This window comes from Lepidochelys kempii, chromosome 27 (assembly GCF_965140285.1).
Source record: "Lepidochelys kempii isolate rLepKem1 chromosome 27, rLepKem1.hap1, whole genome shotgun sequence".
Lineage (NCBI taxonomy): Eukaryota > Metazoa > Chordata > Testudines > Cheloniidae > Lepidochelys > Lepidochelys kempii.
The window spans coordinates 2,647,190-2,717,418 of record NC_136406.1 but is presented as its reverse complement, the minus strand read 5'-3'; the positions used below and the strand labels follow the sequence as shown (position 1 = coordinate 2,717,418).

General features: G+C 49.2%; 3 protein-coding genes across 7 annotated transcripts in view; all 3 read right to left on the bottom strand.

The window, feature by feature from the left end:
- Positions 1-11,097: 11,097 nt before the first annotated feature.
- Positions 11,098-33,965, bottom strand: RDM1 (RAD52 motif containing 1). 5 transcript variants are annotated; one of them, XR_012156348.2, is made up of 8 exons: positions 33,833-33,965; positions 27,732-27,911; positions 26,647-26,769; positions 25,590-25,752; positions 23,627-23,725; positions 23,146-23,274; positions 21,378-21,600; positions 20,407-21,002 (listed from the first exon to the last, which is right to left on the bottom strand). XR_012156348.2 is itself a non-coding variant. In XM_073325728.2 (7 exons), the coding sequence occupies exons 1-7, from the start codon at positions 33,926-33,928 to the stop codon at positions 11,270-11,272; spliced, it is 861 nt and encodes a 286-aa protein (XP_073181829.2). In that variant the 5' UTR covers positions 33,929-33,965; the 3' UTR covers positions 11,098-11,269. The 5 variants fall into 5 exon arrangements, 4 of the variants coding, with proteins under 4 accessions (XP_073181829.2, XP_073181830.2, XP_073181833.2 ...); XM_073325728.2 differs by lacking the exons at positions 20,407-21,002; positions 21,378-21,600; positions 23,146-23,274 and adding exons at positions 11,098-11,380; positions 15,533-15,621; XM_073325729.2 differs by lacking the exons at positions 20,407-21,002; positions 21,378-21,600; positions 23,146-23,274; positions 33,833-33,965 and adding exons at positions 11,098-11,380; positions 15,533-15,621; positions 29,460-30,046.
- An 851-nt stretch (positions 33,966-34,816) lies between these two features.
- LOC140903846 (somatotropin) lies at positions 34,817-39,193 on the bottom strand. Its single transcript, XM_073325736.1, has 4 exons — positions 39,110-39,193; positions 38,172-38,288; positions 37,235-37,396; positions 34,817-35,225 (listed from the first exon to the last, which is right to left on the bottom strand). The coding sequence occupies exons 1-4, from the start codon at positions 39,191-39,193 to the stop codon at positions 35,025-35,027; spliced, it is 564 nt and encodes a 187-aa protein (XP_073181837.1). The 3' UTR covers positions 34,817-35,024.
- A 17,641-nt stretch (positions 39,194-56,834) lies between these two features.
- The window catches only part of CD79B (CD79b molecule), a 15,804-nt gene continuing 2,409 nt past the window's right edge, over positions 56,835-70,229 (bottom strand). The window contains exons 2-6 of the mRNA XM_073325680.1: positions 69,621-69,662; positions 65,497-65,808; positions 60,452-60,570; positions 58,868-58,909; positions 56,835-57,673 (exon numbers count right to left, since the gene is read on the bottom strand). Of these exons, the coding sequence (XP_073181781.1) occupies positions 57,575-57,673; positions 58,868-58,909; positions 60,452-60,570; positions 65,497-65,808; positions 69,621-69,662 (614 nt within the window). The 3' untranslated portion in view covers positions 56,835-57,574. The remainder of the gene's footprint in view (positions 57,674-58,867; positions 58,910-60,451; positions 60,571-65,496; positions 65,809-69,620; positions 69,663-70,229) is intronic.

The window sequence follows — 70,229 nt, the reverse complement described above, 5'->3', positions numbered from 1 at the left end:
GCAGCCCGACACCAGGGCGGTTAGAAGAGCACAGGAGGGCGCGGTACGCATCAGAGAAGCTTTGAAAACCAGTTTCATGACTGGCCAGGCTACGGTATGAAAGTTCTGTTTGTTTTTCCTTGATGAAACCCCCCGACCCTTGGTTCACTCTACTTCCCTGTAAGCTAACCACCCTCCCCTCCTCCCTCCCCGCTTGCAGAGGCAATAAAGTCATTGTTGCTTCACATTCATGCATTCTTTATTCATTCATCACACAAATAGGGGAACGACTACCAAGGTAGCCCAGGAGGGGTGGTGGAGGAGGGAAGGAAAATGCCACACAGCACTTTAAAAGTTTACAACTTTAAAATTTATTGAATGCCAGCCTTCTGTTTTTTGGGCAATCCTCTGTGGTGGAGTGGTTGGTTGGCCAGAAGCCCCCCCACCGCGTTCTTGGGTGTCTGGGTGAGGAGGCTATGGAACTTGAGGAGGAGGGTGGTTGGTTACACAGGGGCTGTAGTGGCAGTCTGTGCTCTAGCTGCCTTTGCTGCAGCTCAACCATACACTGGAGCATACTGGTTTGGTCCTCCAGCATCCTCAGCACTGAATCCTGCCTCCTCTCATCACGCTGCCGCCACATTTGAGCTTCAGCCCTGTCTTCAGCCCGCCACTTACTCTCTTCAGCCCACCACCTCTCCTCCCAGTCATTTTGTGCTTTCCTGCACTCTGACATTATTTGCCTCTACGCATTCGTCTGTGCTCTGTCAGTGTGGGAGGACAGCATGATCTCAGAGAACATTTCATCACGAGTGCATTTTTTTTTCTTTCTAATCTTCACTAGCCTCTGGGAAGGAGAAGATCCTGTGATCATTGAAACATGTGCAGCTGGTGGAGAAAAAAATGGGACAGCGGTATTTAAAAAGACACATTTTATAAAACAGTGGCTACACTCTTTCAGGGTAAACCTTGCTGTTAACATTACATACATAGCACATGTGCTTTCGTTACAAGGTTGCATTTTGCCTCCCCCCACCGTGTGGCTACCCCCTCAACTCTCCCCCCTCCCTGTGGCTAACAGCGGGGAACATTTCTGTTCAGCCACAGGCAAACAGCCCAGCAGGAACAGCCACCTCTGAGTGTCCCCTGAAGAAAAGCACCCTATTTCAACCAGGTGGCCATGAATGATATCTCACTCTCCTGAGGATAACTCAGAGAGGTAAAGAACGGATGTTGTTTGAACGTCAGCAAACATACACTGCAATGCTTTGTTGTACAATGATTCCCGAGTACATGTTACTGGCCTGGAGTGGTAAAGTGTCCTACCATGGAGGACGCAATAAGGCTGCCCTCCCCAGAAACCTTTTGCAAAGGCTTTAGGAGTACATCCAGGAGAGCCGCAAATTCCAGGGCAAATTAATCCTTTCACATGCTTACTTTTAAACCATGTATAGTATTTTAAAAGGTACACTCACCGGAGGTCCCTTCTCCGCCTGCCGGGTCCAGGAGGCAGCCTTGGGTGGGTTCGGGGGATACTGGCTCCAGGTCCAGGGTGAGAAACAGTTCCTGGCTGTTGGGAAAACCGGTTTCTCCGCTTGCTTGCTGTGAGCTATCTACAACCTCATCATCATCATCATCTTCTTTGTCCCCAAAACCTGCTTCCGTGTTGCCTCCATCTCCATTGAAGGAGTCAAACAACTGGGGTAGTGGTGGCTGAACCCCCTAAAATGGCATGCAGCTCATCATAGAAGCAGCATGTTTGGGGCTCTGACCCGGAGCGGCCCTTCGCCTCTCTGGTTTTCTGGTAGGCTTGCCTCAGCTCCTTAAGTTTCACGAGGCACTGCTTCGGGTCCCTGTTATGGCCTCTGTCCTTCATGCCCTGGGAGATTTTGACAAAGGTTTTGGCATTTCGAAAACTGGAACGGAGTTCTGATAGCACGGATTCCTGTTCCCATACAGCGATCAGATCCCGTACCTCCCGTTCGGTCCATGCTGGAGCTCTTTTGCGATTCTGGGACTCCATCATGGTCACCTCTGCCGATGAGCTCTGCATGGTCCCCTCTGCTGATGAGCTCTGCATGGTCACCTGCAGCTTGCCACGCTGGCCAAACAGGAAATGAGATTCTAAAGTTCGCGGTTCTTTTCCTGTCTACCTGGCCAGTGCCTCTGAGTTGAGAGTGCTGTCCAGAGTGGTCACAATGGAGCACTCTGGGATAGCTCCCGGAGGCCAATACCGTCGAATTGTGTCCACAGTACCCCAAATTCAACCTGGCAAGGCCGATTGAAGCGCTAATCCACTTGTCAGGGGTGGAGTAAGGAAATCAATTTTAAGAGCCCTTTAAGTCGAAATAAAGGACTTCATCGTGTGGACGGGTGCAGGTTTACATCGATTTAATGCTGCTAAATTCGACCTAAAGTCCTAGTGTAGACCAGGGCTAAGTTAATTAGTTTGAGGACCCATTGTCTCACACTCTTTAATGTTTTTCTTCCTGACAACTATATTTCAACAAACCCTTCAAGTAGCATTTCTTTAATGAGTTATAATTTCAGTATAATTCATTCTACTTTCACAGCTTCAAGCAAACATGTCCATAGCTCTGAAGCCACAGAGCCTTTATCTGTGTCCCATTCCCACCTCCTCTTTCTTAGCAGGCCCAAATATACTGCAGTGCACGCCCCTGCCCCCACCCCTTATAATTTATGGTCATGTTCTGTTCTGGGGGGTTGTGAGTCTGTGGGCTTGGTACCACCTCTTTTATATCCGATGGGAGGGGTGAGGAGTTAGGTTGTGCTTCGGTCAGGGATCGGCTTTTCTTTGGATTTTAGTTTTCCTTATGCCTCCCCCTCATCTCCTCTTACCCCTCCCAAATGGTTGCTTGACCTTGGCTTGAGAGAGGAGCGAGCCTGACCAATCAGCTCTGTGTTTTTAGGGAACCAGGGCGCAGTATCTAGCCTGTCTGACTCATGAAAGACACCCCAAACTGTACCAAACTGATCAGAGAAAAGGCTTGCAGAGAGCAGTGAAGGGCATTGGGAGACACACCTAGACCCCTCCTGACAAGGGTGACAAGATTAAGATATCTCTATTAGCATACAGAGACAACTCCCCTAGCCTCATCTGCATTAAAGATGGGACAGGGAGACATCTCCATTTGCATTCAGAATGGAGAACAGAGAACCGCACTGAACTCTGGGACGAGAAAAGCAGGGAAGCACTGCATCATGGGGGACCTCTGTTCCAGATGTTAATGAACCTACACCTGCACACACCCAGCTCAGCAGTTATCAGACCAATTCTAGTAATGAATCCTTGATTGATATCCAAAATACGGAAGCAGCCTCGTTGCCTTGTGAGCTTCCTGGAAGAAAACACCACCCATAGCCAGGAGTGATCAGCTCCTACTGTCTAGCCTAAAGAAAACCCTTGAGTAATCAGTTTACCTATAATCAAATCTAGTGTTCTCCCTTGAACCATTGTTGTTTCTCTACAAAAAGCCCTACCTATGTTCAAGTAAGGGTTCTGATGCATGGACCCAAACTCAGCATCAATTCTACTGGGACTCTGTTGGGATAGGTAAGGGTTAAAGCAGAAAACTGGGAAACTGCTGGTGAACAGAGATGGCACTGGGGAGTAAAAGGCACAGGCAAGCACCGCTTCTGTGCTTGATAAAGTGCAGCGTCTTTCTGTGTTTAATAGATTTAGGGCTACCTCTCTTCCCTCCCTTCTCCTGGTTAAGGGTTTGATAAGGTTACAGCTGCCTAAGGAAGGTGGGGATCAAAAGGAGGCCTTCTTGGGTAACGTAGTGTTATCTCCCGCTCCCTTTGTTTCTCAGCTGCACAGGTGAGTTTGGGGTCATGGCCCCTTTCCCCCTTCCCTGCAAACTGCTGATCCAAGGAATCCATGACTGCAAATATAGCAAAGAAGTGTCTCTTCAAAGTAAAACTTATGAGTAGAATATGCTAAGGAGGTAAATAGTAATTGGGGCGGGGATGATTATATTCAGTATACGGTTATCAATATTCATTGTATGGGCGTTCATATTACTCCATAAGGGTTTTGGGGGTTGTCAGGGTTTCCTCCCCACTCTGAACTCTGGGGTACAGATGTGGGGACCCGCATGAAAGACCCCCTAAGCTTATTTCTACCAGCTTAGGTTAAAAACTTCCCTAAGGCACAAATCCTTTCCTTGTCCTTGGACAGTATTGCTGCTATCACCAAGTGAGTTAGACAAAGATTCAGGAAAAGGACCACTTGGAGTTCCTATTTCCCCAAAATATCTCCCCCAAGCCCCTTCACCCCCTTTCCTGGGGAGGCTTGAGAATAATATACCAACCAATAGGTTAACCAAGTGAGCACAGACCAAACCCTTGGGTTTTTAGGACACTAAAAGCCAATCGGGTTCTTAAAGGAAGAATTTTATTATTAAAAAAAAAGTAAAAGAAGCACCTCTGTAAAATCAGGATGGAAGGTAATTTTACAGGATAATAAGATTTAAAACACACAGGATTCCCCTCTAGGCTCAACTTCAAAGTTACAGAAACAGGAAAAAACCTACCTCTTAGCATAGGGAAAATTCACAAGCTAAAACAAAAAATAATCTAACACATTTCCTTGCTTTCCTTACAATTTTTGTAATCTTACATGCTTATTTCAGGTAGGGTTTTAGGAGATGTTTTTTTCTGCCCTGGTCCCTCTCTGTCTGAGAGAGAACAACAAAGAGAAGCACAAACAAAACCTCCCACCACAGATTTGAAAGGATCTTCTTCCCTTATTGGTCCTTTTGGTCAGGTGCCAACCAGGTTATTTGAGCTTCTTAACCCCTTACAGGTAAAGGAGGGATTTTATGTTACCCTTAGCTGTATGTTTATGACAGGGGTGTTGTAATAAATGTAGGAATTTACATACTAATATAGATAAAAAGAGTATGATGCAACTAATCCAGGGCTTACTGGACAATTGGGTCCAGGGGAACAAGTATCGCAATAAAGAAGCCCATCTACTCAAATCTGCCTCTGAGTCAGCCTGTTCTTCTTCCAACAGACTCCATCTCCTGACTGATCGTGCTGGGGGCTCTGCCTGTCTCCTCCCCTCAGGACCCTGAGCTACCACCATCACCTGGGAACCCCGACCAGTTCAAGCTCCATGGAGTGGGTGAGATCCCTCTCTCTTCTCTCTCTCTGTTTTCTTTTCTACCTCGGGTATTAACCTTTAATAATGTAACTGTTATGTTGGTTTAGGCTCTCCTTGGGTAGTTATCACTATTATTCAATAAATAACTTTTATGGTTAAGCTGGTTGCTTCTCTCTCTGAACTTTACTCTTTTGTGTTTTTAGCTTCCCCCATTTACTCTGCAGCAACGCTTCTCTTACCTAAGCTAAAGATCCCTGCAGCGCCCAAAATACCGTGGGGTTTGCTCATCCAGTGGGTTACGACCCGTACAATTGTGATGTGAAAGTGGGGACAGGGACGTGTTAAACCTGTGGCATATAAGGGGGTCAGCTTCAGAGTGCTGATTGACCCGGTCCGCTCAGACTTGCTCTGTTAGTGTGTGTGTGTGTGTGCGTATTCATCTGGCTCTAGAGCTGGAGGAACCCAGTCCTGGGGAACCGAGGTCCGGCAGGACAGCTCCACTGGGAGGGGACTTGCAGAAGGAAGGAGTAGAGCTCCATATGAACACACAAGTGACATAAGCAGTACATGAATAGAATACCGAACCCCCCGCCCCGAAGAGTAACCCTAATAAATGAGCATACCCCAAAGTAACAGGCAAATCTGGTAACACTGTGTTCCAGTGTATGGTCGTATATTAAACTCCCGCTACACCCACAAACTAAGTTCCCTCTAAGCTGTGCAGCAGGCTATAAAGGGCCGCACAGCCACAGGGGCTTGGAGAGGAGAGAGGTAGGGGGTGGGCGGCGACTGGGGAGGGAGCAAGTTAGGGCATGCAGGGCTGTTGTGGGCCTCCCCACCCCCTGGAGAGCTGTGCTGCCAGCGGGAAGAGAGCTGGGGGAGTCCTCTAGCCCCAGCCCCGGGGCAGCCCTCACCCCAAACTCTTCATCCCTGGCCCCACCCCCAAGCCCGCATCCCCAGCTGGAGCCCTCACCCCTCCCACTCCAATGCTCTGCCCCAGCCCATGAGCCCTGTCCCGCACCCTGAACCTCTCATCCCCAGCCCCATCCCAGAGCCCTCAGCCCCACACCCCAACCCTCTGCCCCAGCCCTGAGCCCCCTCCCACAACCCAAACCTCTCTTCCTGGCCCACCTCAGAGCCCACACCCCCAGCCAGAGCCCTCACCCCCTGACTTTGCCAAATAGGGAGTAGCTGGTTGAGAATTTGAAAGTGGAAGGCAGCTTGGGTGAAAGTGATCAGAGTTCATGATGCTAAGGAATGGTAGAAGGGAAAACAGCAGATTAAAGATAATGGATTTCAAGAAGGCAGACTTTCACAAACTCAGGGAGTTAGTAGGTAAGATCCCATGGGAAGTAAGTCTAAGGGACAAAACAGTTCAAGAGAGTTGGCAGTTTTTCAAAGAGACCTTTTTAAGGGCACAAGAGCAAACTATCTCACTGTGTAGAAGAGATAGGAAGTTTGGCAAGAGACCACCCTGGCTTAATACAGAGCTCTTCAATGATCTGAAAAAACAAACAAACAAGAGTCCTACAAAAAGTGGAAACTAGGTCAAATTACAAAGGATGAATATAAAAAATCAACACAAGCATGTATGGACAAAATCAGAAAGGCCAAGGCACACAAGGAGATTAAAAAATAAAAGGAGGACTTGTGGCACTTTAGAGAATAACAAATTTATTTGAGCATAAACGTTCGTGAGCTAGAGCTATGCATCCAATGAAGTGAGCTGTAGCTCATGAAAGCTTATGCTCAGATAAATTGGTTAGTCTCTAAGGTGCCACAAGTCCTCCTTTTCTTTTTGCAAATACAGACTAACACGGCTGCTACTCTGAAAGGAGATTAAACTAGCTTGAGACATAAAGGGTAACAAGAAAACATTCAAATAAATAGAAGCAAGAGGAAGACCAAGGACATGGCAGGCCCATCGCTCCGTGAGGGAGGAAAGGCAATAACAGAAAATATGGAAATGGCAAAAAGTGCTAAATGCCATTTTTGTTTCAGTTTTCACCAAAAAGGTTAGTACTGATTGGACATCTAACACAGTGACCACCAGTGAAAATGAGGTAGGACGTGAGGCTAAAATAGGGAAAGAACAAGTTAAAAATTAATTAGGGCAAGTCTACATGTAACAGTCGGGGATTGGACTAGGTGGCCTCCTGAGGTCCCTTCCAACCCCGATATTCTAGGATTCTATGAAAATGCTGCATTGGCGAGCTGTGCCTCTGCAGTGCTTTAATGAAGATGCTCTAAGGCAATGGAAGAGAGCTTTCCCATCGGCAGAGTTAATCCACCTCCCTGAGAGGTGGTAACTATGTCAGCGGGAGAAGCTCTCCTGTCGTCATAGCACTATCTACACGGGGGGTTAGGTCAGTATAACTAGGTCGCTCAGGGAGGGGGATTTTTAACACCCCTCAGTGACGTAGTTATATCGATAAAGGTCTGTCAGGCAGACCAGACCTTAGACAAGTTAGATGTCTTCTAGTTGGCAGGGCCTGATGAAATACATCCTAGAACTGTGCCGGCAGTGCAGTGAGCTGAGGCTGCGGGGGGAGAGGGAACAGCAGGGGAGGGGCCGGGGGCGAGCCTCCCAGGCTAGGAGCTCAGGGACCGGGCAGGAGGGTCCTGCAGGCTGGATGTGGCCCGCAGGCCATAGTTTGTCCACCTCTGAGCTAGATGGAGCTGCTAGAAGGTGGGTGCATAACTGGTTGGAAAACTATTCCTAGAAAGTAGTTATCAATGGTTCACAGTCAAGCTGGAAGAGCATATTGAGTGGGGTCCCGCAGGGATCAGTCCTGGGTCTGGTTCTACTCAATATCTTCATCAATAATTTGGATAATGGCATAGAGAGTACATTTATAAAGTTTGTGGACGATACCAAACTGGGAGGGGTTGCAAGTGCTTTGGAGGATAGGATTAAAATTCAAAATGATCTGGACAAACTGGAGAAATGGTCTGAAGTAAATAGGATGAAATTCAATACAGACAAATACAAAGGACTCCACTTAGGAAGGAACCATCAGTTGCACACATACAAAATGGGAAATGACTGCCTAGGAAGGCGTGCTGTGCAGAAACGGATCTGGAAGTCATAGTGGATCACAAGCTAACTGAGTCAACAGTGTACCTCTGGTGCATAAAAAGTAAACATCACTCTGGGATGCATCAGCAGGCATGCTGTAAGCAAGACATGAAAAGTAATTCTTCTGCTTTACTCTGCACTGACAAGGCCTCAACAATTTCAGGAAAGATGTGGACACACTGGAGAATATCTGGTGGAGAGCACCATGAATGATTAAAGGTCTAGAAAACATGACCTAGGAGGAAAGGGTTTGTTTAGTCTGGAGAAGAGAAGACTGAGAGGGGACATAACAGTTTTCAAGTACCTAAAAAGTTGTAACAAGGAGAGGAGAGTGAAAAATTGCTCTCCTTAACTTCTGAGGCTAGGACAAGAAGCAATGGGCTTAAATTGCAGCAAAGGAGTTTAGGTTGGACATTAGGAAAAACTTCCTGTCAGGGTGGTTAAGCGCTGGAATAAATGGCCTAGGGAGGTTGTGGAATCTCCATCATGGGAGACTTTTAAGAGCAGGTTAGGAGCAGGTTAGACAAACACCTGCCAGGATGGTCTAGATCAGGGGTCGGCAACCTTTCAGAAGTGGTGTGCTGAGTCTTCATTTATTCACTTTCATTTAAGGTTTCACGTGCCAGTCATACATTGTAACGTTTTTTAGAAGGTCTCTCTCTATAAGTCTATATATTATAACACTAAACTATTGTTGTTTGTAAAGTAAACAAGGTTTTCAAAATGTTTAAGAAGCTTCATTTAAAATTAAATTAAAATGCTGATCTTATGCCGCCGGCCCGCTCAGCCCGCTGCCAGCCTGGGGTTCCGTTCACCTAGGCCGGCAACAGGCTGAGCGAGGCCTGCGGCCGGGACCCCGGCTGGCAAGGGGCTGGCAGCCAGAACCCCAGACCGGCAGTGGGCTGAGCGGGGCCAGTGGCCGGGACCCCAGACCGGCAGTGGGCTGAGCGGTTCTGTCCGCCGGCTCCTGCCAGCCAGGGTCCTGGCTGCCGGTCCCGCTCAGCCTGCTGCCAGTCTGGGATCCCGGCCCTACCCACACAGAGTGGGGACCTACCTTCTCCCTGGTTCTAGCCTATTCTCTTCCTCTCTCTCTGCACTGAGCTGAGGGTGGGAATGCACTGAGCACAGGGCTGGTGGTGAAAGAGCAGGCTGGGGGTTGGGGTGTAGGGTCTGGCCAGGAGCTAGAATGAGGGAGGGGGCTCAGGGTTGCGGCAGGAGGTTTGGGTGTGGAGTGCTTACCTGGGCAGCTCCCATTTGGTGCGAGGGTGCACGTGGGAATGTGGGGAGGGAGGGGGGTGCAGGAGCTCCCGTTTGGTGCTCAGGGTGGGGGTGGGAATGTGGGGGGTGCAAGAGTCAGGGCAGAGGGCTGGGGGCATGTGAGGGGGGTGCTGGAGTCAGGGCTGGGGTCATGGGAGGATGCAGGGGTCAGGACAGGAGGCTGGGGTGTGTGTGGGGGGGTGCGGGGATTAGGGCAGAGGGCTGGGGGTATGTGAAGGGGGTGCAGAGGTCAGGGCAGAGGGCTGGGGGGGTGGTCTGGGGTAGTGGGGGTGCTCCCAGCCCCCTGCCCAGAATTGCTCACGGCAGGGGCCTGGAGGGGATATGCCCTGATTCCATCCCCCTTCCCCAAGACCCCATCCCCACCTTGTCTCCACCTCCTCCCTGGAGCAGCGAGTGGGCTGCAGCCCCGCTTCTCCCCCTCCCTGGCAAGGGCCATCAGCTAATCAGCGGCAGGGAGGGAGAGGAGGAGGGGCAGGACCCCAGCATGCTGGGGGAAGAGGCGGGGGAGGTGGGAGCTCGCCTGCCCTGCAGCAGCAGCCAGTAGGACCAAGCTTCTTCACCCTGCCCCCACACGGAGGGGTGGGGGTGGAAAGGAGCGGGCCGGGGCGGGCAGGATTTTTAATGGCACGCTGCTGCCTGCCAGGGTCCCAGCCGCCGGCCTCGCTCAGCCCGTTGCTGGCCTGGGATCGGCAGCGGGCTGAGCGGGTCCAGCGGCTAGGACCCAGCAGACAGCAGCATTCCATTAAAAAAAAATCGGCTTGCGTGCCATCTTTGGCATGTGTGCCATAGGTTGCGGACCCCTGGTCTAGATAAAAAGAAAAGGAGTACTTGTGGCACCTTAGAGACTAACCAATTTATTTGAGCATGAGCTTTCGTGAGCTACAGCTCACTTCATCAGATGTTTACCGTGGAAACTGCAGCAGACTTTATATACACACAGAAATCATGAAACAATACCTCCTCCCACCCCACTGTCCTGCTGGTAATAGCTTATCTAAAGTGATCAACAGGTGGGCCATTTCCAGCACAAATCCAGGTTTTCTCACCCTAGATAATACTTAGTCCTGCCATGAGTGCAGGGTCCTGGACGAGATGACCTCTTGAGGTCCCTTCCAGTCTTACACTTCTATGATTTAGGGAATCTGTTAAAACAAGAAGCCTCATGCTGCAGTTTAATGTCAATGTAATGCAAAATTTGCACTTTCTAAGCAAAAAAGGGCCTTTGTTTGGCACTATGGCAGGTTAATACGAAGAAGGAAAGGGCACATAGAAAAACCGCTTTTATCTCGCAACTGACTGGCTTGGTAGGTTACATGAGAGTTAAAGAAATGTTTCTTAGGTGAGCAAACAGGTGTCTGTGTGTGTAAATTCTGCAGCTACTTAAGGTCTCCTGTGGCAGGGCATTCACCTGTTGCTGCTCTCTCAGAGACTACACCTGGCCAATTGTACACCGAGAGGAAAAATATCTTCCTGTCCCCCACAGGTTGACCTGCTGAAACCCTGCAGCATGAAATTTGATTATAATCTATCTTAATGCAGAGCTGCAAGTGTTATGCCCAAGCTGAAGGCAACGCAGGCAATCCTGGTGTTCTCAGGGCCCATGAAGGAAGGAATGAACTGGGCGATCCTTAGCTATGTTTGTCTACCTTTATTTTAGTAAAAATAGATTAATCATTTATTTCCATCACTTTATAATCCAAAGAAATAAAGCATCTAAAACACTTAGCATGCGCAATGTCAAAACTTTATGCTTTCATTCCTGAGCAACAATTTGAAATAAAACTCCCAGAATACTTTAAACCACACTAATTAGATTGTCTCCCCTCCAGCAGGTGCTCTTCATCAAAACTGAAATCAGACAAAAATTCTTCTTCTTCTTCTTCAAGGTTCAGCTGCTCCAAGGACAAGTCATTGACCTGGAAAGAGAAATTAAGAGTGTATTTTCTACTCAGCACCATAGTTCAACCTTCTTTACCATTTCCTGGAAATGCAGAATGAACCATTGTATTTTAATCACATTTTAGGAAAACACTTCCCTGTCTTGAATCATGTCAGTGCAAAAACATTGGACTGGGAACCTGTCAACTATCGGCTCTCCCATTCTGGGTAGCTAGCATCTCTGCTAATTTCTCTGACTTACCAGCGCCACAAGCCAATGAAACAAAAGGAATCTCTCTCCTCCCAAGCTGCCCCTTTCAAGTTTATCATGAGTAGCTGGCTCACTGGTTTGTGTGTTGAGAGTGAGGGCTTGTCTTCTCTATGGGGGAATTGATGCAGCTGGGTGTCGATTTAATGGGTCTAGTGAAGTCCCACTAAATTGACTGCAGAGCGCTCTCTGGTGGACCCCGGTATTCCACCTCCAAGAAGGGTAAAGGAAGACGAACAGAGAGTGGCTCCCATTGACACAGCGCAGTTAAGACACCAGGGTAAATTGACTTAAGCTATGTCGAATTCAGCTACGTTATTCACATAGAATCATAGAATATCAGGATTGGAAGGGATCTCAGGAGGTCATCTAGTCCAACTCCCTGCTCAAAGCAGGACCAATCCCCAATTAAATCATCCCAGCCAGGGCTTTGTCAAGCCTGACCTTAAAAACCTCTAAGGAAGGAGATTCCACCACCTCTCGAGGTAACCCATATCAGTGCTTCACGACCCTCCTAGTAAAAACGGTTTTCCTAATATCCAACCTAAAGCTCCCCCACTGCAACTTGAGACCATTACTCCTTTCCTGTCATCTGCTACCATTGAGAACAGTCTAGAGCCATCCTCTTTGGAACCCCCTTTCAGGTAGTTGAAAGCAGCTATCAAATCCCCTCTCATTCTTCTCTTCTGAAGACTAAATAATCCCAGTTCCCTCAGCCTCTCCTCATAAGTCATGTGTTCCAGTCCCCTAATCAATTTTGTTGCCCTTCGCTGGATGCTTTCCAATTTTTTCACATCCTTCTTGTAGTGTGGGGCCCAAAACTGGACACAGTACTCCAGATGAGGCCTCACCAATGTCGAATAGAGGGGAACTATCACGTCCCTCGATCTGCTGGCAATGCCCCTACTTATACATCCCAAAATGCCATTGGCCTTCTTGGCAACAAGGGCACACTGTTGACTCATATCCAGCTTCTTGTCCACTGTCACCCCTAGGTCCTTTTCTGCAGAACAGCTGCCGAGCCATTCGGTCCCTAGTCTGTAGCAGTGCATGGGATTCTTCCGTCCTAAGTGCAGGACTCTGCACTTGTCCTTGTTGAACCTCATCAGATTTCTTTGGGCCCAATCCTCTAATTTGTCTAGGGCCCTCTGTATCCTATCCCTACCCTCCAGCGTATCTACCTCTCCTCCCAGTTTAGTGTCATTTGCAGACTTGCTGAGGGTGCAATCCACACCATCCTCCAGATCATTAACGAAGATATTGAACAAAACTGGCCCGAGGACCGACCCTTGGGGCACTCCGCTTGATACCGGCTGCCAACTTGACATGGAGCCATTGATCGCTACCCGTTGAGCCCAACAATCTAGCCAGCTTTCTATCCACCTTACAGTCCATTCATCCAGCCCATACTACTTTAACTTGCTGGCAAGAATACCGTGGGAAACCGTGTCAAAAGCTTTGCTAAAGTCAAGGAACAACACGTCCACTGCTTTCCCCTCATCCACAGAGCCAGTTATCTTGTCATAGAAGGCAATTAGATTAGTCAGGTATGACTTGCCCTTGGTGAATCCATGCTGACTGTTCCTGATCACTTTCCTCTCCTCTAAGTGCTCCAGAGTAGCTGGAGTAGTGTAACTTAGGTCGACTTACCCCGGTAGTGAAGACAAGCCCTGAGAGATGTTATTAGTTCAAATTCCACAAGCCACCAAGGGAGGAAGACAATTTTGTGGTTAAAGCACAGGACAGATCAGATTTAGGTTTTGTTTCTTTGCTTTACCACAAACTTCCCATTGACTATGAGTAAACCAATTACTCTGGGTGCTTTAAAGCCCTTTGATATACTCAGACGGAAGGGGCAATGGAAAGGAAGATTTAAATGGAGAACAAAATAGCTCTACATAGCAGAAGATCCATATCTTTCTTTAACAAAAAGGATAAAAAATAACCTAAGGCAATTCCACAGCACTTCGCACTGTAAATATATTAGATCCAGAACTAAAACAAACCATGTTTGAATGTTGTAATTATGAAAACACTGCTTTGCCTACGTGCACCTTAAGAGGACTAATGCATCAGGAGGTTCACTGAGACATTTCCTCTACCCACACTGCTGGGGTGCTGCACAATGCCCAGATGTGCTGTGGGATGACTGTGTTGTCACAGATCCGGTGAATATCCCCAGCAAGTCCCACTGCTTTCAGATTAAGCAAGGCGACTATTCCTTATTCAAGCCTACATGTAAAGTTTGAATTTAAAAGTTCAGCTCTTTTTAAGTCCAGCATAAGAATTATGATTTTTTTTACATTGAAAAGATTTCCTTTTTATGATAACATAACTCACAATTAACAGCTTTCAACCCTCTACAAGTAATCACCTTTGAGCTTAGAGAACATAAGAACAGCCAGACTAACTCAGACCAATGGTCCATCTAGCCTAGTATACGGTCTTCTGACAGTGGCTTGTGCCAGATGCTTCAGAGGGAATGAACAGAATGGGACCATTTTCCAGTGATCCATCCCCAGTGGTCCAGTCCCAGATTTGGCAGTTGGTGGTTTAGGGACACCCAGCACACGGGGTCGCATCCTTAACCATCTTGGCCAGTAGCCATTGAGGGACCTGAACTTACTTAATTCTTTTTTCAACCTAGTTATGCTTTTGGCTTTCACACATTCCCTGGCAATAAGTTCTACAGGTTGATGGTGCGTTGCGTGAAGAAGAACTTCCTTATGTTTGTATTAAACTGGAAGCCTTCTAATTTCACAAGGTGACCACTAGGTCTTGCATTATGTGAAGGGGTAAATAACACGCCCCTAGTCACGTTCTTCACACCAGTCACGAATTTGTGCGCCTCTGTCTTATCCTCCCCCTCGTCACCTTTTCTCAACTGAACAGTCCCAGCCTTAATGTCTCGGGGTGCAGAAGCTGTTCCACCCCCTTAATCATGTTGTCGCCCTTGTGTGCACCGTTTCCAATATCTTTTGAGATGGGGTGACCAGAACTGCAAGCAGGACTCAAGTTTTAGGTGCACCATGGATTTATCTAGTTGTATGATGATATTTTCTATTATCGATCCCTTTCCTAATGGCTCCTAACATTGTTCGCTTTTCTGACAGCTGCTGCACATTGAGCAGATATTTCAGAGAACCATCCACAGGACGCCAAGATCTATCCTGAGCTAACTTAGACCGCATCGTTCTCTAGGTGTAGTTAGAATTATTTTTTCTAATGTGCATCACTTTGCACTTAATCACTTTCATGTTGTCGCCCATTCACCCAGTTTACTGAGATCCCTTTGTTAACTCTTTGCTGTCAGCTTCAGAGCAAGTAGATGAAGTGCAACCCAAAGGAGAGGTTTATTTTAAAACCGCTCTAAAGACTCATTTGGAAGTGAAGTGCCTTTTCAACCTTAATGAGAGTGTTGCTCCCACACAATGCTACAGGAAGCGTGGGCCTTGGCTTTGTCATGAGTTATACTGCTGGGGCCATTACAGTGTGGCTGAGAACATGGTCTCTACACAGCATCCCTAGTGTCTCCTATGCTATTTAAAAAATACATAATTTTGCGTAATAATATCAAGAAAATAAAGTTTTAAAATCTCAGTATACTGAATAATTTCAGGAATTGAGTACTGCAACCATACTGTAGGACATGGTATGAAGAAATGCATTTTGAGGATCTACTAGATACATGATAAAGGGACTTGTAATGATTGCCGCTCATATCTGAGTATGACTAAAACTGGAAATCAGTTCCCACATGCCGGGTTTAGGAGACGTGCCCGGGCAAGTTGGTGTCTATGTTCCCTCCTACTGTTGGCTGAGGTGGCACGACGCTATTCTCTTGCTCGTTCTGCTTCCTTCGTCGTGGAGTGCCGAGCTCGCCTGTCGTGGACCAGTGCAAGGCAAAACAGCCTCTATTTACCTGAATAAGTCCCTTCAGCTCCTCGTCTGTTAGGGAGTCAATGGGATCCTCTTGGGCAGAGTTGTACTCAACAGCCACTTTACCATTCTCTGAAACAAGCATGCAACATGAGAATTAAGGAGGTGTTTTCTTACCACTCGATTTAGTGACCACAAAATGGTTCCATACTGTCTCAAGACTGCACTGAGCTTTATAACTGCCTGGAGAGCCAGGAGCATCAATCCCATGGGGACAGGCAGTTTAAAAAGTTCAGAGATGGAGCAGGTACTAATTTTATCTTCCCATTGTTGGCATGGGTTAGGCATGGGGGTTATAGCTCATTCATTCCTTTAAGGAATGCAAATGCCTTTACTGTGCAAGATAAAACTGACCACAGTGATGCAAATAAAACCTAGTAACTGCCACATTGCATGCAGGGTAAGAGGAAGAGTCTGTGGGTGCTGCTCTGACATATGGATTGAGGATTAAGGACCCAATCTTGCTTCCATTAACATCAGTGGAAAGACTCCAGCTGACTTCAGTGGGAGCAGGATTAGGTTTTAAGGGATTAGACTTTTGTGGGGAGTCGGAGATATGGGAGATCTGAGAGCACTGCTAAGAAGAGAATCCAATGATTTATGAAGCTACTTCTCACGCCCCCCATTTGAGAACACACTTTGCACAACCTAGTCTGACAATGCCAGGCTGTGAAATTACTTTGTACACTCCGTACCCCATTCCTTCCGCTGGTCTAGAGCATCTGCTTTCCAGATCAGGCAGAAAAACAAAAGGCACTTAACTAGGCCAAGCAGAGACTGGAAAAGCAGAGGAGCCAGAATCTGTGGAAAGCAGGGTACAAACAAACAAGAAGATGCTATTTACCTGCCTCTGCACAAGTGTCAGGTCTGACAGCAGGAAATCCACCAGATATTTACACTTCAGACCTGATCTATGAGTACAGCGGCTAGGAGTGTGAAAAAAGTCACTCCACAAAACCAACCATAACTATGTTGACAAAACCCTCAGTGTAGATGCAGTTATGTCAACAGAAGAGTGCTTCTGTCAGCTTAGCTAACATCGCTCGGGGAAGTGGTGTCACCGTGGCAGCAGAACTCCCTGTGTCAGCATACACTGCGTCTACACTAGGGAGCTATGCCGGCACAAGTTTTGTAGGATAGACATGGCCTAAATGACATTTTAAAAGTCTAAGCCAGTCGTGGGAATTTAGGCTCTGATTCAGCACAGCACTTAAGCACATATTTAAATTTCACTGATTTCATGGAACTTAAGCCCACGTTTAAGTGCTTTGCTTTATCAGGGCCCGAGAGTGGGAATCAATGTTTGCTGGAAAGATTGCTGCGTATTCCTCTGCTCATGAAAAATACTAAACACCAAATCTGCTCCATCAAAATCATCAGACTGGAAACCGACTTTGTTGCTTAAATGCAAAAAATAATAATTGATATTTAATGCAGGTTTAAGAGTTATTCATTTAAACAAAGTATTGACGGATCAGCACCCATGAGGCACCTATGTTCAGATGGTGGGCGTGTGTCCAGTTCAATAGTTAATCAAAAGTCAGGTCCAAATGCCCTTCCACAAACCCTCTTCCCTTCCATGCAACTTGTGACAGGCATAAGTTAAATGCTCATGGACAAAAGCACTCATCTTCAGGAATGTCCATGGAGGAGCTCCCAACACAGAGAGGGCCCTGCTCTGGCCCTAATGACAAACCTGGGAAGGAGGAGAGCACAGGCCACCTGAGTGATCTTGAAAGCCTCGCCACAGGTCACGCCAGGCTTTCTGTATCAGCACACAGACACTGGGCTGTCTCTCTGGGTTCCCTGTAGACGGTGCAGTTATTGTATGTGTTAAGAAAGGCCCAGGGTTAGGGAGCCTGGGACTCAGGAAACCTGGGTTGGATTCCCCGCTCTGCCACAGAGTACCTGCAACCTTGGGCAAGGCCCTTTGAGTAAAATTCTAAAGAGAGCCCAAGTGACTCAGCAGCCCAAGTCTGTCTGAAAATTTCACCCTTCAGCTACGTCTAGACTGTGAGCTAGGGGCGTGAGTCCCAGCTTGTGTAGACATACTGGGGCTAGCTCTCATCAAGCGGGCACAAGCATAAATAGCAGCGCAGCTCCGGTAGCACGTGCAACAGAAACACAGCGAGCATAAATCCGCCTGGAACTGCTGGGTGTACGTATTCACATGCTGCCGCGACCACTACCATGGCTACATTGCTAGTTATACTTGATGAGACCTACCATATGTTTACCTGAGCTCAGAATATCAGCCCTAGCTCTGAGTGTAGACCCAGGTACTATGATAATGGTAGCCATATAAGTATAATAGATAGCTAAGCTAAAACACATAGAATCATAGAATATTAGGGTTGGAAGAGACCTTAGGAGGTCATCTAGTCCAACCCCCTGCTCAAAGCAGGACCAACACCCACTAAATCACCCCAGCCAGGGCTTTGTCAAGCCGGGCCTTAAAAACCTCAAAGGAAGGAGATTCCACCACCGCCCTAGGGAACCCATTCCCGTGCTTCACCACCCTCCTAGTGGGATAGTTTTTCCTAATATCCAACCTAGACCTCCCCCACTGCAATTTGAGACCGTTGCTCCTTGTTCTGTCATCTGCCACCAGTGAGAACAGCCTAGCTTCATCCTCTTTGGAACCCCCCTTCAGGTACATAAGAATGGCAATATTGTGTCAGACCAAAGGTTCATCCAGCCCAGTATCCTGTCTGCCAACAGTGGCCAATGCCAGGTTCACTCCCTCTGGGGCACCTAACAGGTAATGATCCAGTGATCTCTCTCCTGCCATCCAACTCCACCCTCTGACAAACAGAGGCTAGGGACACCATTCCTTACCCATCCTGGCTAATAGCCATGAATGGACTTAACCTCCATGAATTTATCCAGTTCTCTTTTAAACCCTGTTATAGTCCTAGCCTTCACAACCTCCTCAGGCAAGGAGTTCCACAGGTTGACTGTGCGCTGAGTGAAGAAGAATGTCCTTTTATTTGTTTTAAACCTGCTGCCCATTAATTTCATTTGGTGGCCCCTAGTTCTTATATTATGGGAACAAGTAAATAACTTTTCCTTATTCACTTTCTCCACACCACTCATGAGTTTATATACCTCTATCTTATCTCCCCTTAGTCTCCTCTTTTCCAAACTGAAAAGTCCTAGCCTCTTTAATCTCTCCTCATATGGGATCCGTTCCAAACCCCTAATCATTTTAGTTGCCCTTCTCTGAACCTTTTCTAATGCCAGTACATCTGTTTTGAGATGAGGAGACCACATCTGTATGCAGTATTCAAGATGTGAGTGTACCATGGATTTATAGGAGGGCAATAAGATATTCTCAGTCTTATTCTCTATCCCTTTTTTAATGATTCCTAACACCCTGTTCGCTTTTCTGACTGTTGCTGCATACTGTGTGGATGTCTTCGGAGAACTATCCACGATGACTCCAAGATCTCTTTCCTGATTAGTTGTAGCTAAATTAGCCCCCATCATATTGTACGTATAGTTGGGGTTATTTTTTCCAATGTGCATTACTTTACATTTATCCACATTACATTTCATTTGCCATTTTGTTGCCCAATCACTTAGTTTTGTGAGATCTTTTTTTATATAGAGGTAGTTGAAGGCTGCTATCAAATCCTCCTTCACTCTTCTCTTTGCAGACTAAATAAGCCCAGTTCCCTCAGCCTCTCCTCATACGTCATGTGCCCCACCCCTAATCATTTTCGTCATCCTCTGCTGGACTCTCTCCAATTTGTCCATATTCTTTCTGTAGTGGGGGCCCCAACACTGGATGCAATACTCCAGATGTGGCCTCAGCAGTGCCAAATAGAGGGGAATAATCACTTCCCTAGATCTGCTGGCAATGCTCCTACTAATGCAGCCCAGTATGCCGTTAGCCTTCTTGGCAACAAGGGCACACTGCTGACTCATATCCAGCTTCTCGTCCACTGTAATCCCCAGGTCCTTTTCTGCAGAACTGCCGCTTAGTCAGTCGGTCCCTAGCCTGTAGCGGTGCATGGGATTCTTCCATCCTAAGTGCAGGACTGTGCACTTGTCCTTGTTGAACCTCATCAGATTTCTTTTGGCCCAATCCTCCAATTTGTCTAGGTCCCTCTGAATCCTATCCCTACCTTCAGCATATCCACCTCTTCCCACAGATTAGTGTCACCCGTGAACTTGCTGAGGGTGCAATCCATCCCATCATCCAGATCATTAATGAAGATGTTGAACAAAACTGGCCCCAGGACCGACCCCTGGGGAACTCCGCTTGATACCAGCTGCCAACTAGACACCGAGCTGTTGATCACTATCCACTGAGCCCGTTGATCTAGCCAACTTTCTATCCATCTTATAGTCCATTCATCCAGCCCATACTACTTTAACTTGCTGGCAAGAATACTGTGGGAGACCGTATGAAAAGCTTTGCTAAAGTCAAGGTATATCACGTCCACCGCTTTCCCCATATCCACAGAGCCAGTGGATATAGAAGGCAATTAGATTAGTCAGGCATGACTTGCCCTTGGTGAAACCATGTTGACTGTTCCTGATCACCTTCCTCTCCTCCAAGTGCTTCAAAATGGATTCCTTGAGGACCTGTTCCATGATTTTTCTGGGGACTGAGGTGAGGCTGTAGTAGGGCTGACGATTAATTGCAGTTAACTCATGTGATTAACTCAAAAAAATTAATCGCCTTTTAAAAAGTTAATCTTCATTAATCGCCGTTTTAATCGCACTGTTAAACAATAGAATACCAACTGAAATTTATTAAAAATTTTTGGATTTTTTCTACATTTTAAAATATATTGATTTCAATTACAACACAAATAATAATGTAAAGTGAGCATTGTACACTTTGTATTTTTTTTTATTACAAATATTTGCACTGTAAAAATGATAAAGAAATATTTATTTGAGCATAAGCTTTCTTGAGCTACAGCTCACTTCATTGGATGCATTCAGTGGAAAATACAGTGGGGAGATTTATATACACAGAGAACATGAAACAATGGGTGTTATCATACACACGGTAAGGAGAGTGATCACTTAAGATGAGCTAGTACCAGCCGGGGGGGGGGGGGGGGGGGAACCTTTTGCAGTGATAATCAAGGTGGGCCATTTCCAGTAGTTGACAAGAACGTCTGAGGAATGGTGGGGGGAATATAAGTACTGTAGTGTGATCTCTTTACCTTGAAAGTCCAACTTACAAATGTAGATTTTTTTTTTGTTACATAACCGCACTCAAAAACAAAACAATGTAAAACTTTAGAGCCTCCAAGCCTCCATTCAGCTCTACTTCTTGTTCAGTCACACTAAGAGAAACATGTTTGTTTACATTTACAGGAGATAATGTTGCCCACTTCTTATTTACAATGTCACCTGAAAGTGAGAACAGGCATTCCCATGGTATTTTTGTAGCCGGCATTGCAAGGTATTCCAGAGGACATGCTTCTATGCTGATGATGTTAGGTAAAAAAAAAAAAAAAGTGTTAATTAAATTAGTTGCTGAACTCTTTGGGAGAGAATTTTATGTCCCCTACTCTGTTTTACCCGCATGCTGCCATATATTTCGTCTTATAGCAGTCTCGGATGATGACCTAGCACGTTGTTCGTTTTAAGAACACTTTCACTGCAGATTTGACACAGCATAAAGAAGATACCAATGTGAGATTTCAAAAGATAGCTACAGCACTTGACCCAAGGTTAAGAATCTGAAGTGCCTTCCAAAATCTGAGAGGGAGAAGATGTGGAGCATGCTTTCAGAAGTCTTAAAAGAGCAGCACTCTGATGTAGAAACTACAGAACCCGAACCACCAAAAAAGAAAACCAACCTTTTACTGGTGGCATCTGACTCAGATAATGAAAATGAACGTGTCAGTCCTCTCTGCTTTGGATTGTTATTGAGCAGAACCGGTCATCAGCATGAATGCCCCTTGGAATGATGATTTAAGCATCAAGGGACATATAAATCTTCAGCACATCTGGCACGTAAATAACTTGCGACGCCGGCTACAACAGTGCCGTGCAAACACCTGTTCTCGCTTTCAGGTGACACTGTAAACAAGAAATGGGCAGCATTATGTCCTGCACGTGTAAACAAACTTGTTTGTCTGAGTGATTGGCTGACACGAAGTAGGACTGAGCGGACTTATAGGCTCTAAAGTTTTACATTGTTTTGTTTTTGAATGCAGTTATTTTTTGTACATAATTCTGTTTGTAAGTTCAACTTTCATGATAAAGAGATTGCACTACAATACTTGTATTAGGTGAATTGAAAAATGGTATTTCTTTTGTTTTTAACAGTGCAAATATTTGTAATCAAAAATATCTACAAAGTGAGTACTGTACACTTTGTATTCTGTGCTGTAATTGAAATCAATATATTTGAAAATGTAGAAAACACGCAAAATATTTAAATAAATGGTATTCTATTATTGTTTAAATCGCGCGATCAATATTTTTAAATAGCGCGATTAATCTTTTTAATTGCTTGACAGTCCTAGTCTGTACTTCCCCGGATTCTCCTTCTTCCCTTTCTTAAAGATGGGCACTACATTAGCCTTTTTCCAATTGTCCGGGACCGCCCCCGATTACCATGAGTTTTCAAAGATAATGGCCAATGGCTCTGCAATCACATCCGCCAACTCCCTCAGCACTCTTGGATGCAAAGCATCTGGCCCCATGGATTGTGCATGTCTAGTTTTTCTAAATAGTCCTTAACCTCTTCTTTCACCACTGAAGGTTGCTCACCTCCTCCCCATACTGTGCTGCCCAGTGCAGCAGTCTGGGAGCTGACCTTACCTATGAAGGCCAAGACAAAAAAAGCACTGAGTACTTCAGCTTTTTCCATCTGTCACTAGGTTGCCCCTCCCACCTCCCCCCACCCCCAGCATTCAGTAAGGGGCCCACACTTTCCCTGATCATCTTCTTGTTGCTAACATACCTGTAGAATCCTTTCTTGTTACCCCTCACATCCCTTGCTAGCTGCAACTCCAATTGCGCTTTGGTCTTCCTGATTACACCCCTGCATGCTCGAGCAATATTTTTATACTCCTCCCTAGACATCTGTCTAAGTTTCCACTGCTTGTAAGCTTCCTTTTTCTGTTTAAGCTCACCGAAGATTTCTCTGTTAAGCCAAGCTGGTTGCCTGCCACATTTGCTATTCTTTCTGCACATCGAGATGGTTTGTTCCTGTGCCCTCAATAAGGCTTCTTTAAAATACAGCCAGCCCTCCTGGACTCCTTTCCCCCTCATATTAGCCTCCCAGGACATCCTGCCCATCAGTTCCCTGGGGGAGTCAAAGTCTGCTTTTCTGAAGTCCAGGGTCTGTATTCTGCTGCTCTCCTTTCTTCCCTGTGTCAGGATCCTGAACTCGACCATCTCATGGTCACTGCTGCCCAGGTTGCCACCCACTTCTACTTCCCCTACCAATTTTTCCCTGTTCGTGAGCAGCCGGTCAAGAAGAGAGAAGGTGTCCACAATTCCTATGTAGGCTAGGAGCCAGGTTCTGTAACTACAACTCTAAAGCTCAAGGGGGAGAGAGCGCCCCAGTTAACAGGTACAACACCGAGCAAAACAGTTACAAAACACACAACTCACCACACTGCAGGCCAGAGATGGCAGAAGGCTAGCCAGTAGTCAAAAATCATGTGTATCGGTGTGGCTGGGTTACCGTTGCTTTTGGAGCCTTAGCTTCTTCAACTCTTGGATTTTTGTTCCAATTACAACCTTAATATAGTATTAATGCAGGGTTTGCACTTGAAAGTTTCCAGGTTTTCAGACATTTGGGGGTTTCAGCTATCTATAGACCAAAAATATCTAATTTTTCCTTTACAATATGCCAAGTATATTTTCCTTCCACTCAGCGAACTCAAATGGCTGACTTATTTGTTGCAAACTTTGCACACACACACAAATTTAACTTTGAGCCAAGACCAAACAAGGAAAATTTCAACCCTAAGCAACACTTTTGAGAAAATATATTTATAATAGTTCATATTCACTATCATGAAACCTACAACACAGCTATTCTCAGACCAAACCCCCAGATATTTATAATCAATGTATAAAAATGCCTTACCTAAAACTATGAGAAGTATCTTCTGAAATGCAGCCGACAGAGCTTTCTCAACTGCAAGTTTCTGAACATTTCCTGTTTTCATGACAAACTCAAGGGGATCTAAACCCAAAAAGGTGTTATTTTCAAAGATTACATTTGAAAGCATGATGGTCATACAGTACTAGCAAGAGCTTATTGCACAGTTAAATCCCTTCTGATAAGCAGACGCTCACCCAGTAACTCATATTACTCTGGTAGGAAGACTGTTTATTGCAGCACTTTTAAAATTATTTATAACATGGTAGTGTCGTGAAACCTCAATCCTGATCAGGGCCCTATGGCATTAGGCACCGTACAGACATATAGTGACACACCATTCCTTCCCCAAAGAGTTTACATCTAACGCCCATAGCAGCCAACCTGACAGCGTGGAGTCCTGCTGCCAGCTAGCATGTGTGATGCAGACACTCTGTCCACTAAGAACTGGATGAGTATCAAACCCATTTCACATAATTAAGGCTACGATTATGTAGATAAATCTCTGCATTAAGCATCTTCACATACATTTCATATGACTTTGTATTATGCCTCTATTTTCACACAACTTTGTATAAGATCCTTATATAGAAAACTTTGTATTGAGCCTTGGAATAATGTTAAAAAAAAAATGTCTTTTTGCTAGGAGTAGAATAAGATTTCCTCCCCCTCCGCCCTTTTAATCAATTGTCCTGTTGAATGAACAAGGTGTGAATGAGTAAGGCGTGGAAGGCAAGCACCTCCAGAGGAGAGCAGATGGAAGCCAGACCCAAGAACAATAAAACTCGTCAAGTGTTTTCACTAAAGAAGAGCAGACATACAGACCTTTGGGGTTAGAAACAATCACCTTCTTTTGAAAACACCCTCTTTGAACAGCATTGGGACAAAACCCAGAAGGTAGCAGCACAAAGGACCAACTGACACAGACACAGAGATTTGCATGAGAGGGAAGTTGCTATAAATCGGAGGAGTCTTGCAGAGGACCCTGGGTCTTGTCTTGTCAACATGGGAACATCAATCCGGATCGGCAGAAGCCCGGCTCCACCCCTCCCCCATCTAACTCACCTGGCCAGTGAAATTAAGGGGAGCAACTAGTTGGTAACAACAAGACGGCGTGTGCTTGTGTGCGTGCGTGCATGCATGCGAGAGTGCAGGAGTGTAATATATGATACAGTGTTGATTGATACACGGACTACCAATGAATGTGGCGCTTTGCCTTATTCCTCCTGAAAAGACCCTTTGCAGTACTTTAAGTACAACAATTATGTCACGGAGGTCACAGAATCCGTGACTTCCATTGACCTCTGTGACATTTTCTGCCCCAGGGCCGGAGTTCCCAGCCAGCCCCGCCTTTGCAGCTCCCAGCTCCCACGCCGGTCGAGGGGACCCCCCCCACAGCTGTCCAGCCCCGGTGGGTGGACTCCAAGCAGCCAGCCCCAAAAGCCGGGGGACCCCAGAGTTCCCTGCACTGCAGTGGTGGGGGACCCAGGAGCCCCAGCAGCAGTGGGTGCTGAACCTGTCTACCCCTTTTGTCAGGGATATTCGTAGTGAAAGTCAGGGACAGGTCACGGATTCTGTGAATTTCTATTGCCCATGACCTGCCCCTGACTTTCACTAAAAGTATCCGTGACAAAAACTTAGCCTTACACATAATGCATCCGAGAAAAGTGCCTGTGATGGAGCGCAAATGAGCACTAAAGAAAGATGTGAAAGGAAAGGAGACGAGAGAGAGAGAGATACACAAAACGGAGGAGAGGAAAGGAGAGAACAGTGGTGGTCCTGTAGCTTTGGTACTCCACAACGTTTGTTACCAACACCTCGCTGAACAAGCTGGTAGTCCACAGGCCCCCCCTGCAGAAAGTCCAACAGCAGTCAACATTCTCGTGCCTTTGAGCGTCCAGCAGCATGGAAGCGATCAACACTAACAATCACAAAGTTACCAACGTACCTTGGCCATTTTCTACACATGCCTCAGCAACGCCAAGTCCTCTGGTGTAGATCCCATGGTGGGGCAGCGTTACTTCCACAACGCACAGGTATTTCAGGCACCTCCTCTCTGGCAAGCCTCCCAGCTCCTCATTCTCCAGGTCAAACCCAGAAATATTCTGCAGCTGTTGGGATTTGCATTTTCAAACCATCACAGAAGGATTTTGACATAGCTTTTACTGTGCATTTCTCAATACTTAGACAATAAATGTTGGCACTGACTAGGAGATCGGCAACAGGAACCTTTGTGGCTGAGAAAAGATACTTCAGATACATGGAAGGGAGCTGCTGCATGTGGGGCTCAAGAGTGGTTTCCTTTGGAAGTGGTGCTAAAACCGGTGTTTTAGTATCCACGTGACAGTGCAACTGGTTGAAGAGTTGGAGATAGCAGTGAGAGAGGGGAGCCAGAGAGATGGCATGGGGTCCATCCAGGGAGCTAGTTTTATCTGTGTACGAGAGGATGTCTGTTAGGTGAGACCTGGTGAGGGCAGGGATGGTAGGAAAAAGAGATGAATAGATTTTTATGACCAGAAGGGATGGCTGCGATATAAACACTGAGCCCAATAACTATGGTGAAGCCATAGCAGGAGTGTCCAAACTTTCTACCCCGAGGGCCATGCATTTTATTTCAAGAAGCTCCAGCAGCCACCACCCTCTCTGATAATCAGGCTTGCAATTCTCCAAGTTGTCTTTGACCGCTTGTGTCACACGCAGGGTATTGCCAAATCTTGGCTCTTCTCTCTTCCCCACAGTTTGAAGATCTGGTACTTCCATGTCTGGCCCCAGCGCTAGGATAAGCTTCTGTGCTCATTACCTCGCTCAGTACAGCAACTCCTTCTGGCCAGTCTACCCAATAGCCAGGTAATTCTCTGACATTTTGTCCAAAACACAGCTGCTAAGGCTCTCTTCACTGCCCGATCAGACCAAGTCACTCCCCCATTTCAAATCCCTCCATCAGCTCCCCAGATCAGGAATAAGGGACCAGGAGGGAACAAAAGAATACAAGAAGGGCTTCTTACCATAATGATACGGTTTGACCAGCCATTGAAGCCAAGGTAGTAATTGGCTAATTCCTTACACTTGTAACTCCTCAGAGCAAGGACTTGCTGCTTAAAGGTCTTCTGTCTGGTGCAAATGCAAACCTGCCCAGAGGAGAAAAGCCCTACATGGATTAGGTGAGACTGGCTTTGCAGGCAGGGAGCTGTAAGTATTCCCTAGCACTGCTCTCCCTCTTCCATATGACCAGGCCCTTAGTGCTCCAGGGTCCCACTGAGGAACCAGCATTGATAGCTCTGGGAGGACAAGGGTGATGGTACCCCACTCCCCGTCCTCCTCAGAGGCAGCAGTGGTTCTGGGAGGTGGCAAATGCAGTCTTGCCACCCCTGGTTGTGAGACATGATGCCCCACCCCATGGAAGCAGTGGTTAGAGGAGGGAGCGGTCGGATGTTAGTGTAACAGACGCCCCTGAGCATTCCAGCAGCTACCCCTCGAGAGAGCGGAAATAAAGGGAATGATTTACTGCTGGATCTGTGTGGGGGTCCAGCAAGACCCTAACGTGCCATTGAGATTCAGGGCTTCACGGACTGGGAGCCCCACCCTCAAATGGAGAAGCCTCGACAGCTACTTGTGTTTCCCTACGCCAGCACCACCCTAGGCTCTAAGGCAGACATCTCAGGTCCCCAGCCTAGGTCCCTTCCCCGTTCTTCCCGACAGAGACCGTACTAACCACGTGAAGGAGTCCTGACTTGGAATTAGGTAACAGTCTGTTGTGTGTTCTGCTCTTTATACATATGAAGGAACCACATGGCCATCGCGGGGGGCCAAAGAACCATGTTTACTAACTATACACAACATGCAACACCTAGTTACATATACACACTACTGCTCTGTGTGGTGTCTAAACTACAGAACATACTGAGTGCCACTAGAGGGTTCAAAACTATTTAAAGGGATACCCTGCAGTTGCCAGTTTTGGTTGGACATCTGCCTGGAGGTTCCATTACATGACATAATCTCTAATTAAAGATTAATCCAGGATACCACCCTATTCCTAGACACCTCTCTGCCAATAACTGGAAGTTACACCTTGTTTTAATTCACTTACCTTTAAGGGAGATTTCTGAAATAATCTTTGCCTGTGGCATGCGCGCTGGGCTCTGCTGGCATCTCTAGCTGAATAGAACTTGACCAGAGCATAATACCCAGGCCCCGCAACTGCAGCATTTCTGTGAACTCGAACTGAATACAGCAACCCAAACTCAGAAAATGCTGAAAACAGGGAATGCTGAGGAAAAAAAGAGGAAAACGAAGATCAGTGCTAAGGAGATAGAGCAGCAGCCAAGAAGCACTGTGAACAGGGACTATGCACAACCTTGATTATTAATTAGGGAGTATTTTTCCGACAATCAGTTTCTTCCTCTAACAATAATAAACTGCTTGAGTAATTAACATGGGTAAAATATAACTTGAGTGTTTGGTTTGGACAGATATTGTCTCTGACTCTTTACACAGGACTACAGGAACTGCCAGGCTGGATCAGACCCAACATCCATCCAGTGCAGGAGTGGTCAACAAATTTTTGGTGGCCTCAGAGTGCAGCCACCAATTCTTGCTGGTGGCCGCTCTGACAATTTTTCATAAAATACTAAATTAACTTTAGGAAAAACCAATAAATATGCACAGCTGCATGTCCAGATCCTTGTATTTTTTTTTTGCAGACTCAATAATACAAATTATGTGCAGTTGTTTCTATTCTTTTCTGGACCTAAACAGACTAGAAACACAAGTAAGGTGCTTTGCATGTTCTTGTCTTTTTTGTTGTTTTTTCTTTCGCTTTTTTTGCCCCCCTCCCCCCCCGTCTTTTTTTTCCTTTTTCTTTTTTTTTTTTTAAGACTTGCTGGCTGGTAAGTTGCTGCTGGGAAAAGTGATACTTGTATGTTAATATCACTTTTCCCAGCCACCCAGCTAGCTACTAGGGCTACGGCTACGCTACAGATCGTACAGCGGCAGAGCTGTACGGCTGAAGCTGCACTGCTGTAAGGTCTCCCGGTGGCATAATTAAACCACCCCCAATGAGCGGCGGTAGCTACGTTGGCAGGAGCTGAAGCCACCGCTGTGCGGCTCGGGGACAAAGCCAGAAGCCCTGAGCCCGGAGACAGACCCCAGAACCTGGAGATGGAGGCCGAAGCCCTGTGGCTGGAGCCTGACCCCCACCACCCCTAGGAAGATGGGGAAACTCACTGGCTGCTTGCTCCTCCAGTGTTTGTCTCCTCAGAGGGGACAAGGCTCAACCCCTGCTGGAGACTGTGGCCACAAGAGATCCCCATTTATTCATCCAAGGATCACATTAGCACTGGGAGCTGGTGTTCAGTTGATTATCCACCATGGCCCCCAGATCTGTATCACAGTCCCTGTTTCCCAGGTTAGAGCCCCCCATCCTGTAAGCATGGCCTACAGGCTTTGTTTCTATAGGTATATATTTACATTGTGCCCAGCTTACCAAGTGATCCAGATCACTCTGTATCAGTGACCTGTTCTTGTCATTATTTACCTCTCCCCCGATTTTTGTGTCATCTGCAAACTTTTATCAATGAGGATTTTGTTTCTTCTTCTTGATAATAATGTTAAATAGCTAAGAACTATTCCCTGCAGGACCCCACTATAAACATACCTGATCAATGATGATTCCCCATTTATAATTACATTGAGACTTATCAGTTAGACAGTTTTTAATCTATTTGGAGTGTTGTGACATTCTATACCTTGGGGGAGCATCCTGTAACCCCCATATTCCTCATTTTTATATAATCGTTATCTTACATATAAAGCATACCTTGTAAGGTATCAGGGAAAGGTTATGACCTGCTGAAAGTCTCTTCTCTATCCACACATGCATATCATTAATGCATATGAAGTCATGAGAAATGTGTTGTATGGTCGTCACTAAAACATGATATAAGTTGGGGAATCAGCCAGATATTATCTCCCCAGAGGCAACAGCAAGGAAAATAACCAACATCTGGGCGGGGCTTCAAACAACCCATCAACAACCATTGCACAGCAAGGGAGCTACAAGTCAGCGACTCAGCTGCACGAGGCCACACCAGGGGAATTACTCAACACTGCCTGGAGACCGAGGGCTAGTCTACACTGGCAGCGCTTTAACATGCCTTGTGTGGTCGCGGCGCAGCAGTGGGAGAGAGTTCTAAAAAACCACCTCCAAGAGGGGCATAGCTCCCAGCGCCGCGAGTGCAGCTCCCAGTGCTGGTGCACTGTCTTCACAGCGCTGAAACTTGCTGCGCTCAGGGGGAGTGTTTTTTCACACCCCTGAGAGAGACAGCTGCAGCGCTGTAAATTGGCAGTACAGACAAGCCTTGAGCAATGCCCCCAGACATGCCTGGACTTGTGTTTTCCAAGCACGTGGACCGAGGGTATAAAACAGATAGAGTGGACACATACTGGAGAGTTCTCCTGCCCCCACCTACACTGCAAGCAACTGAGGCCTTGTCTACACTGCCACTTTCTAGCTGGGAGTGGGGCTCCACATGCGGTTGTGCTGAGTGATCACAGCACCTGAAAGGGTTTGCCGCTGGTCACTAGCAAGGCATTGTGAGAGACAGCCCAGGCTGGAGAGAGTTAAGGGGGCACAGCAGTCCCACAGTTCCAGGCTGCACCCTGGGGATCCTGTCACAAGTGTTTTATGTTAAAAAATAGAATGATATAAAATTATCAGGTTTCAGAGTAACAGCCGTGTTAATCTGTATTCGCAAAAAGAAAAGGAGGACTTGTGGCACCTTAGAGACTAACCAATTTATTTGAGCATGAGCTTTCGTGAGCTACAGCTCACTTCATCGGGGCCAGGGATGAGGGGTTTGGGGTGTAGGAGGGAGCTCTAGGCTGCATCCGATGAAGTGAGCTGTAAGTCACGAAAGCTTACGCTCAAATAAATTGGTTAGTTCTAAGGTGCCACAAGTCCTCCTTTTCTTTTTATAAAATTATCAAAATGCACTATGCCTCCAAGTCAAATGCCTTCAACCAAATTTTGTCAACCAAACTTGTAATCTCATTTAAAAAAAAAAAAAGTGTTATCAAGTTTAGTATGACAGTATCTATTTTCCAGAAACCCACGTTGATTGGTATTAATCCTATTACCCTCCATTAATTCTTTATTAATCAAATCCCATATCAGCCTCTCCATTATCTTGCCCGGGATCAGTTTCAGATTGACAAGCCTATAATTATCCAGGTCTTCCCATTTAACCGTTACAAATATTAGTGCAACATTAGCTTTCTTCCAGTCTTCTGGAATTTCCCCAGTGTCTCAAGACTATTGAAAATCAACATTAACTGTCCATCAGGTCATCAGCCAGATTTAAAAAAGGCAAAACCAACACACTCTTGGAACAAGTTATATGGACTTATTTAAAAATGTCGAACTTTAGTGGCTGCTGTTTAATACCCTCCTGAGATACAAGTAGAATGGGAAGAGTATTATCATATGACATGACGCCATCATCTGTTCCCCCCCGCACATAGAACAGAACTATTTATCTAATATTTCTGCTTTTTCTGTATTACTATTGAGAATTCTACTATTGCCATCTAGTCATGGCCTAATACCATTATTAAGATTCTTTTTGTTTCTAATATACTTAAAAATATTCCTCCTTAGTGTCCTGAACTCTGCTGGTTGTAGATTTCTCGTTCTGTCCCCTTTGCTCCCCTACTAATTTTCTACAACTCCTGGTATATCATAGAATCATAGAATATCAGGGTTGGAAGGGACCCCAGAAGGTCATCTAGTCCAACCCCCTGCTCGAAGCAGGACCAATTCCCAGTTAAATCATCCCAGCCAGGGCTTTGTCAAGCCTGACCTTAAAAACCTCTAAGGAAGGAGATTCTACCACCTCCCTAGGTAACGCATTCCAGTGTTTCACCATCCTCTTAGTGAAAAAGTTTTTCCTAATATCCAACCTAAACCTCCCCCACTGCAACTTGAGACCATTACTCCTCGTTCTGTCATCTGCTACCATTGAGAACAGTCTAGAGCCATCCTCTTTGGAACCCCCTTTCAGGTAGTTGAAAGCAACTATCAAATCCCCCCTCATTCTTCTCTTCTGCAGACTAAACAATCCCAGCTCCCTCAGCCTCTCCTCATAACTCATGTGTTCTAGACCCCTAATCATTTTTGTTGCCCTTCGCTGGACTCTCTCCAATTTATCCACATCCTTCTTGTATGATGATTCATATTCATTACTATCAACCTCCCTTTTCTTCCATTTATATATAATAGCTGCCTTTACTTCCCCTCTAAACCAAAACCAATTATGTCCTACTTCCTTGATTGTGGCTTTTAGGGCAGGTAGTAAAGCATTCTTAAAGAATTCAATTCCCAATTATCATTCACATTTTTCTGATTAAATTCTTCCTCCCAGATGATCTGGCTCATAACTGTTTTCAGCTTTGTGAAAATGGCCCATTTAAAGCCCCTTATCTGGCCTTCATTCTGTTTGCACAATACAAATGTGGTCAAGTCACATTTGATCACTTGTACCTAAGTTACTATTAATTTTTAGTTCTGTGATTAATTCCTGTGTGTCATGACGAGGTCTAATGTATTCTCTTGCATCACGTACAACAACACTTTTTGATTTAGGAAATTGTCACCTATAACATTGAGAGACCAGTGTAAAACTAGGGTTGCCACGTGTTCGATTTTCAACCGGAATGCCTAGTCGAGAAGGGAATCTGGTGGCTCTGGCCAGCACTGCTGACCAGGCTGTTAAAAGTCTGGTCGGAGGCTTAGCAGGGCTAAGGCAGGCTCCCTGCCTGCCATAGCTCCCATAAGCAGCAGCAGCAGGTGCCCCCTCCAACTCCTAGGCGTAGGGGCAGCCAAGGGGCTCCACACGATGCCCGCACCCCAAGCGCCAGCTCCGCGGATCCCACTGGCCAGGAACCGTGGCCAATGAGAGCTGTGGGGGTGGCGCCTGAGGACAGGGCAGTGCACAGAACCACCTGGCCATGCCTCCATGTAGGAGCTGGAGGGGGAACATGCCACTGCTTCTGGGAGTTGCCTGAGATAAGCACCTCCCGAAGCCTGCACTCCCCCTCCCAACCCCTCAGTCCCAGCCCAGAGCATTCTCCTATGCCCCAAACCCCTAATACCCAGCCCCACCCCAGGGCCTGCACCCCCAGTCAGAGCCCTCACCCCCACCATCCCAACCCCCTGCCCCAGCCTTGATACCCCCCCACCCCCCCTGTACCCCTCATTTCTGGCCCGCCCCCAGAATCTGCACTCCCAGCTGGAGCCCTCGTTCCTCCCCCTGCATCCCAACCTCCTGCCCAAGCCCAGAGACCCCCCCCACCCTGAACCCCTCATTTCTGCAACCACTAGCCCAGAGCCCATACCCCCCCTCACACATCCTCAACCCCCTGCCCCAGCCCTGATCCCCCTCCTAACCCCTGAACCCCTCATCCCTGGCCCACCCCAGAGCTCAGACCCCAGCCAGAGCCCTCACCCCCACCCTACCCCCCTGCCTCAGCCAGAGCCCGCAACAGCCCCCCCACAACCCAACCCCCTGCCCCAGCCCTGATCCCCCTCCTACCCCCCGAACCCCACCTAGAGCCCCCTCCTACCCCCCGAACCCCTCATCCCTGGCTCCCCACCAGAGCTCGGACCCCAGCCAGAGCCCTCACCCCCACCCTACCCCCCTGCCTCAGCCAGAGCCCGCAACAGCCCCCCCACAACCCAACTCCCTACCCCAGCCCTGATCCCCCTCCTACCCCCCAAACCCCGCCTAGAGCCCCCTCCTACCCCCCGAACCCCTCATCCCCGGCCCACCCCAGAGCTCGCACCCCAGCCAGAGCCCTCACCCCCTCCCTACCCCCCTGCCTCAGCCAGAGCCCGCAACAGCCCCCCCACAACCCAACCCCCTGCCCCAGCCCTGATCCCCCTCCTACCCCCCGAACCCCTCATCCCCGGCCCACCCCAGAGCTCGCACCCCCACCCCAGCCCCGATCCCCCTCCTACCCCCCGAACCCCTCATCCCTGGCTCCCCACCAGAGCTCGCACCCCCACCCCTGCCCCAGCCCCGATCCCCCCTGGCCTTAGCGACTCCAGCAGTGACCGGGGGGGGGCCACGGCCAGTCGGGCGCACGGAGCGGGATTCCCCTGGGTCCAGCGGGCCGGGCCGGGCCGGGCCTCACCTCCGCCCCCTCCTCCAGCCCCCAGACCAGCAGGGCCTGGCCGCTCTCCGCAGGCACCCGGAAGCCCAGCACCTCGGGGCCGCCCGCCAGCGCCATGCGGGCCGCCAGCAGCACCCGCGGCCCGGCCCGCCTGGCCCCGCCCCCTCCCGGCCTAAGCCCCGCCCCCAACCCCACCTGGCCCCGCCCGGCCCGGCCTAAGCCCCGCCCCGCCCTCGACCCCGCCTGGCCCCGCCCCCGCCCGGCCTAAGCCCCGCCCCCAACCCCACCTGGCCCTGCCCCGCCCGGCCCAGGCTAAGCCCCGCCTCCTGCCCCCCAACCCCAACCCCACCTGGCCCCGCCCCCCCACCCCACCCCACCCTCGACCCCCCCCGCCTGGCCCCGCCCAGCCTAAGCCCCGCCTCCTGCCCCACCTCCACCTGGCCGACCCCTCCAACCCCCACCTGGCCCCGCTCAGCCTCCTCCCCAGCCTGGTCCTGCCTTGGCTGCCTCTTGCCTCCCAGGCCCGGGAAGCTGCGAGCCCCCTTCCTCGCCCCCCGGCAGGGCCAGTGCACCCCAGGCGCGGCGCGCCCCTCGGAGGGCCGTGGCGTTTCACGCTGGGGGCGGGAGGGCGCCGGGGGGAACAGGGCCCTGAGCGCAAGAGCTGTAACTGGCAGAAAGGGGTGGATGCGAGGGGCCTCTCGATGGCCTGTCTCAGGAACGGCCCCGGGCTGCCCTGGCCTCCGCCCGCCCTCCGCTGCCCTCCACGTGCCCAGGCCCGTGGTCCTCACTGCCCTCGGCCCAGCTTGGTGGAGAACGGGCTGCCAGGCCCCTCCATCCAATGGCAACGTGAGCGTGGTGGTGGGAGAACCAACTCGTGGGAGCGGGGTCCTGGCTGCCGTCCCGCGGGCTGTGGTTCCTCAGACATCCCCTCTGCAAGAAGCCAGAGGACAAGCGCACCGAGCAATGAGACGCTGCGGCACAACGCGGGGCTTCTAGCTCGTTTATTCTCTGTAGGCAAAAAGGGGTTTCTTTCCAAAGGGGGAGGAGCATCATTATGCAGCCCCTCCACAACACCACAGCTAGTGGGAGAGTATGTTCACGCACAGACACATCAGCCTCTGAGGTTCTCTTCACAAAGGGGGTCACACAGGCAGGAGCATGCTAACCTCGTCTTGTGTTAGTGCTCGGGGATAACAGAACTGTGTTTCTGCCATCAAATGGTGCAGTTGCTCTCTCCGAACCGCCGGCACTTCATCAGTTTCAGATAGGTCTCCACCTTGTGCAGGTCTTTCTTGAAGCAGGACAACAGGCCGTAGTTTTTTAACAAGGCGTCTTCGTTCCGGAGATTGATGTCAAATTTGTCATAAGTGGGTCTGAGGACTTGAAATCCCCGGAGGCTTCCATCTTCCAGCTCCTGTGGGGACATGGCAGCTTAGGTGGGAGGGAATGGCTCTTGGGCTGGCACATCAGAGCCCAAAGGCCTGGGACCATGGAAACAAATGGCAAGGCACCTGCACAGCTGAGTGCCTCCCAGTCTCAGCACTCCTGAAGAAGGGGCTTTCACAGGCACAGAAAGCCGGAGACAGGATTCAGGCAGGTGGTGTGGAGCTGGCTTAGCACACTTGCATGGGTGCTTTTGGGAGTTAGCCTGCAAGAGGGAGTATGCTGGGGAGAGGAGCTACTGTCAAACCCAGCACACCCCCTCTCATAGGTGAGCTCATCAGCTACCCAAGACAGGCAACTGGGAGGATGGGGGAGAGATGGGGTCTGGAAAGGAGGGGCAGAAGGGAGTAGGTGATGTGGATCGCCCTCTATGAATGTTACCAAAGGGTGTGCAGGATGAAAGCTCCTCTTTTGGATTCCTGTCAACCTTGGGATGGTCCCTTACCTGCTGCTTCCCTCCCCACTTCCGTTTTCTTCTTGTAGACTACAAGCACATATGTTTAAAATCCATGGTTCTCAACCCAGCGCCCCATGTTACACCAGAAGATAGTTTCCCATCTAGCCATAAAGGAGCTGGGTACTGGGTTGCTGTTCAGAGCTCATGTTCCACTTGTGCACATTCTTTCACATACACATTTTCACAAGAAGAACAATTATACATGTACGATTGTGGACATATTAAACTATAGTCTGCATGAAGAAAGCTGGACAGGCCCCGGACAAGACACAGCGGTGATGGGAGGGATGTGTGAAACAGGTTGGAGACTGTCTAGGTGTCTCAGTAACACAGCTGGCCAAAGTGCTGGCTTAGGGGAACTGGTACACTTGTGAAATAAATCTCTTTTCTCTTTAACACTTTGCAGTCCCAGTGGAGAAATCTTTAGCTGATGTTACCAGGTTCCTGCTGCTTCTGACTGAAAAGCTTTGTGCACCAGCTGGAGCTTTTTTGGCCAGGTAAGCACTGCTTGAAATGGAAACCTGTTTATTTGACTGGCTTCTCAGCATCACTCTGCCCAGGAATTGAGTACAAGTGTAAGTGAAAACAGGGTGGTGGGGGGGGTTGCACAAGTGTATGTGAAGTGCTGTTGATGTGTGAGAAGGAAAGAACCCAGCTTGACTCTCAGGGCCAGACTTTCAAAGGCATTTAGTTGCCTAAAGATGCAGCTGGATATGTAGGTGCCTAACTCCCACAGGACTCCCAAGACACTTCTGAAAATCCCACTCAGCTGCTGTCTGTATCTTTGGGCACCTAAGTATTCTTACAGATCTGGGCCTCAGAGCCCAGGCTGAGTTTGCGGTAGATCTGCCTACGCTACATTGATGACATCTTCATCATCTGGACCCATGGGAAGGAAACCCTGGAAGAATTCCACCACAATTTCAACAGATGCCACCCACCATCAGCCTCAGCCTGGACACCATCAGCTCAGGATTAAACAAAGACTGTGGCTGGCTCGCCAACTACAAAAGCCGTTTCTCCTCCCTTGGTGTTCACACCTCAACTGCTAGAAGAGGGCCTCATCCTCCCTGATTGAACTAACCTCGTTAGCCCTAGCCTGATTCTTGCTTGCATATTTATACCTGCCTGTGGAAATTTCCGCTGCATGCATCCGACCAAGTGGGTATTCACCCACGAAAGCTTATGCTCCAATATGCCTGTTAGTCTATAAGCTGCCACAGGACTCTTTGCCCTAGTTAACAGTGTTGCTAATTTAGTCATTTTCCAACCCCCCGTATAAAGTCAAACACTGCCTCTATACTTTTATTTCTTGGGGAAAACACTGGTCTACACGTATATTTATGTTAGAGAAGGAAGGTCAAAGAAATGCACCTCGCATTTGGAGCGGGAAGTGGGGAGGTTTGGGATGGTCCCTGGGCGAGTTCATTCCATAGTCTTGAGCCAGCCCCCAAGAAAGCTCTGTCTGCTGGAGTCCAGGAGAGCAATATGATTCTGTAACCATGTCACATGCTGCTGCTTACCCTCATCAGAGCCTGGATACCTTCTTCTAAGTCCCTCAGTTTTTCGTAGACTCTGTCTGAGGTGCCAAACACAAGGCTATTGGTGAACACCCTGCTTAGGAACTGCACGGGGTTTAACCAGGACTGAATGAGAATCAGTGAAAACCGAAGCAGCTCCATGTCCTGAAATGAAAATAAATTGGGGTCAGAGCTCTGCAGGAAAGGTGTCTTCTAAGCAACAGGCATGTGCTTTCCACTCTAAAACAGAATGTGACTGAAAGGAACTCTGGAGCACTGATGTGCTTAAAGCCTGTCCTCTCCCTATGCAGTACCCTCCAGGGTCACGCATGGTGAAAAGGGTGATGCAAAGAGCAGCGTCTCTCATAAAGCACCTTTCATCCCAGAGCATTTTACGCACCTTACATATGCCGGAATTGCTTTACCCTCAAAGGAAGTGGAATGTGGCTAAGAGCTATGCTACGTGACAGCTTGGGAAAGGAAGTGAGGAATCCTGATGATTCTACAAGGGGAGTTTAAAGAGACAGACTGGAATTCTCCAAACTAGAATTTGGCCAGGACACCTGGAACAACTCCTGCTCAGAAAAATGCCACAGGCTGGTTAATGAGCACAAGTGGCTAAGCGCCTCTTGCTTTTATCTCCCATTGGGAAGTTAGCAACCTCCCCCGAGTACCATGCTTGGTCACTGCATTTAGTATTGTCTTTGATGGAATGTGCAGCTGACTACTTCATTCAGTAACCTGAACTTGATCCTCAGAGGTCTCCTCTTCAGGTACTGTCCAGGCCCAGCCCTCTTTAGCTTAGCACATCATGCTTAGCTATAGTTTTACTGGGCAGGCGCTAAGGAGCTACCTCAGACAATATAGAGTCCCGTTGGAAACCCTCTTTTCAGAAGCGGCTCTGCTGTCAGAATGTATTTGCCAGGTGAAGAGAACTTACTGATTTCTGCTGGGCATCATCTTTTCCTGTGGGAGCCGGAATGGTTTCTGAATAACAAAATGCTGATTGGGAAATTTTATTGGAATGCCTCTGCTCCTCTGGAATATAGGTCCGTTCCTGTGAAAACATCGCAAACATACTGAGAACTGCTCTTTCTAGTGCCCTGGGAAGGGGCTTGGGACCCTTCTCCCCAGGCTGAACCGTACTGTTAACAAGGTGGGAAAATGAAAGAAAAGGTGACAGATGCTGTGAAGGGCTGGCAGGTGGGAAATGGCATGCAATTCCATTGATGAGCCAGCATATTGGCCAAGTAGTTACTGAGGCTAAAGATCAGCCTCTGACTAGGTCTGTGCTATGGAATAACACATGCAGTATTCAGTTTAGCTTCTCAAAGGAAGGACATGGACATGTAATCCCATTTGTATTTCTGCAAGCTAAGGTAGCAGAAAACCAGACAATTTTGGAAAGCCCACGGTCTGCCAGCTCCATAAGTAAATTATACACTCCTTGGACACAGTAAGTCTTGTAAAGATGTGTCATCTCCCATGGCTTCCAGGGGCATTGACGCCAGGTTCCCCTCAGTGAAGGTGTCTGAGCCACTCTGGGCTTTGGAAACTGACTGTAATGCCGGTCACCATGAGGGGACAAGCAAATGTGGCAGATGAGAAAGAGAAATGGGGGAAGGGCAGGGGAATGTGAGGAAGAGGGGGAACTGGGGTGCAGGAAGGAGACTAATGGTTGTTGCTGGGAAAGGTGGGGAGAAGGTGGGGGACATGAGAGATGCACGGGAATATGGAGATTGGGACATAAATGAGTTCAGAACCCCTGCCCAGGATTGGAGAGAACTCCACAAACTGAACATGTCTGCGTCTGTGGGGAAAGATTATCCCATTTTCAAATAACATGGGAGTCCAATGTCACAACCCTGTGATACTTACAAACTCTTTGTATGTGTCAGCAGCCAGCAGGTGGAGGTGCTGGGCCCTCAGCACGGCATTGGCAAACAGACTGGAGAGGGGCATGGCAGGGAACGCTGCTGCCCCCCGGGGCCACTGCAGCCCCAGGATGATTGCAGCAAAGAGCAGAGGAGAAAAATATGACCCTGCAAAAGAAAGGGGAGGTGTCAGTGATTCTGGGGGCAGTGTCCTAATTACTGTTGGGGTGGGGGGTGGAAGGCTACAATGAAGCCCCTTTCATCCTCTTTGTTCTTTCTAGGGCTGGCACATAGGGTAAGCTGATGGTGTCTTGGGGTTCAAAGAGGCGGCTGGTGACTGCTTCATACATTTAAGACCATTCTGATCATCTTGTTTCAACTCCTGCGTAGCACAGGCCAAACAACCTCAACCAGGGATTCCTGCATCACGCCCAGAACTTCTGGTTGAGCTCAAGAGTATCTCTCCAAAAGACATCCAGTCCTGACTGACTGACAGCAAGTGACGGAGAATCCCCCACCTCCCTGGATAAGCTGTTCCCATGATTAATTACCCTTGCCATTACAAATGTGCGCCTTATTTCTAGTCTGAATTTATCCAGCTTCAGCTTCCATCCATTGGCTCTTGTTCTGCCTTGTCTGTTGGATTAAAGAGCCCTCTACGACCAGAAATCTTCACCTCCTGGAGATCTTTACAGATCAGGATCAAGTCACCTTTTAGCCTTTTCTTGGACAAACTAAACAGACTGAATCTTTCACTGAGAGGCCGGTCTTCCAGACCTCGAATCATTCTTGTAGCTCTTTTCTGAACCCTGGCCTTTGCACTCATTGTACTTACCCATTCGTATTACCATGAGGTTATTTCTGCATAAAATAAACCAGATTAGACACCAATATGCAAGTACAATGCCAAGAGACAGACCTTTTCTTGTATTTTTAAGATTCTCTCATGCTCATCCCCCACCCCCACTCTCTCCCTCTGGCCTGTTCTGTGGTGACTGTGGAAATTCTGTTCCAGAGTTGCTGAGCCAGCATGCCCTCCTCCTTACCCAGGGCTCGCCTGGTGCTTTACAAAGGGGCAGAGAATCCTTGCCTCCATTTTACAGATGGGGAAACAGCCTTTGAGAGATGAAAGCCAAAACTTTCAAACATGGGCGCCTAAATACGAGTGGGCTGGCTCCGAAGGGCCGAGCCCCCACAGCTTCCCCTGCAATCAGTGGCAGCACCCAGCATGCCTGAAATTCAGGGCGCTTCTTTAGGAGCCTCAATATGGATTTACAATGCCTGACTTTAGACAGCCAGATTTAAACGTCTTGGTCCTAATCTCTGTGTCCTAGTTCCCCCTTGCCAGCTGGGTTACCGATACACATCTTCCTGGGGGACTGGGGAAGGTTTGGTTAATATTGGGGCAGTGCTTTGAAAATGTAAGACATTCTGTAATTGTTATTGGAGCACACACTGGTTCGAGGGGTGGAGTGGATTGCACATTACGATCACAGGCTTCAGTGGACACATACTCCCCAGCATTGCAGCCAGAAAAACACCCACCTCCTCTTCTTCCCCCCCAAGGGCAGAAATAAAGCCAGTCTCTTTCACCCGTGCCTGTCCAGGGCAAGCAGAAACAGCTCTAATGAGGTTCTTGGGTGCTGGGGCAGGTGTGTGGGTGTGTGTGTGGGGGGTGTAAGGCTGGCGAGTGGTGCCAGGTGCAAAGTCTAATGCCAATGGATGGTGCTGAAGGTCATGGGTTCCGAGGTGAGGTGGGTGATGCCAGTAGGTGGTGCTGGAAGTTCTGGGTACAGGTGGGAGCTGGGTGACACTAAGGCATTATGGATGCAAAGGGGAGTTGGTGTTGCCAGTGGGTGGTACTGGGGCTTTGGGATAAACTATGTTTCTGTCTGATCAATGATCTAAAGACTACTGCTTAGAAATGTTTATTGATCCTGACATCATGTGTACAGGTTCCAGGGGAGTGCATCTCGGCCCTGGCAAATCCTAGAGCACCAGACCTGAAAGCCCGGCTGTCATCTCACTGGCTACATTCCTCTTCTCAATATTTTTGTTTTATTGGATGTTAACTGTGTTCAAAAGTTCCTCAAAACACACTGAAAATCTCTTCGCCCCTCTCCCACCAAAGCCCTTTGAGTCTTACGCAGCTGACATTGTTTCTGTAAGCCGCTGTTCTTTCCCAGCTGAGGAGGAGCCGTCATGGCCCTATGAAACCTAAGGGGTTTCATCATCCCTCCCGCACTGTGTCCAATATTTTCTCCATCAGGCCTTGTCTGCACTCAGAAGAAGGGTGTATAGCTAACAGCTGGCGACTAATATGAGGTAAACTCCTAGTGAGGACGAGCCAGTTGTAGGATTAACAGATGTTAATCCTGTTTCTCTCAACCTGCTAATGCATGTGAAAACTATACACAGCAATGGTTTCACTGTGATTTTACCTTGTGTTAGCTAACACCAGAGAAGAACACACCTTTCTCCTAGTGTGTACCTGAGTGTGGATTTCCTCATAAAAAAGAGGAAATTCTCATCCCTCGACACCATGAGTCTCAAATGGCTTCTTTGGGCAAGGGAACAGTAAGTGAGGGACAAATACAAGCATTTTCGGGTTAGTGAAATTACCGAGCAATCTTGCATTGTTAATATTTGGTAATAATGAGCACAGTCCTTACAATAACAAATGAGACAAGAGCCAGGCTTCATAAACTGGTCATTCGGAGGACTGGCTTCAGTTCCAGCTACTTTGTAGCAGGTAAAGATTTCATGAGTTCCCTGAGTCAGGGATTAATGCGCATATGTACAGGTTGGTCTTCACCTAGCTGCCATTTTTTCAGGTGCAAATATTTTGGGGCACAATTTTGACCCCACAATTTGTGTCACTTAGACACCCAAGCCATTGATTATTCCACGTATTGTGGCCACAGACGTCTGGGTGATCTAAATCGTGTGAGAATACCTGCAGGAGCAAAATAGCAGGCAGTTATTTGTAGCCTTCGTTTCCATCCCCAAAACCTGTCCATGCTGCTTTGTACCCTGGGATTCTAGTCTGCCAGGTTGCATGAGGCATTGCTTTTAGCCCTGAGGTCTTGAGAGAGGGGCCTTGAGAAGCAGCTCGGAACTGAAGTGGAGTGATAAAGGTGTAGTCAGAATAATGGGATGCCTGAGGTCTGATGTCTTGTGAGCCAGCATAGAGCACCTGCTCTACTGCTACGGCTCAGCTTCCTCATGTGGGATCACATTCGTGTCTGTCAGTCACGCCTTTGAAACTGTCACAGGCTCTTCAAACCGGACAAAACCCCAGATCATCACAAACCATTTCCCAGAGAGGCATCCCAGCATCCCAGCAGACTGAACTACTCTGCTGGGCAGAGTAATGCAGTGCCATGGAAAGCCGGCAACTCTCCCTGTATCTGAGATCAGCCGGCGTCTGAACCTGGAGGGCCCCAGCCCAGCAGATCCAGCCCAGACAAAGTGTATATGGCTTGAGAAAGGAGATAAAACTTGAAGAGTGGGGCTGAGGCAGGGCAGAGCTAAGGGTATATCCCGAACCATAGTGAACATGAGGTATCACTGAGCCCAGAACAAAGGATGTTCCCAGACAAAACACCTGGAATCGGAGTAAATACGTGTTGCTAATGAAAGGGGGAAAACACCCACTCGAGCGTTGTCTTCTAAGACTGCCAGATTGGCTCTCTTGGCACATATGGAGCAGGGTTTAACCCTTAGGAGCCTGAAGATGAGTTTAAGGTGAGGGATAGGAGTGGAGCAAATGAGTCTTATTAGTCTCCTGCAGTTTCCCTCCTCCTTCCCCTTTCATGCCTCTTCCTTGAATGAGAGCCCCTTCCCGCACAGGAGCTGACGAAAGGGAGAGAGCCTCCTGCACCCCACCTGCCAGACCTACCCCATCAGCCATCTTGGTCAGCATGGAGCCAGGCAGTATTCATCCCAGATGCTGCTGACCTCCCACAGCTGCAGGGCTGGGGATCAGCAAGGGGTGGAGCAAGGCTTCTCTGCAGCAGGGGTGTGGATGTGATAGATGGGGCAGCTATGCCCGGTTGCTCCAGCACCTCTGAACATACCCACACGCCCCAGCAAACCAGCTGTTTTATTATCTGTCATGGGCCAGGACCTCCTTGTGCCAGGCACTGTACAAACACAGGAGAGATGATCCCTGCCCCAGTAAGCTTACAACCCCCTCGACATTGGCTAAGGTCCTTAGGATTAGTGCAATGGAGCTGAGCTTTAAAAAACATAATTTAGAACTTCCTGACTTGTGTGATTAAAATGATAACCTCCCTGTTGCTTAGGAACACAGAAATCACCAGGGGGGATCAGACCTGAGGCCCCTCTGTTCCAGTATCCTGGCTCTAACACTGCCCAGCACCAGCTGCTTCAGAGGAAGGTGCAAGGACCCTGCATTAGCAGGTACAAAATAATCTGCCCCCACATAAAGGTCCTGGTCTCTAATAGTGAGAGATTGGCTTAAGCCCTGAAGCAGCAGATTTAATATGCCTTCATAATTTTTGTTAGTAATAGAAATTATAACTCTGGATATTCCTGTGTCCATAGAAATGTCCAATCCCCTTTTAAAATTGCTAAATTCTTGGCCTCCACATCTTCCTGTGGCAGTGAGTTCCACAAGCTAATTACGCATTGTGTGAAAACATATTTCCTTTATCGGGTTTGAAAGTCCCATCTTTTACCATAGACATTGAGTTTACACGGCAATACTGTCCTCTCTCTGCACTGGGTCCCACCAGCCTGCACTGATGTTCACAGTACTTTACAATTCAGATATAAAAAGGTACCTGAAGCCATTTCTCTTTGGTAAGTTGCAGTTGCTCAGGTGCTGTTTGAAGCTGGATGTTTCTAGGCTGATAGTGGGAACCTTTGAGCCATTCTTATATACTGGGGGTCATTGTAATATTTATGCATGTTCCCATGAACGTGAGACACCATTCCCCCCTGCCATATTGGTCTATGCATAAATGCACAGGTGTTCACAATGGTGTTACCTACTCAGAATTGTATTATACATAAATGTAAAGTGTATCATGGATGTTTGCCTAGTGCTAAATTTAGCACTGAATGATCCCCCCATGTTCTGTTTATTGTAAATAGAGGTCATCTAACAGAGATGTTCATCCCCAATTTCAGCAACCACTGAGTAACTCATCCTCCACATTGTTCACTGTGCCGTGTAGAAAATGTACCCTCCTCCTAGCTGGATGGGGCAAACCTTGCTCTGACCTGACAGGGACAGCTGATTTCTCAAGGCAGCCTTCAGAAGAAGCAAATGGGATACTGCGCAGTATTTGTTGCTTGGGACAACACGTCAGCCGCTCTCCAGAGCAGAATGACTGTGTATTAAAACATGGGCAGTGTGGATGGAGGGACAGATCCAGCAAAAGGGGCCCCCGCTTCCCCCCACGTGCTTGTCTATTGTTCACCCTGTACATTGCAAAACCAGATCCAAAACCTATTAGTTAGGCCCCTGGTATTCTAAAGCACTTTAGACCTAAATTCTGTTACAAAGCCTTGGATTTATGTAGCGGAGCTGCACTGAGTTTCACTGCAAATGGGGACTTCTGTTTTAGTCTATATCAGTGCTTGGGATACTGTGCTCATCACCATTGTATCTGAGCATCTTCCAGTAGTGCATGAAATGACATGGCTAACATCTGTCATGTGCTGTTTGTTCTCTCATCCTCTCCCCAGGGGAGAAGAGGGGCAGAGGAGTGTCTTGCTTTGGTAGGGTGTTTTGGATTTCTGGAGGACGGTTTTGTTTTGTTTCTTTGTTGATTTGTTTTTGTTCTGAAATACATCTGTTGCTGTGTGTTTGTAAGAGATGGCAGGTCAAAGAAATGTACCATGCACTTGGAACAGAAGGTGGGGAGGTTTGCGATGGGCTTTAGTTCCTGGGGGAGTTCGCTTGACAGTCTTGCATCAGTACTGACAGAAAGTTCCGTCTCCTGCACAAATAAGCTTTACTCTCGTTGTAGAGAGTTCCACTGGGCCAGAGGAGTGAAGGTGTGGACTACAGTCTTCACCCCGGAGTTTCAGGCAGCCTTTTAGATATCCTGGGCCTAGGCTATGGAGCGCCGTGAGGATCTGACTGTGATTTGCTCTTGTAGGGAAGCCAGCATGGAGAGTGGCGGACTGGTCGTACGTAGCCTGTGTGGCTGAGGGGAGGCGTTGCAGTGTGTGATGCTCGTTGGAGTTCTCTGCATGCAGAAGTCTCCATGCCCAGGAATATGACATTGTTGCTGTCCAGCCGAGAGGTGACGAAGACATGAGTAACTGAGGCCAGGTCTTCATCTGCCAGGGCGGGATGGAGTCTCCCAGCCAGCCGGACTCGCATTGTTCTTCAGGAGGCAATGTGAATTGAGGGCAAAACCAGCCAGTGAGCTTCCTTCTTCCCGAAGCAATTCCCAGAGCCCAGCGCAAGACATGTTATCAGGAATACAGAGTGTTGGGGGCATCACAGCAGGGGGGTCTGCCCAGGTTTCCTGGTATTTGCTCAGTGGGAAAAAAGGACTAGTTCAGAAGCAATTTCCAGTCTTCCATCCATGAGTGTGAAATTTCACTGAGTCTAAACAGAGGGCTAGTGAGGGAGGGAAGGTGGCTGGTCAAAGTAGCTGCTAGGCCTCATTTCAGAGAGTGCGGGGACGGGAATCTACATGTGCCTCTGCTATTCAGGTGAAGCTGGGGGAGCAGCGGAGAGGTGGGGGGTGTTAGAAGGTCTGCATGGCAGTCACCATCTCTTGCCACCCTTCTCTTGGTCTCTCCTGCAGGCCCCCTGCCCCTGTCTTCCCTGCTTCTGGCCATTGAACTGGGGCCCTTCTCATGGCACTCCCATGCAATGTCCTGGGCCCACCAGACATTACTGACAAAAGCACTGGGGGCCATCTGGTTTGGTCTGCACCCCCACATGTGATCCAACTCTCCTTTGGGCTCATCATCCAGGGCAAGCAGCCCCCCAGGTGCTGGATCCAGGGACGCAAGGTTTGACGTAGGCTCGTTAATAAAAACACTGTTGGGAGGATGAGTATGGTGTGTTCCTGGAAGCCACTCGGTGTTTGTATCCTGTAGGCGCGACAACGTCAGAGAGTAAATGTCAGGGCCCCCGGCAGGGAAAGTGCCACCGCGTATCTGGTAACTCTGGAGCCAGCAGCATCTGGGGGTGTTTTTCTCCTGCCACTCCAGAGTGTGTTTGCAGATGTCAGGCTGTGTCAGGTGCATGTAGGACAGGAGATGCCCTGCCCAGCTGTCAGGTGCTGGGTAAGACTCAGCTCCTGGGGAGAGGAAACCCGCTGGGAAGTCCAGCCAGCATAACTGTGTGTGTATGGCACTTCACGCAGTGGGGGTCACTCAGCGGCAGTGTACTGAAAATACACCACCAAGGCAGCGACCTGCGTTACAAGGACATTCTGTAGGTTGCTAAGTCAAGCACTTGGAAGTGCCAGATTGATGCAACCTTCATTCTTTCCCCTTGTGCGTGTGTCCTGGGTATTGAATGAGGCAGGAGTGCAATGGGAAACCCGTGTGGGATCGTGTAATCATAGACTGTACCGGGTGTGTGCGCCCAAAGGGCAGAACAAGGGCTGTACAAGCAACCAGAAGCTGTACAGCTGGCATTTCCAAACTTGTAAGCACCCGAAATAACTGTCTTGTAACGTCGATTTACTGCAGGCAACATCCTAGGGGGTTTTTTACAAAGAAAAACCAGATTCTGTTATGCACAGTGATGAGCCCCTCACTGTGCATCATCAGCAGAGTTTTAACTCTGAGCCATCAGCATTTCCGCACAGATTGCTCACACTGGGGCTACAGGATTACATTATCTGGGGCCAGGCAAGGGGTTATTCCAGCGGGAATGGACTGCTGGGCCCAGGTGCTTGATCTAAAGGTGGTTGATTGGTTGGGGCTGGGGGGGAGCTGGCTCACTGTGCTCTCTGTCTCCCCTGACTTCCAGAACTGGGGGAACTCCAGACCCTTGTGTTATCCCAAGAGGGTGGGAATGGGCCACTGGGGCCAAGGGCTCGGTCCTGGGGGAGGTTTCCAGTCCCGCTCTCTCTCCAGCCTCGGCACTGCAGCTCGTCTGGCAGCTCCCAGCTGTGCCCAGCCCAGCGCATGTTGCTGCTGCTGCTTTGGGGGAGGCAGGAGCCCAGCCCTCTTGAATGGATGTGGATTTAGTTCTTATTTTTGCGGGGTGCCAAAAATTTCCTGAGAAAGGCTGTTTTCCAGTTTATATCTCAGCAATAGCAGAACAGGATTTTATGAAACAAAGACGAGTCCCAAGGCTGTCCCCCGGCTGAGGATCAAAGACTTGCTGCAAACAAGGAAGGCGGGAGAGCTTCTCAAAGGAGAGGCGACAAGAATCCTTTCTAATGGAAAGTAATCGGCAACCCAAGTATAGGGACTGCTGCCAGATCCCCCTGGCATTGCTGCGAGCTTTTGCAGTTTGCATGAGTCTCATGCTGTTTAGTGTTTTTCTTAAAGCCGCAGGTCCAGGAATGATGTAAGCACATGAGAATCTCATTGAACCCCCCTTCCAGATCTGGAGAAAAGGATGAAAACATGGCCCCTAAGGGCTCCACAATCAAGGCGAAGACGGGGAACCCCACATTCGTTGCTTGTTAAAAATCTCATGATTTGTAAGCCATCCTCGGGGTTTTTGAATGTGTGGCGTTAGTGACCCTGAGGCAGGTTCTGTGCCATCCGCTCCCCAGGCTCCGGATAGGGTGTGTCTGGGATGGGGATGGGAGAGAGGCCCTAGCGGCTCCTGGGCTGCTTTGGGCCCCTGCTGGCCCAGGTTGGGGGGAAGCGGGCAGGTGGCTGCTCCTTGTCTCTTCCCCCAGCGATGCCGCACTGCACACACAGGATGTGCTGCACACACAGGGCGTGTTGCAGTTTCTCTCTGTTTCCTGCCTGCGGAAGGGACAGAGTTAGCCCTGCTAAGTGAAACAACAGGAAAGAAATGGTTTGGGTTCAGTGAGTCGCAGGAAACGAGCCCAGCCCGTGAAGCAACTGTCAGTGCAAAATCTCTCTTGCATCTTTCCGACCTGCCCCCAACACTCTAGCACGCTGGTGGGTGGGGGCGCAGTATATTTGTGTGACAGCAGCGACTACAGGCTCCTCCCGGGAACAGGGCCCGCTGGGCAGGGTGCTGTGCACACACAGGAAGAGTCAGCCCTGCCTCAGGTTGCTTCCAGTTAGCAGGTGGGGAGCGGGCAGCGAGATCTTTGCAGTGAGGGTGAATGGCAAAGGCCATCCCGGGGCCATGTACGCTCACTGCAAGGGCAGGTCTGCGCTGCAAAGAGAGCTGCTGTGTATTTAACTTGGGTTAGCGCCCAGGTTACAATAGAAGTGAAGACCCGGCAACTTGGCTTTTAACACAGGTTAGCAACTCGTGCCAAAACCTGTGGGGCAGCCTGGCGCTGAATTTGAGCCAGAAGTGAGTTGCTGAGCCTCGCTGCTGTTCTACCCCAAATTAGCTAATCCCAGGTAACACATCCTTTGAGGCTGCTGGAGAGTGTGAAGGGGCCTGCACGTTAATGAGCGTCTGGCCCCACCAGTCTGAAGGAAAGACTGAAGGAAGCCCGTGGAGGTGAGAAAGGGTTGGGCTGGTTGAGTCAGATCCGCACCAGCTCCCAGTGGATGCTCCTATCTCAGGTGAAGAGCACCTCAGTTCAGCATAGCTTTCCCAGTGAAACCAATGGCTCCAGGATGCCCGCAATGTGAAGTGAGCAAAGCGTTCACAGCAGCCTTGTTGAGTCCAGTTCTAAAATGACTGAGTTGAACTGGTGCAACTTGGATGCACAGACAAGGCCTAAGGGATTCAGGTACCCAATCCCATTGCCCTGCACAGGCAGCTGTGTGCCTAACTCCTTTGGGGCCCTTGCAAATCCCAGGCTGGACTCTGGGTGAAAGAATTTGCCCATCCATAAGTGACTTGTAGTATTTACATACTACATTACAGAATCAGTCAGTGCTCAATTACTGGGTGTGTGAACCAGTGACCGTTTAATTACAACGAATTACTGACTAATTCAGCTATAGAGTTAAAACAATGTTGAGAAGTTCTGATACTGGCCCTCCCCCACCCCTGTGCATCTCACAGAGCAGGGACCCTCCTCTCCCCCTCCCTCCCTCATTGCACAGAGCTGGAGTATGCCCCTCCCCCATCCTTGGGCATCGCACAGAGCAGGGACCCACTGTGACACTCTGTACCCAAATCAACACCCTGGCACCCCCATATTTATCATGGTGATATGATTATGATATACTTGCTACGAAGTATGCCTTGTGAGGTATCATTCTAAAAGTCTTGATCTGTTGAACATTAATATCCTGTTGGATTATATGCGCTATCATTGTATGTGAAGTTTTGCTATGTGTGTGTTACTGAAATATGGTGTAAGGTTGGGAACACCAACAACCAACCCTTCAGGTACAATAATGTAACAGCCAGATGCTGCTGATGGCCCATTAAGGGGAATCCACACTACCAAGGACTATCACAGGAGCTGTGTAGGGGGGGAGGGATAGCTCAGTGGTTTGAGCTTTGGCCTGCTAAACCCAGGGTTGTGAGTTCAATCCTTGAGGGGGCCATTTAGGGATCTGGGGCAAAAATTGGGGATTGGTCCTGCTTTGAGCAGGGGGTTGGACTAGATGACCTCCTGAGGTCCCTTCCAACCCTGATATTCTATGATTCTATGTACAATGAAAACCTCTCAGTGATAGCACATAAACAATGGACATAGCTTGACTCAAATCCTAGCAAAAGATCTACAGTTCCTCCTATAAAGGAGGGAAATGACCTAATCATTTGGCCTCACTTCCCCCCACAACTCAACACCTGGAAACACCTCCGGAGGACAAAGGCTGAATGGGGGAGGTGGTCCCAGGCTGGAAAGGAGAATCCCAACCTATATATTCAGGAACTATACCATCTACCAGGGTGAGACACTGCTTGATTCAAATCCTGTCTAGTTTATAGAATTCAGATTGCGGTTTTACTTTCATTTCTTAGGTAACTAACTTTGATCTGTACATTTATTACTTATAATCACTAAAAATCTCTTTCTGTAGTTAATAAACCTGGCTTTATATCTTACTTAAAACAGTGTGTTTTGGTTGAAGTGCCTGGGGAATCTGCTCAGTGTACAAAAGCTGGTGCACCTCCACTTCCTTTTTTAGAATCATAGAATCTCAGGGTTGGAAGGGACCTCAGGAGGTCATCTAGTCCAACCCCCTGCTCAAAGCAGGACCAATCCCCACCTAAATCATCCCAGCCAGGGCTTTGTCAAGCCTGACCTTAAAAACCTCTAAGGAAGGAGATTCCACCACCTCCCTAGGTAACCCATTCCAGTGCTTCACCACCCTCCTAGTGAAAAAGATTTTCCTAATATCCAACTTAAACCTCCCCCACTGCAACTTGAGACCATTACTCCTCGTTCTGTCATCTGGTACCACTGAGAACAGTCTAGAACCATCCTCTTGGAACCACCTCTCAGGTAGTTGAAAGCAGCTATCAAATCCCCCCTCACTCTTCTCTTCTGCAGACTAAATAATCCCGGTTCCCTCAGCCTCTCCTCATAAGTCATGTGTTCCAGTCCCCTAATCATTTTTGTTGCCCTCCGCTGGACGTTTTCCAATTTTTCCACATCCTTCTCGTAGTGTGGGGCCAAAAATTGGACACAGTACTCCAGATGAAGCCTCACCAATGCCGAATAGAGGGGGACGATCACATCCCTTGATCTGCTGGCAATGCCCCTACTTATACAGCCCAAAATGCCGTTAGCCTTCTTGGCAACAAGGGCACACTGCTGACTCATATCCAGCTTCTCGTCCACTGTCACCCCTAGGTCCTTTTCTGCAGAACTGCTGCCGAGCCACTTGGTCCCTAGTCTGTAGCGGTGCATTGGGTTCTTCCGTCCTAAGTGCAGGACTCTGCACTTGTCCTTGTTGAAATTTCTTTTGACCCAATCTTCCAATTTGTCTAGGTCCCTCTGTATCATGTCCCTAACCTCCAGCGTATCTACCTCTCCTCTCAGTTTAGTGTCATCTGCAAACTTGCTGAGGGTGCAATCCACGCCATCCTCCAGATCATTAATGAAGATATAGAACAAAACCGGCCCCGAGGACCGACTCTTGGGGCACTCCACTTGATACTGGCTGCCGACTAGACATGGAGCCATTGATCACTACCTGTGGCGGACTGGGAAATAAACTTACACTGGCCAGGCTTCTGACCAGGGCAAGATGGTACAGGTGTGGGGTCCTAGCCTGGGGAGCTGGGGGTATTGTCTGGAGCCTCTCTATTGTTGGTTCATGAGTGTCTCGGAGATCATTCATGTAACTCCGCTGGTTGTGTGCCCACCTGTGGATGGCTGTGCAAGTGCAGGACCTGGAGAGGATTGTAGCGTGTCACAGCATTACAGTCTGAGAGGGAGTCCAGGTTGGTGATACAGAGGGCTCAGCAGTACCCCAGTTCTAGATTGCACCCCGGGAAACCCATCACACCTGCCCCCCTCGCACTCCTGGGCATCGCACAGAGTAGGGACCCTCCCCTCCCCCACCCTGGGTACTGCACAGAGCAGGGACCCTCCCCTCCCCCAGCCTGGGCACTGCACAGGGCAGGGACCCTCCCCTCCCCCAGCCTGGGCACTGCACAGGGCAGGGACCTGCCCCTCCCTCAGCCTGGGCACTGCACAGAGCAGGGACCCTCCCCTCCCCCAGCCTGGGCACTGCACAGAGCAGGGACCTGCCCCTCCCCCAGCCTGGGCACTGCACAGGGCAGGGACCCTCCCCTCCCCCAGCCTGGGCACTGCACAGAGCAGGGACCCTCCCCTCCCCCAGCGTGGGCACTGCACAGAGCAGGGACCCTCCCCTCCCTCAGCCTGGGCACTGCACAGAGCAGGGACCCTCCCCTCCCCCAGCCTGGGCACTGCACAGAGCAGGGACCCTCCCCTCCCCCAGCGTGGGCACTGCACAGAGCAGGGACCCTCCCCTCCCCCACCCCTGGGGATCGCACATGCCAGGGTGCTGTTTTGATCTGCTTTAGCACAGCGTAGCCGCGGTGTGAGCAGGGGTCAGTCCGTGCCTTATTAGCTGTTCACACTGGGGCTGGGTCAAGTCTGTTCTCTCACGTCTCAGTATCCCAGACCTGTGGGTACCTTATCATGGCATGTGTGAGTGTGGGGCCGTTGCAGCCCCGAGGTTTCCACTCTGCCCCTTGTCTGGGGAGAGCCCCCCTTTCTCCAGCTGGTGCTGCCGTCCCCGCAGCCGGCTCGAAGATCCCAGCTGGGTAATGGGGCTGGGGTAGGCTCTGAATGACAAACTCTCCACCCTCTGCTCTCCAAGCAGACATTGTGCTGGGAAAGCCCAGGGGAAAATGCTCTGTTTACTGGCCAGTGGGCGCAGCTGGGGCCTGACTCTCGACACTGAAGGTGCAAGCTGGCCTCAGTGGGTACATCTGCACCGCAGCTGGGCATGTGCCTCTCACACCGGGCAGACAGCCACATGCCAGCTCCACTGGCCATTGCAGCTGGGAGACGGTATGGGCTAGCCACCAGAGCTCAGCCCCGGGGGGTCAGGAGGGCTTGTACTCGGGTGACTAGTTGTTGTCACTGCCTGGGCCACAACGGCCACGCTTCCGTTTGTAATTCTAACTTGAGCAGAGCTAGCATCTGTCTGTCCAGGCTGGGAGCCTGGAGTGCTCAGCACTGTGCAAAGCAGGCCCTGGCTGGCTGACTCCATTTGCTTCCGGCTTTCTAGTTGCTTCTCTGGCAGATGTTCTCGGTCCGGTAGTTCGCAGGGCCACACAGGTAGCAGCAAAGGCAGCATGTGGCCCATGTGTCTGAGGGGGGAGGGTTACACACTGTTGTTGTGGGCAGCTGCTGACAGATAGGGTACAGGTGCAATTACAGGTTGTTTGCATGTTATTGTTCTGTTAATATAAAATCTGTGCTCCAGAAATAAGACATCGTCCACCCATCTGCCAGAAGCCCCATTCCGTGGAAACCAGATACTGTGTCAGCAGCCTCACCTCTGCTGTATTTGGGAAGTGCTGGGTAAATCCAAGAGAGGAGTGTGTGCATGGGACCATCTGGCCAGGACCCTTTCAACAGTGAGCAGTAACGACAGACGGTGGCGGTGTAAAGGGCCAGATGCTTTAGCCAAAGCTGCTTAATGTTACACTCGGTTTCTCGTGCCTTGAGAGCCGGACTTTCTGTCACGTGACCTACCCCAGGCTGAAAACAAACTCACCAAAGTGGAGGCCAGTTTTCAGTCAGTTCTGTAGGCAAGGGTTGTGGAAATTGCCCTGGGGTGGGCTGCATCTCCTGGACACCGCCTCCCCATACATGTTTGCAATCACAAAGCTTCTCTGGGACAACCACATAGCAATGGCTCCCATGGAAAGGTTCTTAGGAGAGCACAGACGGGTGCTTAGCTCCCTTCAGTGCAACCAGGCACAAGCTTCCGAAACTGCAGCTCTTTGGATCCCTTAGAGCCACAGCGAGGTATTGGCTGTGGGCGGATGTGCGCCGTTGGAGAGAAAATGCAGCCAAGAATTTCCAGGATGCCTCCAAATCCTACAGCTTCTTCCTGCAGATCCTCCCGAAGAGCAACCCTTTCCTGTCCTGCGGCTAGAACGCTCATCACCTCCTGCCTGCAGCAGGGCAGCCTCTTCTCCACCGCCCTGGTACCTGCCTGGTCCTCATACGGCCCATTCTGCTACAGTCACCCTCCTGGCCCATTGCCCTGCTGTGTCACACCCCTCCTTGAGACTCCCACTTGCTCCCTCTTGATCCATGCGTCTCACACACAAGCTTCTGGGCCGTACTTGGAAGGCCCTGCACAGCTTCGCCCATCCCCCTGCTTGTGTAAAATGTCATCTCTCGCCGCCTTCCTTTACTTCCTTTGCTCTTCCACTACACCAGCTGCTTCTTTGATGCGCCCATCGGCAGTTCTGCAGCCTCTTGTGCACTGCCCCTTGTGCAGGAAGCAACATCCCTGACCAGATCCCACAAGCCTCTGCCATGTCTCCCTTCAGATCTCTCCTCACTGCTGCTGGCAGCCGATGGTAAATGGGCCATGAGGGTTGGCAGGCGACCAGCAAAGGATTGTATATTCTGATGACAGACCCCCCCGCTCTGTCCCAGGTCAGTGGTTTGTTCCATTTACTTTTTGTGCCTCGTCGTTCTTTGGGGCAGGCACTGTCCTTTCCATGTGTCGGTATAGCACCTAGGTCAACGAGGCTTTGTTCCTGGCCAGGGCTGCTGGGCCCTCCACGAATACAAGGCGGTGCTAGAGACCTCCTGGCTCACCTGGCAGCAAAAGCCTGTAGAAGCAGCTGCAAACAGGCCCAGCACTCCCTTCCCAGCCAGCCCCTCCAAAATCACTGGCATGGGTGTGTGCATCTTACTGGTGCAGTGTGGGGAACATCTGCTCGAATGTGTCTCATAAGAGCTCAGTGCCCACGACTGTATTTTGGTCCCTGCCTATACAGCCCCACCAGCCTGCATGGCACTTCACAGACACGCCCCTGCTACAAAGAGCAGCTGCTCTAAACAGACTGTACAGGCAAACCTAAAGGGCCTGGGGAGGTGAGCGAGATGCAAAATTTTGCTGGTATCGTTCCACCCAGTAAAATTTCTCCTCTTGCAATGGAAGGTCCTGTGACGTTATTGACATGAATTGTGATCATATAGATCATTGTTGCAACCAAGGTCCTATGGTTGCACCAGGTCTTGTACAGAGGAAGCCAAGTGGGGTGTCTATGGGAAGGTTGTAGTTTGCTGGTTATGATTATGCTGTCTGCATGTGTGTATCATTTTTGTAGTTGAAGTTATGAATATTGGCTATGTACTTCTTGAAGTGTTTTGATTCTAAGTAGCCTCAGTGAATCATTTTCTCAGCTTCTTGAGAAAGGACTATTCTCAGTAAGTGCCCAGTCAAGAAACACTTAACCTACAATGGACTTTGGGAGACGCCAATCCACATCTGAGCTTTCCTGGGAATGTTTAAACTAACGTAAACAATGGCGTCGGCCTGCAAAAAGCCGAATCATTCATAGACATGTGACTTGCCCAGGTGACTGCATACTCCATCTTGTGGAGGGTATTTTACACAGGAAAAAAGGGGATTTCCACCCACAAGAGAAAGACTATATAAGGTCCTGGAAACCCCTCCATTTTATCTTCAGCTGGCTTGAAAGATAGCCTCTCCACTCCAAAGAGATGCCTGAAAGAAACTGGAACAAAGGACAGTTATTACGGGTGTGTGAGTGATTGCTGGACCCGGACTAGGAAGGAGTCTAGTCTGTCAAAGAAGCTTATTAGAACATCTTTGAGGGTGAGATTTACCTGCATTTAGTTTCCTACTGTATTAGGCTTAGATTTGTGTGTTTTATTTTATTTTGCTTGGTAACTTACTTCGTTCTGACTGTTATTACTTGGAACCACTTAAATCGACTCAATAAGTTTATGGAGGAGATGGTATGATGGGATAACATGATTTTGGCAATTAATTGATCTTTAAATATTCATGATAAATAGGCCCAATGCCCTGTGATGGGATATTAGATGGGGTGGGATCTGAGTTACTACAGAAAATTCTTTCCTGGGTATCTGGCTGGTGAATCTTGCCCATATGCTCAGGGTTTAGCTGATCGCCATATTTGGGGTCGGGAAGGAATTTTTCCCCAGAGCAGATTGGAAGAGGCCCTGGAGGTTTTTCGCCTTCCTCTGTAGCATGGGGCACAGGTCACTTGCTGGAGGATTCTCTGCTCCTTGAAGTCTTTAAACCACGATTTGAGGACTTCAATAGCTCAGACATAGGTGAGAGGTTTTTCGCAGGAGTGGGTGGGTGAGATTCTGTGGCCTGCGTTGTGAGACTAGATGATCATAATGGTCCCTTCTGACCTTAACATCTATGAAAAAATATCCTACTTTTTATATTTAATAAAATTACTTTTTGCTTATTAATTAACCCAGAGCAAGTAATTAATTCCTGGGGGAGCAAACAGCCATGCATATCTCTCTATCAGTGTTATAGAGGGTGAACAATTTATGAGTTTACCCTGTATAAGCTTTATACAGAGTAAAACAGTTTTATTTGGGGTTTGCACCCCACTGGGAACTAGGTATCTGGGTGCTGGAGACAGGAGCACTTCTTAAGGTGTTTTCAGTTAAGCCTGCAGCTTTTGGGGGATGTGGTTCAGACCTGGGTCCGTGTTGCAGCAGGCGAGTGTGTCTGGCACAGCCAGGCAGGGTGTCGGAGTCCCAGGCTGCCAGGGAAAACGGGCTCAGAGGCAGTCTCAGCACATCAGGTGGCAGTCCCAAGGGGGTTTCTGTGACCCAACCTGTCACAGGCCTGTGCAGCAGAAACCGTAGGACTGGGCCTAAAGTGCTGCTCGGAGCAGGAAATCAGTGAATTTTAATTGACATTAAGCAGGCTTATTATTAGCACTGAAGGAATGTTCCATGCTCCGGTCCATGGAAAACCTCTTCTGGTGTGTGAGTTGATGTGAAATAATCGTTGGTGTTCCTTAGTACAGCACCTCTCTGAGATCCCAGCATCATGATAATGGCCCACGCACCTAGACAAGCGGCTCAATGAGAGAGCCCCTGGACTGTGCATCTCACCCCGCACTGTGCAGTAAGGAGCCAGTCTGACTCCGGCTGGTGGTAACAGGATGAGCAGGACACTGATTTATTGTGTTTATTAAAACTTTAAAAAGCAGTTGGACATTTTGATCCCACAATTTCCACACTTTTCTGGGATGCCCTAACTCACACTTGGTAGAACTTCATTCCTGCTGAGTAGCACCTTGCTACAAGGAGTTGTAATAACTTCACGCGTGGTGTAAGGTTCGGTTCAACATGACTAAAGCGATCACATTCCAGCCCTCTGTGAATGTGTTGTCTCTGCAAACCTGTCTCTCCTTCCTAGGCCCAGGGCCTAAGAGATTCAAGTGATTTGCTGCTTTAAACGTACCAGTTTCTTTTTGCTGCCTAACTCAGGCTGAGGTAAACTCACTGTTTGCTGCCAGTCAGTGGCAGCTTGCTACTAATTTCGGTACATGCACCTAGGGGCTTGTGGGTTGAGATAAGAACAGCAACTTCCAGGCTAAAATCATCCTGGCCAGTTCCCATCCAGACCTGGGTACAGACTCAGAAAAGCAAGCACTGAATATATAACACCAAAAACTCAAGCAAGCTCTACTAACAGTCATGGGAGGCAGCTGCGTGCGGCAGGGAGGTGGGAGCTCCTGGCAGCGTCCCATCATCTCGTTGCAGTTTGTGATGTGCTCCTGCCACACGTCAGTCTGTAACAGCCACAGCCCATGGCAGGAAGCCAGGAATCCCATCCCCTCCGGCATCAGTGGGTAGCTCGCAGGCACAGCGGGTGCAAGAAGCTGTGCCACTAAGGTAGGCAAGTCGCCTGGGTGCAGAGCCCCTCACTCCTGGCCTGGATGCTCCCCAACTGTCCACTTGGCTTTTACATCCCGCAGAGGTGCAATGTCTTCGTAGGTGGCAGTTTGTTCGATCTCTAAGCCCTGTGCAAAGAAGAGGGACACTGAGAAGGAAACGTTCCCAGAGACCTGGTTCGGCCCTGAGATATGCCCAGGCGCCTCCCTTGGCTCACCTGTTGCTGCACAAACTGAGCTTAGGGCAGAATTGGGAATTCAGTGTGACGTTAGTTGGCAGAAGAGCTTTACCAAAGCTGACGCCTCGCCCCCAGCCCTCCCTCCCTCCCATCTCCAAGGCTGGCCTGGCAGTGCCATCTTCAGGCTCATTCCCAGGGATATAATGGATTGGTGCCTCTTTTTCCTCCTTCATGATTTACAGAGAACCTGAAAGGGTTTATTTGTTTCCCTCGGCTTATTTTAGACAGAAATTCAGGCCTTCTCTACCCTGGCCGACTCTGTGGATGACCGGAGAACTAGTGTCACTATGATTGCCCAAAAGGCAGGGAGCTGCATCTGAGAGGGGATTTTGAGGCAGGCCGTTTGAAACGCTTAGTTTTGCATGGTTTTGTTAGCATTTATTTAACTCCAATACATAGGCATGGGAAGTAGGGGTGCGTGGGATGCTGCATCACCCCCAGATTTTATGCCCAGTGTCCTGGCCACCGGCCGCCGGTCCCTGCTGCCTGGGGTCCTGGCCGCCGGCCCATGTCCCTGCACAGCTGCTGGCCCCGCATGTGGTGTCCCGGCCGCCAGCTCCAGGGTACCACCCGGGGGTGGGACCGGCTGCTGGCACCTGCATGCAGGGTTCTGGCTGCCAGCCCGGGGTTTCACTCAGCCACTGGCCCCATGCCCGGGGGCTCCACTGCCGGCCCTGGGGGTCCTGCCCAGCCGCTGGCCCCACACCAGGGGCTCCACACCCATTCCTAGCTGTGGCCCCAGCCTCTGCCACCTTACCCCTGTCTGTGTCCCGCCCCGCTCCCAGAGCCACAGCCCTGCTCCCGGTCCCAGCTCTAGGGAACGGTGAGGGGTGCAGACAGGGATAAGTGGTGGTGCAGCTCAGCACCCCCACTCCAAAAACTGTTCAGCACCACTTTTCCAATACACAACACACACTTGGGAGAAAGGACGTCAGTCTTAAAGATCCACTCCTCCTCCCCTTCAGCTCGCAATGTACATCTGAAACCCCTAACAAATGAGCCGCCCTGCCCAGCTCACTGCTTCAAAAATATTCCTATTATATTAACTACTATTAACCTAATTAACATGATATTGTTAACTTACCTCGTAGGTATGGTCCTCATCAGAGCTGGCCTTGCCGTCACCCTAGTGGGAGGGGAGAAGCGCAGGGTAAATACAGTGATATTCCTTACCACCGTGTCCTGCCATTTCTGGGCTCTTCCGTGGGCTGCTATCAGAATGTCTGTGTCGTTAAATGTTTCCCCCAAAGGTGTCCCAAGTGGGTGTAAAACCAGGGCATGGCCAAGCAGCTGTGCCCTCGGTGAAGTGGGGCTGTCCAAGAACAGACCCGCTCAGCACGGTTGTGTGTGAATGGCCTGGGCGTGTCTCCTATTGCGATGTCCTGGATTTACACTGAGTCCTTGATGTAAACCAACCCGGGTTAAGCCACGCGATGCCCTCAGAACAACCCAGGTGCCAGGGATAACAGTGAGCAGCCTGGGTACCGGGGGCCTGCTTCCGCTCCCAGCCATGCCAGCCCCATCCCAGATCTAAGCCTGAGGTATGCACCGCCAGTGCCCAGACGCTTGATGACAGTTTCCCTTGGAAGAGCCAGGAGACATCACTGAACCCCTATCAGAGGCGACACATGGGGGGGCATGCAGGGTCATGCGTCCCCCAGATTTGCTCACATGGGCTGAGCATGCTCAGTAACACTGCTGAAGCCGGCTGCCCTCACTCTGCCCCCTTCTCCCCACTATCTCTGCCCTATCCCCCTAACCCACTAGACCCAGAGCTTCCCAGGGGCATTCCAGATGCTTCCAGGGCTCCCTGGGGCTAAACGCTTTATTCCTCCAAGCAAAGGAAGATAGATGTTCCACCCTGAGGCCTGGTCTACACTTAAAACTCAGGTCAACATAGCTGCGGTGCTCGGGATGTGACAAATCCACAGCCGCTGAGTGCCGCAGCGGTGCCAGGCTAACCCGCAGTGTAGCCGCAGCGAGATCGATAGCAGACTGCTTCCGTCATGCTAACGTCATGTCAGGTAGAGTTCCCACTGCGACGGAAAAACCGCTTCTGTCACTGTGGTGTGTCTACACTACAGGCTTCCCGCGATGTAGCTGTGGCTCTGTAGCCCCTGGAGTGTAGACGTCCCTGGCCTACACCTTTCGACAGCCACGAGGGGCCACCAGGGTGAGGCAGTGCAACCCCTTGCTGTTCCTCCATGGCTCTGCCAGCTGGGGTGGGGCCCAGATGGCAATATCCTGTATAACTCCCCCGCAGCTGCGAAGCAGTGGGTGGAAGGGACTAGCTATCCTCCTCCATCTTTTGCATTGTCTTGGGGACCTAGCCCAGGTACCCACTTCTCAGAGGAGGCTGTCAGGAAGAGCGCATTGATTGAATAGACACCATGGAAATGAAGCCTCTTGTGACACAGCTATATACCCCCCAGCGAAGGCGATATGCCTGCCCTGGCTCCAGGGCCATTAGCTCCCCGCCCCTTAGGAAATACAGGAGACCTCTCCCCATTCTCAGCAGTTCTCAGAGCGATGGCTGGGAGCCTGGGATGACGGTGCCCAGACAGGCCTAGGAACATGGTCCCCCAAGACGTCGTGCTGAGACATTCCAAGATGCCTCGCAGTGTGGGGCGGTCAAGGCACATTTCAGTAGGAGGCGCCCAATACTCACTTTCTCCAGGAGCAGGAGCATGGGGACGCTCACGAAGATGACCAGGAGAATGGTCTGGATCATGATGATGATGTCTTTCACGCTGTTCCGTCTCTGGACCTGCTTAATGGTGCTGAAACCTACAAACGGGGCAGGAGATAGTGATCCCTGCCAAAATGCTGCCACTGGGTGCCCTAAAGTCCTGAGTGCTTTCCAAAACACTGTCTGGCTCTCCACGAGTGCAGGAAGCCAGCTCAGTTTGTCTGCAACATGGCAGGATGGGGGGCACTCATAATCTGACATAGGGATATAAAGACACAGACTTTTAGCCTTAAATAAGTGAAGAACTTTTAGGGCTCCACTTTGAAGGGTGGGACGGAGCCACTAGCCTGCAATGTCACCTGCTATTGCGATTTTCTCATGAGTCTCATGATATTTGGTGCTAATCCCAGCTCTGGGAGTCAGGTGAATACATAAGAGTGTCAGCTTTGGGGGGTTTTATGTTTGCTTGGTTTGTTTTTAAAAGTAAGTACATGCCCTCCTGGTCATGGATAAAAGCCTGAAGACATGAACCCTAAAGGATCCAGACCCAGAAGGGAAATAAAAAGAACTCCAGTTTAAAATCTCATGATTTTAAGCCCATCTTGTGATCTGGGGGCATGGCAGATGATCTGTGAGTGCTGAGGGATGGCCAGCTCCATGGGTAGCCCTGCTCTGGGGATGGGGAACGTCTCCCTGAAATGCTGCCCAGAGAGCAAAGCAAGCGGCCTCCCCATGCCACATAGAGCTGGGCTTGCAAGTGGAAGGTCCTTGTCAGCACCACCACATGGGCAGCCAGGTCATGGGTCACTCAGGGCAGCAAACAGCTCTTTCTGAACATGACATGCTTGGACGGCAACAAGTGCAAGGTGTCCAAATGACTTTTCTTGGCCTTCCAGGTGAACTGGTGGTATCTGCACCAGAGACCTGGCACCGACATAAAGCAGGCGCTGTCCCCTCAGCACAGTGCCTTGGGCATGCTACTCCCATGTGTGTGTGACGGCAGCACCATGAAGTGTGAGCGACTGGAGGCAGTCACAGAGCCATTGGCCAGGAGAGCTAGGGTTCCCTATTACCTGGGTAACTGATAGGTCTCAAAATGTAACTGTGAACAGGGAATCAGCATCGAGCAGGTGTGTTTCCAGCAGAGTCCTGCAAGAATTGGTTCTTGGTCTTACACTAATTACCATGATACTATTAATGACCTGGAAGAAAACATAAAATCATCACTGATGATGTTTGAGATGACATGGGGACTGGTACATAATGATGGGGACAGGGCACTGCTTCAGCAGAGTTGGATCACTTGGTAAGCTGGGCACATACAAACCATATGCATTTTAATACAGCTAAATGTAAATGTGCACGTCTAGGAACAAAGAATGTCGGCCATACTTACAGGATGGGGGAGGGGGGCTACCCTGAGAAGCAGGGACTCTGAAAAGGGTTTGAGAGTCATGGTAGTTAATCAGCTAAACATGAACTCCCAGTGTGACACTGTGGCCAAAAGAGCTGATGGGATCCTGGGCTGTATACACAAGGTAATTCTGAGTAGGAGCAGACAGGTTATTTTACCTCTGTATTTGGCACTGGTGTGACCACGGCTGGAATACCATGTCCAGTTCTGGTGTTCACAATTCCAGGAGGATGTTGAAAATTGGAGAGGGTTCAGAGAGGAGCCATGAGAATGACTAAAGGTTTAGAAAACCTGCCTTGTAGCAATAGACTCAAGAAGCCTAATCTATGTAGCTTAACAAAGAGAAGATTCAGGGTGACTTGATCACAGTCTGTAAGTACCTACATGGGGACCAAATGCCTGGTAATAGACAATCTAGCAGAGAAAGGTCTAACAGGATCCAATGGGTGGAAAAGTTGAAGCTAGACAGATTCCGCCTGGAAATAAGGGGCACGTTTTTAACAGTGAGAGTAATTAACCATTGGAACAACCTACCAAGGGTCCTGGTTATCACTGGCAGCTTTTAAATCAGGATTGGATGTTTTTCTACAAGATCTGCTCTAGGAGTTATTTTGGGGCAGTGCTCTGGCCCGTGTTATGTGGGAGGTCAGACTGGATGATCACAGTGGTCCCTCTTGGCCTGGGGAATCTATTCATTTATTTATTACCTGTATTGCGGGAGTGACTAGCTGGTTGGTGCGAATGGCAAGAGCTAACCACAGTTCTCTGTGATAAAAATATGGCAATCAAGTTAAAAGGTAGGGTGTATAAACATTGCAATTCAACCCATCCTCATGTAGGGGACAGAGACTTGGCCAATTACGGGGAAGTATGTTCCCTACCATGGGAATGAAGATGTTGAGATGGTTAAATGGATGGACATGCTGTGATAGTAATGGAGTAATGGTCTCAAGTTACAGTGGGGGAGATTTAGGTTGGATATTAGGAAAAACTTTTTCACTAGGAGGGTGGTGAAACACTGGAATGAGTTACCTAGGGAGGTGGTGGAATCTCCTTCCTTAGAAGTTTTTAAGGTCGGGCTTGACAAAGCCCTGGCTGGGATGATTTAGTTGGGGCTTGGTCCTGCTTTGAGCAGGGGGTTGGACTAGATGACCTCCTGAGGTCCCTTCCAACCCTGATGTTCTATGATTCTATGATAGGAAATGAAATGAGGTTGTGAAGGACCTAATGCGGATTGCCCCAATTGAGGACAAGTTGATGGAAGCTAGGATATGTTGGTGTGGTTGTGTCCAGTGGAGATCTGGGAGTGCTATTGGTAGGGTGACTCTTGCAGTGATTGTGGATGGAAGACGAGCAAGGAGGAGGCCAAAGACTAGGTACGTGGAGCAGACATCAGCGGATGTTAGAGACACCAATTTGCATGACAGCCAGCCGTACAATCACGAGTTTTGGAAGAAGGCTATAAAAGTCCCCAACCCCAAATAGGGAAGTGGCAAGAAAGGAAGAAGATTGTGGTAGCACTTGGGTGCTCCTATCATGGACCAGGACCCCATTGTGCCAGGCGCTGAACAAATGCAGAACAGAGGGATGGTCCCTGCCCTAAAGAGCTTACAGTATGGGGGACGTGCCAGCAATGGTACTTGCCCCATTGACCTGCAGAGATGACTGGCACCTTCATTCTCCAGGGTAAGCAGCCTGTTCTCAGGTAGACACCTGGTGCTCCAGGCTGAACGTCCTCAGGTTGGTAGGTGTAAGTTAGACCTGTAGTGTGAGTATTCACACCCGTAATGCGAGTTCTCTGCACTTCTTGTATTTTACAGTGTGAAAAGGGGCTTTTTTACACAACCTTTCTGGAATGATAATAGTCTTATCATTTCCTGTGTATCCTGGGATTGCGCACATGGGCCTCATTCCTGCTTGGCCCCATTATGCAAGGTGCTGTACAGAAATAGAGGCAGACACAGTCCCTGCCCGAAACAGCTGAGAGTCGCAGCAATGGTTTGCTCATTTGTTCCTGTGTTTCATAGCTTCCAGCACATAGATTCATAGAGTCACATACATCCATAGATTTTAAGAGCAGGAAAGGCCATTAGATCCTCTAGTCTGCCCTCCTGCATCATACAAGCCAGAGAAACTGACCCATGGATTCCTGCATCTAGCCCAATAGCTTGTGGTTGAACGAGAACATATTCTGAAGGGGGTTTGAGAGAAAGAAATGAGAGCTGAAATAAGTCAGAAAACATGCAAAGAACCTTGGGGGCTCAATTGCCACAATGGGAATGGCTGAAGACCCAAACGGTCCCTTTAATTAACCAGGGTTGGGAAGAGCCTAACGCATTACTGAAATTCAAACCCAGCCTGACATACCCGGCGTCAGATGCAGGGCTCCTTTGCTGTTGGGATGTGGGTCGCAGCCCCTTCTTGCTGCGTGGCTGCTAATGTGTTCAGGGGGTTCTGTATTGCTGTGTAAATGGGTCAGACGGGGATTTTCAAAGCACCATCATTAAGGCTAAGATTTTGTCATGGCTGTTTTTAGTAAAAAAAGCCTGTGGTCTGTCCATGACTTTTACTAAAAATCGCTATGACAAAATGGAGAGCTCAGCTGCGGGGTCCCCACATTGCGTGCAGCAGCTAGGCCGCTGCGGGGACCGTGGTGCTGAAATGCTTTTTATAGTGGAGGTGCTGAAAACCAGCAAAACTATCCCCAAACTTTTTACCTCATGCCCCGCCCCCACCAGAGCTGAGGGCAGGAGCAGGGCCGTGGCTCCAGGAGGGGAGGGGGACAAAGACAGGGATAAGGGGGCCAAGGCTTGGGGCAGGGGCGGGGCCAGTACCGGAGCCCCATGCATGGGGCTGGCAGCCAGGACCCTGCATATGTGGCCAGGAGTGGTGCTGGAAGCTGGGACCCCATGTGTGGAGCCAGGAGTGGGACAGCAGGATCCTGCCCAGGGCCCCCAGGCACCGGGACAGCAGCCATGATGCAGGACCCCATGTGCGTGGCTGGGAGCGGGGCCAGCAGCTGGGACCCCACATGCTCAGCTGGCACCTGGGATCCTGCATAAAACCTGGGGGTGCTGCAGCACCCCCCGCACCCCTACTTCCCGCACCTATGTGTGGGGGCCGCTTGGAGCGCCAGGGTCCCCTCTGCCACCTGTGGCAGTCAGGAGCTTCAGGACTACCCCGCAGCTCCTGGCCGCCATGGGCTGAAGTCACTGAGGTGACTGGAAAGGAGGACTTGTGGCACCTTAGAGACTAACAAATTTATTTGAGCATAAGCTTTCGTGAGCTACAGCTCACTTCATCGGATGCATTAAGTCACAGATTCCGTGACTTCGTCGACCTCCCTGAAAAAATCATAGCCTTAATCATAAGGGATCCCATTGGAGTGGGAGCTAGATGCCAACATCCCTTTGGTGCCCCTGAAAATCCTGCCCAAAGGTTTTAAGTAGAAAACTTGAAAAAATCCATAAGAGATAGATAGATAGATAGGGTGTATGGGGATAGATGGATGGGTGTGTATAGGGATAGATAGAGAGAGAGAGACGAGTGTGCATGGGGACAGATGGGTGTGTGGCTGGGGCTAGGCAGGGACAGTGATAGCACATCTCACCTATTACTCTCAGTTCACTCCCACACGTGCGTATCCGTCCCAGATCACGAGCCAGGCTCTTATTTTCACACAAGTAAATGCCGTTGTCTTCAGGCTGGATTTTGCTGAAGGTGATCATTACAAATGACTCACTCCTGTTCTCGTTCACCCTCGGGTCATTCATATTGATCATCTGGGGGGTTTTGTCATGTCCAGTCATTTTGTACCACTGCACATCGGCTGAGTTGCGGGAATGGCAGATGAAGTGAACTTGGGTGTTCTTTTTGGCAGCTATGTAACGAGGGTGCTGCCGGAAGTTTGAACAGAACATATCTGAGGAGGAGACAAAACCAGGCCAGGAGGTAAATTGATAACATTGCATCTTATTAGCTCCTCCAGTGGTTCCCTGTGATGCCTGTGGGCTAACAGGGATCATCCTAGGGCTACTAACACAGCATGCTTCCTGGCAAACGACTGGCAAACTCTCACCGAATGCAGAAATGTAGGTTGACATAAAATGCAATAAGAAGGACTACAATGCTGTGCGTGTGCAAACTGTGGCTTTGCTTCTGTGTGCACCAAGCACAGCTCCAGCTTCGGGTGTGCATCAGGCACAGGGCATGTGCCAAAGCTTGTCAGCACTCTTGGCAGTTAGGGCCTTAAATGCAAAGAAAGTCAAGATGTGCATGAGGTTCTCACAAGACCACTGATGTGACTCCCCCACACCACACATACTTGCTATTACACTGCCCAGCACCATTAACTCCCTGCCACTGAACACCCAACTGCATGCTGCACTGCACGCTGCACTGCACAGCACAATTAACTCGTGTCCACTGCATCTTACACTGCACAGCACCATTAACTCCCTGCCACTGAACACCCCACTGCATGCTGCACTGCATGCTGCACTGCACAGCAGAATTAACTCGTGTCCACTGCATCTTACACTGCACAGCACCATTAACTCCCTGCCACTGAACACCCCACTGCATGCTGCACTGCATGCTGCACTGCATGCTGCACTGCACAGCAGAATTAACTCGTGTCCACTGCATCTTACACTGCACAGCACCATTAACTCCCTGCCACTGAACACCCCACTGCATGCTGCACTGCACGCTGCACTGCACTGCACAATTAACTCGTGTTCACTGCATCTTACACTGCACAGCACCATTAACTCCCTGCCACTGAACACCCCACTGCATGCTGCACTGCACAGCACAATTAACTCATGTTCACTGCATCTTACACTGCACAGCACCATTAACTCCCTGCCACTGAACACCCCACTGCATGCTGCACTGCATGCTGCACTGCACAGCACAATTAACTCGTGTCCACTGCATCTTATACTGCACAGCACCATTAACTCCCTGCCACTGAACACCCCACTGCATGCTGCACTGCACGCTGCACTGCACAGCACAATTAACTCGTGTTCACTGCATCTTACACTGCACAGCACCATTACAAACTTTCAATGGAAAATTTTTGACCAGCTCTACGTTTAATTATTTACAGTTTGCACAACGGTTACATTTCCATGAAGTGGCGAAGAAATATATCCATTCTGTGCTTATTCTGAAGCCATTCATAGGAATTTTTAGCAGTTAAATACTAAATTGCTGCGTTACATATACACAGTCTTGTACTTTTATTCAATTATTCCTTATAAGTAGCATTTAATTCAGCTGCTTCAGAAAATCATGAATAACCACTACTCATTTGAAACACTCAAGGAGGCTTCTCCTTTCTAATGCAAGCTGCTTGCAGTTGCTAATTTAGCTATTTGATTTTATCGCTTCCAAGTTATTCCTGCCTTTCATAATTATAAAACAACAAATAATTTGGAAAAGACAGAAAGTCAAATAGCTAAATTAGTAACTGCGAGCAGCTTGCATTAGAGAGGAAAAACCTCTATTACTCGCCCCCGTGATATCTCGCAGGACACTACCAACAGAACAAAGCTTAAGCCTTAAACAGTATCAAACGAAAAGCACCATAAAGTTACGTTTATCATCAGTAGTCTTAGCTCAGTTCTCTGTTATGGAGTGTGTCTCATTAAGGGTCCTTTGGTGCAAGATACCACCGCCTAGAACCCGAGTCATTCAAATGTGCACTGCAGTTCCCTTTGACGATCCTTAAATGGAACTAGAACAATCTGTCAGAGCTCGTTCCCAGCATTCCTGGCTCACGAGCAGCTCTGCAGCTCTTGAAGACGTTTCGGTCCCAGGCTGACTGGGACTGCAGTGTTTATTTTCTCTGAGGAGAGGAACCATAGGGAACACTGGTATATGAATTGGCCCTAATTCTGTTATTATGATCATTGTTATTGATTTGCATTGTGGCTAGTCATGGGGCTGCATGGTGCCAGGTGTTGCTGTACCAACACAGAACAAAGAGCTGGGTCTCTGGTTCTTACCGTAGTTATCTGCCCTCCCCAGCCAGGCTGGCCCTGGGATCAACACCCCGGGAAAAGTCCAGTCATGCCTCCCTTGCCAGTCACATGCCAGACCTCCTGTAGCCAGCCTGTAGCAGTGGTAGTATGCAGATGAGACTCTAACTCAGCCTGTGTAACTTATGTGGCCAGGAGTTACACAGCTCCCCTCACTGTGTTTTTTTTAGTAGCATCTAGAAGCCCCAGTCATGGCCCTCCTGGGCACCGCACAAACCCAGAGCAAATCACTAATAGAGCTTAGCCTCCCAACACCCCTGAGCTGGGACTCTTACCCCCATTTTACAGAGGGGCAGCTCAGGTGCGAGGCAAGGCAAGTGACTTGCCTGAGGGCATACAGGAGACCACTGGCTGATATGGGAACTGAAGGGAGATTTTCTGTACCCCAGAAAATTTCCTCCCCCCGACTCCGCAGGCAGAGAGCCAGACAGCCCAGAGTGCGTTGTCCTCCATGCTGCTCTGTGTGCATGTCCCCCAGGCACTCTGGGCGAGCTGCCCTGATTTCCTCAGCATGCATTGGTACAAACATTGCTCAGCAGCATAGTAGATGTAGACTCATGAATGCGGCTGTCTCATCGCTTGTCTGCATGGGAAGGTTGCACTGATTTAAGCTAAGGAGTGAATTTAAACCGATAAAGTTAAGCCAATGCAAACCCCTTGTAGACATCCTTATTTTGGTACAGTGGCTTTTTTCAGCTTTGCTTATGTCAATGGGGAACAGGTTTAAGCTAAACCAAAATAAGCCAGTCCCTTAACTTGAAATAAGAGCATCCACACAGGGGGTTGCATCGATTTAATTAAATTGGATTAAGAACAGATTTATGTTAAATAGTTGCAACTTTCCCGTGTAAACACCGTCTCAGAGCAAAAACCGGTTCAGATACAAATGTCTTCTGTGGTTCCCCTCCTCTAAGGAAATGGCAAATTCTGTAGCCAAAGTCCACATGTGACCAACAAGTGGAGCTGAAGGAACTGAAATGTAAGGGAAAATATGCAAATTTTACAGAGGCTGGGAATTGCTTTCACATTATTAGGGCTATTCAAAAAGGAACATATTGATTATAAATTGTTAATAGAGAAATGGGTAGTGGTTTGGGTTATAAGTTTTTGCAACAGCTTAAGCATTAAACATATTTAAGAATAAAATAGGGAATTTACTATAATGGGAAAGAGACAGGCAGTAGCTAGGAACCTTAGCTAACTCATCCTCTCAAAATATCTCGAGGAGTGGTTTTCATGTAGTGTTATAGCAGTCATTCTGGGTATTTTAAAATCACTTTTGATCATTACTAATTCCGTTTGATTGGGTGCTTTTCTGTCCTGTACTTTGTAGCAGAGCATTTCATCTTTTCCACTGGACTGCATCAGTGTAATCACTCTGTTGCAGAACAGAATAAAAGTGATCCAGGCAATGACAAATCTCTCCAGTCCCAAGCTCTGAGGGTCAGACCCTCAGCTGGTGTAAAGCAGCACTCCAATGGAAGATCTGGCCCTTAGGGTCCACCAGGTGGCTGCAGCTGGGGACTAGAGGTTGGAGCCACCAGCTGAGTTTCAGCTTTAGAGGATTTTCACTGGGACACTCATTTTCTCTTAACCTTGCTGCATTTTCAGAGGTGCACTAGGCAAAACACAAGTGTCACAAACGAGGGCATTCACTGTAACAGTATTATTCAGCTGTACTGACCTGACTTCCGCGGGCTGTTGTTTCTTGAGGCCGAGATCTCACCTGAAAGACAGGAGAACAACAGAAAAAGCAGCTCAGAGCTGGTGTAGTACAGAGAGGTCTCTCTGGAAGCACTCAGCAAGCAGCCTCCACTGCCAGATATTCCCGGGCTCAGCAGGGACCATGCAAACGTCACTGGCATTTGGAGGCTCAAGGGGCTATGGGAGCCAGGGGCCTGACTCTCCCAGACATTCTGGCTCTAATCTTCCTCCGGGGCAGCAGGCAGCGTGGGCTGGGGGAACACATCTGGGGCTGAGGGTCAGGTGTGCTCCAGGACTGACTCACTGGCTGGCTTTGGCGTTTGGGAAGGGGACAGTCCTTGCTCACCTACCTTCAGCGGGTGCCCTGAGCATTAACTAGCTAACACCTGTGAGCACACACTGCACTGAGCAGCCACGGCCCCGGGGCGGAGCTGCTCCAGTCCTCTGCCACAGGGCTGAGACTCAGGGTGGGACGCAGGCCAGGCCTGGGGCTTGAGTGAACTCAGGACTGCACCGTGCTGGGGTTGATATAGGCTGGCTAGCATGATGGTTCAGCCACTAGCCTGGGACTTTGGAGACTGGGAGCCGT

Coding starts and splice junctions, on each gene's coding strand:
- RDM1 (XM_073325728.2), bottom strand. CDS start 33,928: ATGGCGCTGGCGGGCGGCCCCGAGGTGCTGGGCTTCCGGGTGCCTGCG. Junction 26,770..27,731: donor TTCAGAAATCTCCCTTAAAG/GTAAGTGAATTA, acceptor TCCTCTGGGCAG/GTTTGCATTTGCACCAGACA. Junction 25,753..26,646: donor GGTCAAACCGTATCATTATG/GTAAGAAGCCCT, acceptor AAATCCCAACAG/CTGCAGAATATTTCTGGGTT.
- LOC140903846 (XM_073325736.1), bottom strand. CDS start 39,193: ATGCCCCTCTCCAGTCTGTTTGCCAATGCCGTGCTGAGGGCCCAGCAC. Junction 37,397..38,171: donor ATGATGCCCAGCAGAAATCA/GTAAGTTCTCTT, acceptor TTTTCATTTCAG/GACATGGAGCTGCTTCGGTT. Junction 35,226..37,234: donor GTATCCAGGCTCTGATGAGG/GTAAGCAGCAGC, acceptor ATGTCCCCACAG/GAGCTGGAAGATGGAAGCCT.